Source organism: Styela clava, chromosome 14 (assembly GCF_964204865.1).
Source record: "Styela clava chromosome 14, kaStyClav1.hap1.2, whole genome shotgun sequence".
NCBI classification, from domain to species: Eukaryota; Metazoa; Chordata; class Ascidiacea; order Stolidobranchia; family Styelidae; genus Styela; species Styela clava.
The window spans coordinates 8,829,536-8,900,532 of NC_135263.1; the positions used below are offsets into that span (position 1 = coordinate 8,829,536).

General features: G+C 33.9%; 7 protein-coding genes across 10 annotated transcripts in view; 1 reads left to right on the forward strand and 6 right to left on the reverse strand.

Moving 5' to 3' along the window:
* Positions 1-970: 970 nt before the first annotated feature.
* Positions 971-16,077, forward strand: LOC120340724 (regulatory-associated protein of mTOR-like). The gene is made up of 29 exons (XM_039409071.2): positions 971-1,305; positions 2,232-2,334; positions 2,410-2,492; positions 3,081-3,239; positions 3,316-3,462; positions 4,529-4,749; positions 5,039-5,139; positions 5,526-5,752; positions 6,097-6,198; positions 6,749-6,943; positions 7,319-7,568; positions 7,650-7,747; positions 8,205-8,454; positions 9,171-9,350; positions 9,894-10,064; positions 10,514-10,638; positions 10,892-11,001; positions 11,139-11,253; positions 11,337-11,438; positions 11,894-11,999; positions 12,351-12,465; positions 12,821-12,945; positions 13,152-13,228; positions 13,748-13,885; positions 14,296-14,423; positions 14,766-14,852; positions 14,933-15,049; positions 15,160-15,289; positions 15,622-16,077. Exons 1-29 carry the CDS (start codon positions 1,120-1,122, stop codon positions 15,694-15,696), a joined length of 4,023 nt encoding a protein of 1,340 aa, XP_039265005.2. The 5' UTR covers positions 971-1,119; the 3' UTR covers positions 15,697-16,077.
* Positions 16,078-16,361: 284 nt separating this feature from the next.
* On the reverse strand, positions 16,362-17,698 carry LOC120340725 (ribosome production factor 2 homolog). The gene has a single exon (XM_039409072.2). It carries the CDS (start codon positions 17,654-17,656, stop codon positions 16,754-16,756), a length of 903 nt encoding a protein of 300 aa, XP_039265006.2. The 5' UTR covers positions 17,657-17,698; the 3' UTR covers positions 16,362-16,753.
* A 1,269-nt stretch (positions 17,699-18,967) lies between these two features.
* On the reverse strand, positions 18,968-41,463 carry LOC120340433 (uncharacterized). 3 transcript variants are annotated; one of them, XM_039408687.2, is made up of 37 exons: positions 41,350-41,463; positions 41,047-41,150; positions 40,647-40,717; positions 40,214-40,290; positions 39,791-39,971; positions 39,432-39,496; positions 39,237-39,341; positions 38,668-38,820; positions 38,469-38,592; positions 38,101-38,218; positions 37,923-38,028; positions 37,694-37,798; positions 37,508-37,625; positions 37,343-37,398; positions 37,007-37,123; positions 36,700-36,898; positions 36,337-36,449; positions 32,965-35,964; positions 32,226-32,355; positions 32,012-32,055; positions 31,533-31,645; positions 31,120-31,248; positions 30,329-30,464; positions 29,494-29,631; positions 26,788-26,913; positions 26,503-26,568; positions 26,190-26,285; positions 25,591-25,663; positions 24,657-24,917; positions 24,088-24,141; positions 22,941-23,065; positions 21,983-22,127; positions 21,503-21,633; positions 21,006-21,113; positions 20,400-20,538; positions 20,082-20,176; positions 18,968-19,796 (listed from the first exon to the last, which is right to left on the reverse strand). In XM_039408687.2, the coding sequence occupies exons 1-37, from the start codon at positions 41,383-41,385 to the stop codon at positions 19,749-19,751; spliced, it is 7,005 nt and encodes a 2,334-aa protein (XP_039264621.2). In that variant the 5' UTR covers positions 41,386-41,463; the 3' UTR covers positions 18,968-19,748. The 3 variants fall into 3 exon arrangements, with proteins under 3 accessions (XP_039264621.2, XP_039264620.2, XP_039264622.2); XM_039408686.2 differs by having other exon boundaries at positions 24,657-24,920; XM_039408688.2 differs by lacking the exon at positions 24,088-24,141 and having other exon boundaries at positions 24,657-24,920.
* Positions 41,464-44,891: 3,428 nt separating this feature from the next.
* Positions 44,892-48,290, reverse strand: LOC120340825 (putative inactive peptidyl-prolyl cis-trans isomerase-like 6). Its single transcript, XM_039409199.2, has 5 exons — positions 47,913-48,290; positions 47,298-47,486; positions 46,603-46,813; positions 45,433-45,625; positions 44,892-45,250 (listed from the first exon to the last, which is right to left on the reverse strand). Exons 1-5 carry the CDS (start codon positions 48,075-48,077, stop codon positions 45,133-45,135), a joined length of 876 nt encoding a protein of 291 aa, XP_039265133.2. The 5' UTR covers positions 48,078-48,290; the 3' UTR covers positions 44,892-45,132.
* An 868-nt stretch (positions 48,291-49,158) lies between these two features.
* Positions 49,159-53,437, reverse strand: LOC120341427 (uncharacterized). 2 transcript variants are annotated; one of them, XM_039409933.2, is made up of 4 exons: positions 52,963-53,437; positions 51,557-51,616; positions 51,208-51,397; positions 49,159-50,421 (listed from the first exon to the last, which is right to left on the reverse strand). In XM_039409933.2, exons 1-4 carry the CDS (start codon positions 53,252-53,254, stop codon positions 50,403-50,405), a joined length of 561 nt encoding a protein of 186 aa, XP_039265867.1. In that variant the 5' UTR covers positions 53,255-53,437; the 3' UTR covers positions 49,159-50,402. The 2 variants fall into 2 exon arrangements, with proteins under 2 accessions (XP_039265867.1, XP_039265866.1); XM_039409932.2 differs by having other exon boundaries at positions 51,197-51,397.
* Positions 53,438-58,953: 5,516 nt separating this feature from the next.
* LOC120341089 (high mobility group protein B2-like) lies at positions 58,954-60,778 on the reverse strand. Its single transcript, XM_039409521.2, has 4 exons — positions 60,572-60,778; positions 60,330-60,484; positions 60,079-60,253; positions 58,954-59,845 (listed from the first exon to the last, which is right to left on the reverse strand). The coding sequence occupies exons 1-4, from the start codon at positions 60,719-60,721 to the stop codon at positions 59,717-59,719; spliced, it is 609 nt and encodes a 202-aa protein (XP_039265455.1). The 5' UTR covers positions 60,722-60,778; the 3' UTR covers positions 58,954-59,716.
* Positions 60,779-64,166: 3,388 nt separating this feature from the next.
* Positions 64,167-70,997, reverse strand: part of LOC120341243 (bifunctional purine biosynthesis protein ATIC-like) — an 8,615-nt gene continuing 1,784 nt past the window's right edge. Inside the window, exons 6-17 of the mRNA XM_039409722.2 lie at positions 70,143-70,299; positions 69,665-69,790; positions 69,321-69,428; positions 68,868-68,953; positions 68,359-68,448; positions 67,958-68,086; positions 67,511-67,603; positions 66,879-66,952; positions 66,560-66,668; positions 65,847-65,906; positions 65,224-65,319; positions 64,167-64,882 (exon numbers count right to left, since the gene is read on the reverse strand). Of these exons, the coding sequence (XP_039265656.2) occupies positions 64,763-64,882; positions 65,224-65,319; positions 65,847-65,906; positions 66,560-66,668; positions 66,879-66,952; positions 67,511-67,603; positions 67,958-68,086; positions 68,359-68,448; positions 68,868-68,953; positions 69,321-69,428; positions 69,665-69,790; positions 70,143-70,299 (1,248 nt within the window). The 3' untranslated portion in view covers positions 64,167-64,762. The remainder of the gene's footprint in view (positions 64,883-65,223; positions 65,320-65,846; positions 65,907-66,559; positions 66,669-66,878; positions 66,953-67,510; positions 67,604-67,957; positions 68,087-68,358; positions 68,449-68,867; positions 68,954-69,320; positions 69,429-69,664; positions 69,791-70,142; positions 70,300-70,997) is intronic.

Genomic DNA, 70,997 nt, shown 5'->3' on the forward strand with positions numbered 1-70,997 from the left:
GGGAAATTGCAAAAACTAAAATGCGGGAACTACGGGAAATTTCACTAAAAAGCGGGAAATTTCACAAAAAGCGGGAATGACGGGAAATCGCTTTAAGGTACGGGAAATATTCATGCAGAAAAAATAAACTATCACTAGCCATAGAATTACAGTAGTTTCATGTTTTCCTTCTTTTATATTTGTACTACCGTACATGTATTATGTTTTCTAAAAAATCTAATAGGATTACGGTACCGGTACTCTATACAAGGACAAAAGCTATGCAAGCATGTATGGCCAGGAAAGTCTAATCCCAGAACAGCAGAAGTTGTCGTCCAATGCTGTATTCAACAAATGCAATATCAATATTGTTGTGAGAATCAATAATAATTACATATAGTCTACATACCTTTTCTATTCCAAACTCAGCGCTAGAATTGCAAAGTATTATAAAAGTTCAAACGGAACCGACAAAACAAAAACACAATCAAGTCAAAACTGACGGTTAGTGGCGGTGTTCAAATTCACAAGGTGGCAGCATTGAGCAAAAATATTCGTGAAAGCTTTGTCATGATATTCAGTTAACCATGCTAACTATATTCAGTTAACCATGGTGCGGCGTTCATTGTATGTGTGTATGTTAATTTGTCTCACTGTTTAACAGCGTCTGTATAATAAATAAACATAAAGATGTCAGATGTGTTGTGACATTCTCATATTCTCGGCGTATAAAGTCATTAGTAAAGCTATAAAATCACAAGTATTGTCAAATCTAATTTGTCTCAATATGGATGTCGTTCTTTTACAAAATTACGTACGATTATGATGATATGTGATTAATATCATTGCAGTCTTGGATTTCTATTCAGATCCCAGCGATTCATATGAAAATCCTATCCATTCAATAATTACACATATGCTATCGACCAAAACTTGCAATGAAACTGATATTACAGAATTCAAAATACAGATTTAGAAGTTAAGATTGATTATTTTGCAGACCTCTCCTTTTTTGTATCTGTGCAGCTGTGGCTTTGCAGCTTTTGTAGGGCTGAAGCCAAAATTGTTATACCGAATGTCTACATTCTTCCATTCCTTTACTAGAGTTTTATAGTAAATTGATCAGCTTGGTTGAAGACTATGTTGGGTCGAGGGATTGAAAAGGATGAAGAAAAAGAGGGGGAGACTGTAGATGAGGATGCTGAGATTCTTCATAATATGATGGAAGCAGGATGGAATTTACCTCTGGCATTTCAACAAAAAAGACACTTGGAAAGCATCACAAGTTCAAAGCCAGTCACACAAACATGGAGAATGAAAGAAAGGGTAATTGTTTAATTTTGTTGATAGAGGTGCGTTTTATTATATGATGTTTTGTAGGTGTTTCTGTTGTATATTATAACTGTCAATTTTGTTCATTATTATTTAATGATAATTGTATTATTTCATCCAATGTTGCATTTTTGTGAAACATGTATGCATATCTATTCATGTAGATCGAATGTTGAAATGTATATTCAAATTAAATTAAGCATTGTATCAAAATTTGTGTTTTCTTATATAAAACCCTTCAGCGGAATATTTACTTAGTATGGAAGATATTCACTCAATTGTGATGTTACTGGAATAATATTATTATTTGAATAGTTGAGAATTGGTTTTATAGAAATTCTATTAAATGCAACTATTACTTTAAATATAAATATTAATTTGCTATGTATTAATGTTCTTTCAACTAATTCCTTTAACAATAACTGAGTTATTATTATTCACATTATAAACATATAAATAAAAATTTCAAATAAAACAGTACACATTTTTCATTACAAGTATAAACACTCTAATACAGCGGTTCTCGGCCGGGGGCCCATGGCCCTGTAAATTGGCCACAGAGCAGGGCGCAAAACTGATTTTACTTTTCCCTTGACAAGAAAACTTCCTGTTGTTCCTAGTTTCATTGCTTGGAAATGTTATTTCACATGGTAGATTCATTTTGTTGAACATGAATTGTTTGAACATAATGGGATTTGGAATCTACCCATCAAAGTAACACTATAAATACCACTGGAATGATAAACAGGGGGCCATGAGTGCTGAAAGCTTTCGGAAGGGGGCCACGAGCCATCAAAGGTTGGGAAACACTGCTCTATTGCAATCATTGTATAATATGGGCATGCATTTTTTTAGCAAGGGATTGATTGGTGATTTTATCTCAGTACTATATTCAATAGTAGCACATTTTATATTTTTAGATGAAGACTGTCAGCGTTGCACTTGTTCTATGTTTAAATGTTGGTGTCGATCCTCCAGATGTTGTGAAAACAACACCTTGTGCCAGACAAGAATGTTGGATAGGTTTGTTTAATTAAAATACTTTGTTTATTGTAATAAAGGACTTGAATTATATATAATTTGTTTCTTTTATTATAGATCCATCTAACTACACACCTCAAAAAGCATTGGAAGCAATCGGAAATAATTTGCAAAAGCAGTATGAAAGATGGCAATCAAGAGTATGATGTTTGAATATTATACTTTGAAAACTTAAAATATTAATAAATAGGTTGACCAAATCTCAGACTGAGATCAATGATCAGTGTTGGATGAGATTTACTTGCCATTCAGACAGACCCAGGAACTCTATTAATAGGATAGTTGACATTCTGTTAGTATTTTAGTCTCTGTATCTGCATTCATTTTACTACAGGGTTTCTCAAATAGGGCTCTCGGCCCCCCAACGAGTGGTTCTCTCGGGCCACAAGCAGGGCCTAAATAGATTGACTGTGATTTTACTATAATGCATTTACTTTCTTTTGTTGAATTTTTTAATATTAAACATGGAACATAAAATAACTGATCAAAATGTAACTTCAAAATTTGGTATTTTTATAGAGATGCAGGGGGCCATGGATTGTGAAAGTTTAAGAATTACTGTTTTAATACACCCCCCTGTCTTATCATTTTGTATAGAGTTTTAATGTATTGATATATATTTCGCTGACCAGATTGTAACATAAAAATTATAAGTCACCTATGGTAAGACAATATATATTCATTCACTTAGTATATTACAAAACAGTTATGTATTTATTATTTTGTAGGCTCGTTACAAACAAACTCTAGATCCGACAGTTGAAGATGTCAAAAGATTATGTACTTCATTGCGAAGAAATTCTAAAGAAGAAAGAGTTTTATTTCATTATAATGGCCATGGCGTTCCGAAGCCAACTGTTAATGGTGAAATTTGGGTATTCAACAAGGTACTTCTTTTTCCTAATACATGTTTAGCATTATCATAGCAAAAAGAATTAATTAATAATTGTATATTATTTTTAGACATATACTCAATATATTCCGCTATCAATTTATGATCTTCAAACATGGATGGGAACGCCATCAATATTTGTCTATGATTGTTCAAATTCTGGTGTTATTGTCAACTCTTTCAAAATGTTTGCAAAACAAAGGGAGAAAGACATGCAGGTATGAATTCTATATAGTATTGCCAATCATTGAAAAACGACTCTCGACTTTTATTCAACAAATTTGAATCCCATCTCCTGACTTTAGATTGGGGGGCATCTTGACTACCTAATCGTTCCTTCCTCAACGCTATTTTCTTTAACCCTTTTTTTCCGCTGTATACAATCGACTTTATGTACCATTTTATAATATGTAATGACCAGTTAACCAAACGTACAAGGAACACCCCCAATATCTCTTTAAAAAGCTTATTTTCGCGTCTTCCTACTAAAACGCGCCCAAATGACGTAGGCGAAACCGTTCGACCCTACGCGTGTAAGAAGAGAGAAATTTCAAAAAATTTTGAGAGAACGTTTCACACTCTTATCGCTTCGATGAACACGTGTTACAAAGAAACGAAATTCCAAGCGCTCTTCTGAAAGAGAGTTACGTCACCTTTGCAGAAAAACCAGACTCAGCTTCGCAAGCGAAGCGAAACGCGAAATAATCAATGTTATGTGAGAGCATGTCCACGATAGTTGTCTGGAATCTTTGTTTGTTTATTATGTGCGCGAAATTGTTTCCCGCTTGTTCAAATGACTTATTTTTGAAGTAATGACAAATACTTTCGTGTATCTCTAAGCTTTGAAATACCTACACAAAAAAAATTCACTTAGTAGTAAAATAAAAAATTTACAAAAAAACAAAATGTTGACAGATCAAGCACGGATCATAGTTGGATGCTCAAAATGATTTAGTTAGTGCGGAATACTTCACAAAACATGAACATAAACGTAAAATAGTCCGAAAATAATTATTATGACCAAGGATGGTAGTACGAATATATATGTCATACGGAACAAAAGAGTTAATGGTCTCTTAAGAATGCATAATATACCTAACTTTTTTAGTTTCCATCTGAAATTCTTGCTATTGAATTAGAAGTCGCAATTTTGAAGAATCTGTAATTTTAGCAACAGCATACTCAAGTCCCAAAGTCTAACTCCCTGATTCGGACGACTCAGTTCTGCCTAGTTCCTAACTCGATTATTCCAGCACTGATAACAATAAAAATTTCTTTCAACAGATCAATGGTATTCATCCAATCGGGCCAAGCATGTCTGATGCTAAAAACTGCATCCAGCTTGCTGCTTGTTCAGAATCTCAACTCTTGCCAATGAATCCAGAACTTCCTGCTGACCTTTTTACTTCCTGCTTGACTACTCCAATCAAAATTGCACTTCAGTGGTTTTGCCTTCAGAAACATGGCTCCCTGGTGCCCTCAGTAACTCTGTCATTGATTGAGAAGTATGTATTTATTAGAATTACAGCTTTTTATTATTGGACGAATGTGAAAAAGAGATTCGAAAGTCAGAATTTTTTAATATACATTCTCTATCGAGTAAAATAGGGACAGAGTGGAACAAGTGGAAAATCTCTAAAATATCTTGCCGAAGTATTGTACACTTTCTCGAACAAGTTGATTTCACGCTCCTTTATTAAAAAAAAAATAGTGTCCAAATCTTTTGTGTGCAATATCTATAATAGGTCTTCGTTACAAGTAAAAAAAAAAAAAAAACTTTCATTTGTTTTCAAGGATTCCAGGAAGACTGAATGACAGAAGAACTCCACTTGGTGAATTGAATTGGATATTTACAGCCATTACTGATACTATTGCATGGAACACTTTGCCAAGAGGTAAATACAGACAACCCTGGTGATATGTAGCAGGCCTAGTTTTTCTATTTGCCTCCATGATATGATCTTATGCTTATCTTAGCTAGTTATTTTTGAGGTGAAGCGCGAGACTTGACAAATTCTAAAAAGGACGACCTAAAAAGTTTGAGAACCACAGTTCTTAAGTATACAAAAGTATTGCTGCACACTGAAAATAATGTATTTCTGTAATGTTTTTGGCCGTTCGAAGCCAGACATTGTCAGACAAACATTTGCACACTTATGATTGTATGTAGCAAGACTCTATTTCATCATATAAAGTCTTGAGACTTATCGTAAAAATTCTGTTTTATATGACCTATCCATATTCATAGTAGAATAAAATTGAATCAAACTCATTTTTCCAGATTTGTTCCAAAAATTATTTCGTCAAGACCTACTCGTTGCTAGTTTGTTTCGCAATTTCCTACTCGCTGAGAGGATCATGCGTTCATATCACTGCACTCCAGTTTCCCATCCACCTCTGCCCCCTACATTTCGACATCCTATGTGGGCAGCATGGGACCATGCTGTGGATATTTGCCTCTCTCAATTGCCCGCTATGCTTGAGGAAGCCAGTAACTACCAGTTTCAGGTTTGCTATACATTGAAATCATGAAATTTATGCATTTTCATATGAATATATAGTGTTCTTGAGACTGGAAAAAGATGGTACAAAAAGTTATTTATACGCTTTCTGTTTTAATTAATATTATGATTTTGTATTCTGTTGATTCCACTCTTTTAAATATGTGGAATTATTTTGGTAGTCTAACTACTTTATCTTAGATGTAGTTTACTATGAGTAAGTTTGTTACCAAGAAGTCATTCATACAGTAATAATATGGTAAGTTTCACCCAGGCTTTAGAAATGAGACCTACTGTAAGTCTGATATTTTTATAACCACAAATAAATAAATGAAAGTTTTGTATTTTCAGCATAGTCCATTTTTCGCCCAGCATCTGACAGCATTTCAAGTATGGCTGAGGTTGGGAGTTGAAGAGCGCGAACCTCCGGAACAACTGCCTATTGTTCTTCAGGTTTGTTTTAACCCCTTTTGTTTGAATAAAGGATATTATTGTTATTTGTATAAGGAAACACTAACTTTTATTATTTATTGTGCGATACTTCAGTTCTCCCTGTAGGTCAAAAATGAAATTTTCTATTGCTCGTGGAAAATAAAACGATGAAGGGTAATATTGAATAAATTTATTATCATTCTTAATTGAATTAAGGTTGGAGATGTAAATGAAATACCATTATGTATTTTATTTTTTTATTTTATTTTTTTACCATTATTTATTTTTACAATACTTCATTGCACTTTGTTTATTAATTTCTTGACTTGTGAAATGTAGGATATGCCTTAGGACGATTAATGCCAAGAAGGCCAGTTAGGGCATGGTAATAGCTATTAGCTACTGAATTTAATTGTTTCTTATATATTTGACATAGACATGGCAGATAAGAATACAATATAAAACAAACTGGCACAGTTACACCAATATTTTTTCCATTGACTTCAACTACTATACTTAAAGACGTATTGCTATTTTTCTTATTTGAAATAACTGCATTATTTATTCCTAGGTTCTTCTTAGTCAAGTTCACAGATTGCGAGCACTTGAACTTCTTGGTAGTTTCCTTGATCTTGGACCATGGGCTGTCAGCTTGGCATTATCAGTTGGAATTTTTCCATATGTATTGAAGCTTCTGCAAAGTTTGGCGAAAGAACTACGACCTCTGCTCGTTTTTATCTGGGCAAAAATTTTAGCTGTTGATTGTGTGAGTAACTTCATAGTATTCATGATCTATCGCCAGAATGAAAATGTATAAATGTTGCGATTCAGTTTTTATATCTGTGAAGTTTCACAAATCTACGTTTAACAAGACTCAAGACAATCCAATACCACCTAGCCAATTTGTTATGTTCAACTACCAGTTTTTGCTTTGTTATATAAGGTTCGAAAGTTGTTTTCTCTGTTGTATTATTTTCGTAATAACGTAAATCTTTCGTAATCTTTTAAATCTTGCTTAGAAGTTTATTGTTGGAGAATTACCCTGAAACATTTATAAACAAGCTATTGTTCTTGTTCACCACTGTTGATTCTTTTAGGGTGCATTTCTCTGTCAATAAAAAGTCCTAATTTTTTTTTCAAGGCCTGTCAAGCTGATCTAGTCAAAGATGGCGGTCATCATTATTTCTTGAGAGTTTTACAAGATCCTCATATGTCATCAGAACATCGGACGATGGCCACGTTTGTGCTTACTGAAATAATGAGAGACTATCCTGCAGGACAGGAAGCCTGTCTTCAAGCAAACATTGTTGCAACGTGTCTCGACCAATTTGATGACACTTACGCTGGTCCTACTACATGGCAATTAAGACAATGGGTGGCAATATGCTTAGGTATGTTATTACTAAATAAGCCAATTATAAATCAAAAAATATTGTGCAGATTGACTTATATTTCATTTAATTTTACAATAGGTCATGTATGGACCAACTATGATGCTGCGAGATGGAGAGGAGTTAGAGAAAGTGCGCATGAGAAATTATATGAATTGTTAGATGATCCTTATCCAGAGGTAAATGCTACTTTACTTATATAATCAAGTTGTGTTAAATAACAGGTCGACCCCAACGGGTTAATTTTATTTCCTAGTAAATTTTATTGCTTATTTTGGATTTGGTATTGAAGTGTTGCTCGATAGTGATTGGATGGTATCGCAGCGTAGAAACTTGGGAGCTTTTTCCTTGCTCGAGTAAAGCCACACCACAATTTCAAAAAATCACTAATGGCAATAATAATATTGAAATAAATGTTATGTAAATATGATTCTTTATATTTTATAATCAAATTTTTGAATTTTGCGGCCATGAAAACACTAAACGCTGTTTGGTATTTGAGCATATCCTCAGGTCACATGATAAATTCACAAAATTTGGATCGCTTGAAAAAAAGGTTGGGAACCAATGATCTAGCTCACAGTAATACTAAGATACTACTAATACATATATCACAATTTCTGTTCTAATGTTCAGGTCCGAGCTGCTGCAGTATTTGCACTTGGTACTTTCGTAGACAATCAACCAGAAGCTGGTAGTGATCATGCCACGCATATTGATCATAGTGTTGGTAATGCCCTCATCCCTGTGCGACAAGTTGATGGAAGTCCTCTTGTTCGTAGAGAACTTGCTGCTGCGTTACAAAGATTCGTTTCTTGTTATGATAGTAGTTTCTGTGCCGTAGCTTGTAGATTTCTGGAAGAAGAAAGGAATCTAGATGCATTGGGTATGTTGTTGTACCCAAATTACTTTCTTTTTCAATTACTGTACCAATTTTGTGAATGATGACACCTTCAAAATTGAAAAGTGCGCGCACACCTTGTGGCAGTTCCACGACCGTTGCAATATAGTGGTCAGTCGTAGTCGGAAAAGTACTGTAATGGTATCTGTATGTACTGTGAAAGATTAGATATCCGTACTACTTCAGATATCCGCACTACTTCATGTCCGACTGTCCATATATTTGAGCATTGTTCTCTCGTTCATTTTATAATTCGCTTTCTGAAAATAGTCACTTTTTTATAATGTTGAGAGTTAGCGCTGGATTTGAAATTTCATATTCTCAGTAGTCTGAATTTTAGACTTCTAATGGTGGTATTTAACAGAAACGAAAAAAGCACTTGTTTTCTTGGCATTATCAACAGGCGAATTAGGAGATTGCATACTACAAATATTTGATTTTCTCCGAATTGAAAGAGCAGAAATCATTTATTATAAATGGCTAAGAATTTGGCATCACAGCCCCATCAAAATCGGACCACTAAAAAAAATTAACTCTTGTTTGAGTTATTTTGGAGTGCAAACCCCATGTCTACTCACCCAAAGTGTAATAAATCGAATATACAATGCAGAATGTTCAGAGTGAAGACATAAGAACATTATTTGAAAAAAAAAAAAAAAATATATATATATACATTTGACATATTCATTGCAATTTTCCAGCTGACCATCATAAAAGATCGGCTTCAGTACAAATGCCATTCGGACCATTACATGGAAAATCTGGAAGAAAACTGAACAGCTCGATTTCTCAAGCTTCACTGAATCTTACATCGAGCAGAACAAGATATGATAGTTTAGGGACATTACCTGCAAATGTTGCTCTGCTTAAACCTCAAATGAGTGAGTGTTCAAGATTGATTTTAATGTTTAGATGTTATTGCGTAAGATATTCTGTTGAGCAAAACTTGTTTTTCAAAGAATCTAGATTTAAGGGCTTTTTTTCTTTAGATATAGTTGTGTGTATAAATCTGTATTACATTAAATTGAGAAAAAAGGGATTCGGATTTTAAAAATAGTTGTCGTAATAGGGATCCGATAAAGTTATTTCACAGGGTGTTTTCACTTTGTGAGCATGATTTGTTTGAACATAATGGTATTTGGAATCTACCAATCAAAATAACATTATAAATAGTGCTGGAATGATAAACAGGAGGCCATGAGCACTAAAAGCCTCCGAAAGAAGGCCACAAGCCATAAAAGGTTGGGAACCACAAAATAAACCATCATGGTTTTGATGCGAAATAATTATATTTTAAATTGAATTTGACTATGTTTGCAGTAATACCAACTTATTGCACATCCATAATTATTTCAATGTAGATTTAAATCCTCATTTTTTGTAATAATGTGTAGTACCTGTCATATTATGCTTTGTTAATTTAGGTTCAGGAGATCTGAATGAATCTTTGAGTCCTGGTAATGATGGTTCGTACTTTCCTCCTGCGAATCAATTTTCTATCAATCCATCTCCATCTGTTGATGAAGGACCATTGACAACGAAGAGATTAGATAGATTGAGACAAATATCATTCTCTGGTATACCAGCTAATTCAGGTAGATGGGTTACTGGCAAATGCATGTGAAAAAATAGTGAAAGCCAAAAAAAGTTATATTCATGAAATAAAAATCATGAATTTTATTTTTCTTATGGCTATATGAATGCTACATTTATAATTTGCGTATCTACTTCGGAGAGAAAAAGGCTGATATAACATGACCTTCTGTCTGGTCCCCAATCCAAAGTGTAGTGAAGGTATAGCTATCCAGTCATTAGTACTATGGTGTTAGATGATGGAAGGTGCCATAAAATATCAGCGATGATGTGAACATTCAGAAGTCCTATAACACATATTTATTTCTGACAGAAACGCATAAAACCATGCAAAGTTATTTTCAGTGGTAGTGGTAGTATTGCAAATTTTTACACTTGCCTCCATTTATACCGAAACATGCCTCGATACCACATTTTAGCCTACTATCCTGATCACTCCAATTTATTTCAGGTTTATTATATAGTTCTGTATATACAAACATATGGAAATTACTTCTCTCACTTGCAATTGATCCTTATCCTGAAGTATCCGAACTCAGTCGTACTATCGTTAGCAATATTTTGGAAAAAGTACAGGTATTATGATAAATTTTTTTCAAATTTCTTCGATGCTGTTGAAATTCGAAATTATATTTTTCATGAAATTTTAATGATTCAAATGATTGTTATTTTGTGGAAATATGTATTATTTTCAACTGAAATTATGATTTATGGCTTTCACCTAGAACTAATTATCCGAAAATTATCATTTTTGACGAAAGTGTTAAATTCCAAACTGTTTGGAACATATGGAAATTCCGCTGTTTTAAAGACCTTTTTTTTGTTTCAGATATTTAATCGACACAATCAAAAAACCTCTGAATCACAAGAACTGTCATCTTCATTACCTTCTAGTCCGAGATTACAAAGAAGATCGTCAACATCTTTTGAAGATTCCGAGTCAGTCACAAATCTATTTTATTCCAACTCTATGCCAGTGTTCCCCTTATTTCATTATTAATTTTAAACTGTTAAAATGAAAAGTGAACATTATAAATTTCTTTTCTAAATCAAATGTTCTATCTTTCTCATAACAGGAGTGAAGTGGATTCAAAAGTCATACCAATACCTCTTACACCTTACTCAAGAACAAGAAAATTGTTTGGTCGACCTCCAGATAATAAACCAAATCCCAACTCGCTACCCAGACAGGTAGGTAGCATCTAACAGAAGTGATTGACTATTTTGATTACAAACAAAAGCTTTTGCAGTGAAACATCACTTTTGTTTTTCAGTCATCTCGAGTTGATATAACTTCGATAATAACGCAAGAGAAGATTTGTTCAACTGAATTTTGTGAATGGAGTGCTTCGGTTTTTGCTAAACCTTCAACAAATGTGAGATTATTTATAATTGTTGTTGAACGCCTAATACAGGTTATGAGCTAATACTCATCTTGTCTAACATTTCCTAGAATTCTTTGAAAGCCAGGATAAGGGTAATTACACCTTGTTGTTTTTCAAACACCAAATTTTATAAAATTATTGTTGTTGTGAAAAAAATGTCTCTGCAACGAATGGACCAATTAAATTTTCAATACTTAATTTCTTCGTGTAGTGCCTACTATTGGATTCTATATTTCTCACAAAATTTTGCAATTTTTGCATATCTCGCTACCATTTGGCATTACTTCAGGATCTTTTCGACAAACCCAGTGATAAAGTAAGGCCTTGCCAGTACCGTTGTTAATTGCTACAGCAATTGGCTTTCGATTTGAAGTGTTTAAATGATTTCAGGGTAGGCCGTATAAGGGCAAAATACTTGGAGCATTGCTTTCTTGTATTTTTATCAGGTTACCTCAGCTACAGTGGTAGAAGAAGATCCAGTTAAACGTCATTTAAATTTGACAAGATATGTTAACATGCAGAATGATATAACAAGAATGAGAGAAACTTATGGTAATTATGAGTTTGATATCAGAAATATTTTTTTTTGAATGTATTTGCACTGTCATTCTAAACGAGGCTCTGTATAAGCTGTCATGTTAGAGGTAGTACATATTAGAGATGACTAAAGTTTTTCAAGTTGATTGTTCCATTTTATCGCTTTTTATGAGGCAGTGTGACTAGACTGGCTAGTCGCTAAGTTTATCCCGAGATCTTCTATCCATCTTTCCAATATAATTAGGTCCAACGCTCCAACCAATAAGTGAAGGCCAAATCACATCATTTAAAATCAAATTTTTATTCACCTTACTCCACTATTTAATTGACAATCTATCTCTTATAATTTTCTACCTATTTGATCAGATACAAGCTGTCTCAGTGAACAACAATTTCAATGGAAAAATTCTCAAATTCCTTCGTGCTTGTGTTTTCATCCTCATGATAAAAGTTTACTCGTTGCTGATAAAAAAGAAATAAGGTCATTATTTTATTTTTATTTGTTTATTATGAGAAATTACAACTTTGGTTTGAAACATTGACTAGCAGAATTAGAAGATATTTTGGGTCGAGTCAACTATAATGAACAATGTTTATGTTAGATTTATTTATATTCTTCAGATTATTCACATAGAAAAATAAAAGCTGATTTCTAGTTGTAAAATTAAATTTTTTACTATGATATACTTTACTATGCAAAATGCGGCCTATAAAAATTTCTGTTGCTGTCAATTTGATTGTAAGAGAATGATTCACATAGAAAGTTAAATTTGGTAACTTTAATAAGATTCTATAAATATTTTAATTTTGTGCTTAATTCGTTTTTTTCTCTCTAGTATATGGAATTGGGAAAAAGGTGTTCGGGAAGGTAAATTTCGCAATGGTAATTCCTCAAATACAAAAATATCAAGTATGGAATTTATTAATACATCAGATGATCCTTTGCTACTAGTTGGAACAGGTAATTGGTTTGGATTTTCACTGGACAGCTGAGCATTTCATTGATATTTCTAAAATGTAGTTATCTCCTGCGCCTCTGCCTAGAAATAAGGTTATCATTTTCACATGCCACGGTTAAATCTTGTTTTGCCATTTTTGTTGCTGACATTGACAGCCTGTAATGCTTAGAAATAAAAATTGTAACATGCAGTTTCATATTCTGTTTAGATGATGGTTGTGTCAGAGTATGGAGGGATTGTTGTGAAAATCAAAACACTGGTGCCGAACTTGTTACAGGATGGCAGGTTTGCTTTTTTAATAATGAAATCCAAGAAAATAAAGTATTTTCTACATTAATAATACATATAAGGTTTTTGTGTTAAGTGTACATGTTTACGACATAAACAATGCTGGATTTCACTGCAACGTATTGCAATACATTTTTATTGAAGATTGTTACCTTGTGTAGAACTCACTGCGTCATCTCAAGGATTCACTTTTTTATAGGTCTTTTGCTCTGAACTAGGCTCTCTCCAAGTTGTTGCTAGGTAACCAGCTACTACAAGTTTGGAAGAACCGGAAACATTTTTGCAGTTCAACCTTGCCTACCTAATTTATTACACCCAAAGTTTCAAACAGCGATGCCATCATAGTTAAGTTTCACTTTTTAAGCCCTGCCCCGCCCACACTTGTACTTCTTTGGTGGTATTTACTGAAACATAACTCACCACTGACACTTTATATAGTTTGGGAAGCTCTTGGCAATTCAGTGGTCAGCCATGACTTTGCTGAGACGTCAGTGACCTTGCTTATTTTTTGTACAGGCCGCAATTGAATCATTACCATCAGCTCGTGGTGCAGGTCTTATTTTATCGTGGGATCAAAAAAATCTACAGTTATATACTGCAGGTGATTCAAGAAATATACAAGTATGGGACACTGTAACTGAACAACGTGTTCAGGTAATTTCCTAACTTTTTTGGGCATTTCAGGGAAAGGGTCAATAGCAGTTTTTGTATTTGGTTGATAAGGTGGTTACACTAAAAAATGACATGGACTGGTACTGGATAAGAGAGGTTGTGGTATGCCTTCAGAGGGTGGTTTGTTTATGTAGCCATTGGTCAGTTACGGCTTCCTCCACCATCAAGCAAATGCATCAGAAACAAAGAGCTAAACAAACAAAGAGCTAACTAATCCCATAACCCGACATGGACTGGTAACCAGACAAAAGGCCTTAGTTTGGCATCTGGCAGTTTTAAATGTGAATTCCTATCCTACTGATTATTTCCAGCAGTCTATTTGTCAATTAGTGATATTAAAAGTATTTAGTAAATTTGTAATGATGTCTTATTATCAACATTTATATTATCAGGAATTATCAACTGGTGCTGATAGTTGTGTCACATCATTATCTCTGGATGATCAGAATAATCTGTTGATAGCCGGATGTGGGGATGGTACTATTCGAATGTTTGATACAAGAGATCAATCTGTAAATGGGTGAGACATTTCTAAGAATGATACTGGCTCAAATCGTGTTTCTTTATTTTATTCAAAAACAAGCAATCGCTTTGGAAGATTCAAAGTTTAATTTCACTTTTTAAATATATATAAATGGGAAATATGCCAAGTTCGGTACGGCAAGCACGCTCCTTTGCACAAACTGAATATTTTTGACTTTGGCTATATGATAATATATATAGTAATTTATGACCAAAAACAAATTTGGTGTAAATGTGCAACTGAAAAGATTCATTTCAGACTACTGAATCTAAGGTTGGTCTTAATTTAACTGAAAACGTTTTTGTATTTTTGAATATGCTGTAATTGTTTCTTCAACAGGAAAACCAAAGTGTTACGTGCTCACGAAAGTTGGGTTGTTAATACAGTATTTCTACCTGATCAACAAGATTTCCTCGTCAGTTCCAGGTATTTATAAAGATAAATTGATGGGTATAGTGTATCATACCCTCACATTAAACATGATATGATCATTTTTGTTTTTTCAGTGAAAGTGGTGATGTCAAAATATGGGATGTAAGAAGTTTGGAGTCATTGCAATCTATCAATATTCATTCTGGTATAAGATGTCAGGACGCTCATTTGCATTTGCCATTAATTGTCTGGTATGTATACTATTCAAAAATACCAAACTGCTTTGTGTCACTGCTAATCTGCTTTCCAGTTTTGTATTGCTCTGATGATTCCATGTTAATCAGACCATTTTTTTTAACAGTGGTTCTCCCAATCAATCGATGTATTTCTTCAGTCACGATGCAGAAGAACTAGCTCATGTTAAATATTATGATGGATTCTTAGGGCAACGTATTGGTTTCATTACATGCATGAGATTTCATCCAAGATTGGTGAGTTAGTATTACAATTATATTCAATATTTGGATGAATTGGGTAGAATACGATTGGCAAAGGGTTCAATGAGAACCCCAAAATTTAAAGATTGGTTTGGCTAGTCACGCTCAACTTCTCTATAAAAATTTCTGCACATGCTTCTGCCTGGGTAGTCTGGGTGAGGGAATAACTAACCAGTTATATGTGTAGTGGAGGAACCTTTTCAGGTTGGTTTATTTTTTATGCATTGCACACTTCACCTATCTGCAAACTCAAAATGACGCAACAGCCTTGCACAAATGTGTGCTAAAAACACCTGTCTTGTTTCATATGAATTCTCTTTTTCTAGGCTCATCTTGCTGTTGGGACAGCAGACTCATTTCTAACCATATATTCTGGAGATTGTAAGTTCCAATCACCATGAAGAAGTATCAGATATAGCAAGGCATATTCAAACAGATTTGTTGCCATAGTGCTTTTATGGAGAATCTACAACTAATGTGAAGTTTATTGTAAGCTTGCGGTACTCAATCAGGCATGCGAAGTCAATGCCAACTTTGTGAAAAAGTGCAATAACCAAAGGGTTGGAGCTTCCAGTCGAATACAAATTCAGTGAATTTTTCTCTGAGAAGAACTCAACGTGGTCTATAATCTGAGGGATGGGGAAGCAACTTAATCATGTGCAAACCAACCCAACCAGTCTCATCATTAGAGGCAGTATGGTGTATTTCATTTTTAGAAATGTTCATCTACTATTATTTATAATTGCTGCATTCATATGTTTAAAATAAAAACTAATGGTTTATGTTGTATTATATCTTGTATGCATTTGCAAAATTAGGAGGAAAAAGTGCAATAGTTTTTTTTTCACTTAACTACTAGGGAGATAAAAGACATCGAAACGACTCGTGTGCCAATTCCATATTGTAAGGTCTCTTTAGCTAAGTGTTTTGGACTTTGAGAAATAGAAAAAAATTGAAGAACGTCTTTATACCGTTTCAATGCTACAGTAATGTATTTTATACCATCGGGTGGGAGAATGATTAAGGCTCGGTAAACCAACGCTAAACTAGACTAAATATAATTCAATGGCATAGTAGTTAGTTTATTCACTAACTATCTTATGCAGGCTCAACAAATAGATCTCCAATCATTTTATTTGAATCAGAGCATCCAAATATCAGAATATACGATTTGAGATCAGCGCAAGCAATGAAAGTCTTTATTAACAAACCTAGTATCAATACTACTCTCGAAATAACCTTGATTTTAGAGATAAAATGGCAATCTATATTTGTGACGAAGCATTGATGCCACTGGGGATCAAGTCAACACATTTTGAAATAGCTATGTCCTGCACATATTAAGCAGTTTCCACCCATCTCAAATTGATCTGAGCCATTGTTCTGAGATGTAATTATATCCAAGAACACTGCGTAAGATAATATTGCAAATGATCAACAAATATTATTTACTAATCATCAGTCCGATGTTTTTGTTTTTTTGTCTCCATCATTGGCAGTAGGCAATTTTCGTTTCAGTGCCTTGACCTTACGAAGCTGTAACGACCCCATGTCCTGCTTTGTCATATGAATACGGCCCCGTTTTTCACCAAGATTCCCTCTTGAAATATTCTTGACCTTTGACACTTTAGCAGCCTTCGGTTTTCTACATGCTCTCTTATACAAGTCATCAGAAGCAAGTTTGGTTCTCCGTAAAATGAAATCAAAGTTAGGTCCCATTTCCTGTAGCTCAATACGTGGCGTTCTTGTGCCAGATTTTTTCAAATTAACCTTGTAATTTCGCAACAAAATTTTCTCATCGACTACAGTAAAACTCATGACATGTTCAAGACCTTTCAATGTGACGTTGGAAACAACTGGTCCCCGAAAGAAATCGATAAACAAAGATTTCAAACGTCGAAGTTCTGAATCAGTTTCAAAATTTTCGCTATTAAAAATTAAGCAAGGTTTTGCACCAATTCCACATTTTTCACCTAAAAAGTCCTTGAACGATTTGAAATTTTCGATTCCAAGTTCAAACATATCCAATACTTGGCGATCGTAAGTTCTACCAATGACAAGATTATTCGGCCTTTTCTTTGAATGTGAACCGAATAAAAACAATGATGCGTCGTTCATTTTTGTTAGAAATTCTATAGAAGACGCATCTTCAAATGGCCGACTTATATTTCGTTTCTTGAAAAGAATTGAACCGGGTTTTTTCATCATGTGAAGTTCTTGCAGAGCAGTTGTAATTATGTTGCTCGTGTTTCCACCTCTTATGAAGAGAGCAGTTTTATCATTTTCAAATATCTTGGGAGCTCTTTGTTCGAGAACTCTTCTATGTCGTTGACTTTTAGGCTTTACTATTCCCTCCTCCATATTTTATTATAGCTATGTCTAAGATTAATAGAAGTATTAAACTGGGGAAAGATACTATATCTACCTCCTCAAGTATATTATATTGTATATATATATATATACGATGGCCCTTTCCAAAAAAGAAAATGCAGAAATGTACCGGTACCTAGACTATATTACAAAATCTGTAAATTGAGTTTTAGCCTATCTGTGATTTCAAAGAGGTAATGTCATGTTGCAGTGTTGGCAATTTTGATTCAACTTTGGCCAAGGTGGTACGGTATATTATCCAGTACGGTATGCTGATATGTGATCAACTACCGTACAATTAATTCCAAACCAGCAATTCTGGCCTAACCCCACGTTTTTCGCACCTATGTTGTATGTAAACATTCAGAACACTATTCTCATTTCATTGCTGACTGCTGGGGCCAACAAAAAACAACCAATTTTTGTAAAAAGCAACAGCTCCAATACAAAAACTCAATGATTGAAGGGCGTTTTTTACGTTTACGTTTTTTAACTTTATTTCAAGTAATGCTCGCCTTCCAGGTATCTCTGCATTTTGTTTGTTCGTCTACTTTTTGTGCTGTTTTGTTTTTATGTCAGAGTACCGAAATAAATGATTGATTGATAAAGGCACCAAAGCAACTGGTACACCGGTACGCTTTTCACTAAAGTGACTAACACTTTGCTTTCCACCAGAATACAGTATGCTTTGAGTCGCACTGGCAACAGGCGCGACATGCGCGTTGATTGGAGTTGCCAGATTTATTACCATGCCAGTACCACCATTAAATAAAAATATGTAACAACTGAAATATTATAGTTTCTTCATAAAAATAAAATTATTTACAATAAACTAATGTACATATAATAATATAAATTTAGTCAGTTTTGTTATATAAACTAATTCTGTGGATACGGAAGAAATTTGGCGTGATAATTTTTGACAAGAGCTTCTAAGATCATTTACTAATTATTCAGTCTTGATTTCATCGTTAATAGGCGAACGCAAGTGTCGAGAAAACAATGCTGCAAGATATCAACCATAAATGCCGCCATTGCGACTCCCTAGTGAGGTTTAGGAACATTTTTTATTCATTGTGCTAAGATGCAATCGCGGATTTGCCGATGACCCTCAGGAAATCGTGAAATGTAACCTAACGCGGTCGACCGCCTGTTATGGATTATTTCACCCTATCAGCATAGGCTCTGAAACATTGTTGCAAAACAGTGTCAATTAATATCTGTGATCTGACTGGAGTTATCAAAAACCCTAAAATATTGCTAAAATGATAACCCATGAACTAAGTATAAAACAAAATCAACTTAAAGAATGTAGCACGTTTATTAAAAAGAAAAAAGACGAATTATATACAATATACGGACAAAAATATTTTTTCAACAAAGACAAGTCCAGATATGTACACAACGGGAAACGGGCTATACAAGGTTCCAACTGGCCTCATATTTTGACAATCACCATCATCATTCATGTTTGAGCAAAGCACAAAAAGATTCAATCTCGCTTTCGTGAGATATCGCGTGCATCTAACAGACAAACAAACAAATACCTATCAACATACTTACCGATTAAAATCGATAAGTAACAATAAAATCAACATTACAAAAACACAGACATATGTATATCTGGCAACCTAACATAGTTCCAAGTATCAAACCAACAGAGCCGAATCAATCAGAAGAAAAGTGACAACTAGTAATATTTCAAAGCGAGAGCACAAAATTTTTTGAAAGGAATAAAAGCACTGGAACAACGAAATTGAAAATTGAAAGAGTATGTCACCACAGTCAGGCCTAAAGCGAAGCATAGCAGTATCCACCCATGAAACCTATTCCATCCTATGTGATTTGTTCCACAATGGAAAGTGGAAACTTCATACAATCTAGAGTAATCAAATGCAGAATAATAGCTAAAAAAATCAAAAATAACTATAATGACTGAAGTCAGGATAGCGGCAATTAAGAGCAGTATATTATTGGAGCATGCAGCTACTTTTAACAATGGCAGTCATGATGATGCAGTTTGATGTACAAAGATTAATATATTTTGATTACGAAATTCACAATATCCAATGGCAGAGAGTCCTCATTTCTTAGAATTGAATCTACCAAGTGGGCGTTTCACACGATCCATCTGTAATCAAAAAACAAATTGAAATTATTATCAGCTGTGTCAACTGCTATCTACTGGCATCCTAGCTATAATGATAAATGTATAAAAAACTTATTGTGGCAGTTATCACTCCACATTCATATCAGTAAGAGGTGTTTAGACCAAGATACAAATTTCATAACCAACAAATCACACTATTAATTAGAGACATCCAGGTTTACGGTTAATGCTATTGTATTGATCAAACATCACATATATAGAATTAGTGATTGTATGATATATTGAAAACCATCTAAAATTTTTCACCAAACTTGGAGTTCTTCTCTTTTCTTCCACGTTTTTCTTTGAAGATTTAGATCGATCAGGAGTTTTCATCAAACCAGATATTCTCTTCGATGTTCCTGTTATCAAATAGAATAAATTTGACGCTTATTACAGATTGCAATATCTCCTCAATTTTTTACATAAAAAAAGAGATTTTACATTAGTGAGAGTAAATGGAAGTATGTTTTTGATTGCTTCACAAATGCAAAACGAATGCAAGAAATCAGCGAGTTTAACTTTATAGGCCATGAGTTAGAGTTATCTCTTACTGAAACATAAATCAACAATACCGATACATACCGCTCTCATTTTGATTTTGTGGTTTGTCAGTCCCAGTACTTGTGCTTTTCTTGGAACCTCGAGGCCTTAGAACAGATTTTCTTGGTGAGTTTGGTATTTCAAACATCATGCTCATTCTCCCCCTTGGAACAATTTGTTCCTGAATGTTTCAATAGAAATGGAATATTTACGTTCATATTTAAAACCTGATGGGATATGTTATTATTAAATGAATTATTTTTATTACTGTCAGGTAGATATCCCATGGATGTCAAAATGATTGGCTATAAAATAATGTTTTACATTGACTAAGGTAAAGCTATTGAATAGGTTATTAATTCCCATCTGTACTTATCTATCAAAAAGTGATCGCCTTGGGAACGTAAGGTATAAAAATCTTGGTCATCGTTCGAAAGAAAGTTTGAATTCAAGAAAATCGAAAATTTTTGATATCCAGCTGTATTTTAAGAAGACTTTAATATATAGAGTAAATCTGGAATATCTCAAGATTTTATTGCAAAATATATAAACTTAAATTCCTTGCAAGTTCTATGGTAATCATCTATGCACTATGAACTATATTAAAATGTCAAAATCATTTATTATAACAATATACTTTGACTTTACCTTATCTTCTTCTTGGGGTATTGTACCATTCCATTGATTGTCATTATTCTTATGAGACCTAAGATCATAATCTGAAGCAGACGTATCACTTCCTCCACGACGATTTTGCTGAAAAGAAAAGGAATTCTATTGTATGTTTATCTTTAATCATACACATGAATAATGAACTTGTCCTTGGAATTGAAAATTGACCTAAACTGAAAAAAAATTTGCCTTCAGGTTTGAAAAATTTTTGATTTTTGCTTCGGATTGTAATAAATTCGACTCCAGATTCCAATGACAAAAACTTTAGCTATGCAAGTCTTTTAAGAGCGCTCAGTAAACTTGACATTTTTCAATTTTCTGTAGAAAATTTGTAACTTTTTTATCACTATTGAAATTCTGCAATTTTGACTCCCGAATCCCGATGACTGAGAATTTAGTATTTAGACTTCGCCGAGTTTGAAAATCCGATCCTCGTTCAGACTCAATACAACATGAAACTCTCCTTAACTCACTTTATGTGGAGGGTTTTCTGGAGCTCCATCTTTGTCTGAATTCTTTCTCTTAGGCTGATTGACTTCACTCACACTACTTATTTGTCTTCTAGTAGATGCTTCTGATTTCCAAGCGACATCACCATGTACATCTTAAATTATAACAAAATAGATTGTTTGGAAAAACATGCTGCTAATAAACGTTGTTGGCGAAAACATGAAAAATGTTAATATACATGGAAAAGTTTTGGTCAGCATAGACTGTATTAACAACAGCTCAATATGGATTTGCCTTCCGCACGATTACAAAAATATGTAAAACAATGCTTCCCCAGAACATTGATAAATATAGACAATAACCATTTCACCTAGGATGGTGAGCGATGTCAAACTGGAAATTCCAGTCATTTTCAAAAATAAATTAGCTTCTATCAGTGATCAAAGACGAAAAAAATACATTATACAGTGAAATATCGATCTAAGAGGCTCAAGTCAAATTACCGATAGTCATTCTCCTGATTCTCGCATCATTACCATGAGCACCGATAGATCTCTGTAACTGAGCAGATGTTTGTGTGAATCTACGCATTGTACCATCAGCATCACCTACTCTCACTGATTCATCACATTTACTTGGAGTTCGTCCCTGAAAAATGAATTCACATTCACAATATATAACAGTTCTCAAGCTTTTCAAACTCACAGCACATCCTGTAATGAGATAGAAACATTTCTTTAGTAAATAGTTTGATATTTTTCAGAAGCACTCGTAAATATCTTTAACGCAGTCCGAGAATCCCTGCTATACAACGTTAACATCAATTCGGTCCCAATTAGTTACACTTTACAATGTGTCATGTTTTTGAGATGGTAATACAGTATGCAGGAATGTCCAATACAAAGTTGACGATGGAATCAAGTTTAGCATGTTTTTCACTGGAGTCGTTAGAGTTAAACTCCCAAATTTCCTGAGTCTTTCAATTGAGATGAAAAATGTTAAAAATTCCTACTAAAACTCAAAAAAGCAATAATTTTATTAATATTTTTAACAGCTATTGAAGAAGCCTTGCAAACACCAAAATTTTTGTTATTAAAATTTGATTTTCTAGGAAGTTTGATCTGGAATGAAATTTTTTTTTACCCCCGAAGTGGGAGGTGATCTCAAATTTTCTCTAATTTCACCTTTCTGGTTGAATGTAAAAATCATAATTTTTTGGACATACAATAGGTCTTTATGCATCATTAATTACTCTTCCATAGACTTGTTTTGAGCAAAGATTACGCTTACTTAAAAACAGAAAATACTTGATATTAATCCAACCAGACAAAACAGAGACGAAACAAACGATTTGACAGCACAAAAACTAAGAATGGCCAAGACGGGAATGGTTCAACTACATGCTTTATTTATCCCCATTCTTGATAAGGACAATTTTCAATTGTTACTAGAAATCCCTACCTGAGTTTCGATTGGATAAGAACTCTTCAAATGCGGCAGAGTCGCTGCGTTTCTGCGTTGTAATTCAGCGAGTCTAGTCAATGATCCAAAATCATAGTCTTCGGGTTCTTCTTCAGTTTGAAAGGCTTAAGATAAAATGAGTTGAATAAAGGTCAATTTTGGTGTTACAAAAACATGAACGCTTTGATATTTCTATTTATTGCAGGTATTTATATATTTGGTCATGAAAATACAAGAAAAAGTATCTGTCTAACAAGCAGCTAAAATGCTGGGTTGGTGCTACAGCTTCAAAGATCTCAATCGACAAACCCTGCATCTACCACCACACTCGGGCCGCAATGTAATCGGGTAGGCAACGCCGAATCGGAAAGACTCCGCTCTTTTTAAAAATACTAGCTTCTCACATATCAGTGGCTGCCCCATAACAGAGCCTTATTCATAGTGAAAGTGTGAGAACGCTTCACAAAACAAACGCTTCAGTTATTTTCTATATTGTCATTTCTTGCTGCTGTTTTATGGTTAAGGTTATGCTTTAGAACATTCGAAAATGAGATTTGAAATCAAGCATTGAATTAAAAGTTATTATTAAGAATCAAAACTAAAAAACATGCATCTGAAATGCATGCAACAAGCAATGAATAAAAAAAAATACTTTAATGGGATGATGAAATGAAGTTTGAAGAACTTAAGGTTGTTGATATCAAAGAGTAAAAAGTTCTTAGTCTAAAACGAAGGAATATTTAAACAGGAAAATTATAGCAAATCAACTATGTTTTTTAGTAATCAAGTCAGAAGATGTAATAAAAAAAAATGCAAAATTTTTTGAATTCGCTAGATAATTTTAGAACTGGAAAAAGATTCTAAAATACAAAACTAATAAGGAGAAAGGCAACTGTGTCAAAATCGACTTTTTGAAGAGCATTTTTGATTTACGGGTAGTTATTTTTTCTTTATCTTTGAGACATTTGAAAATGGAATATTAAATAGTAGCGTTGATGATTGAAAATTTTCAAATTCTGAACCTGTTTTATCGAAATATTGTCAATACACGAACGAGGTGGACACAATGTTAATGGAAGCAAGCAGGTAAATTAAAAAAGAATGAAATTTCATAACATAAGATGTTAATTCAAACTCCATTTCATACTTTGTGAGATATCTTTTCCAATATTCCTGTTATATTCATTAATTGAATGACGATCTGAATTTCAAAAACCTCACACAATTAGTCTTTAATCATTCATTGTGAACAGACATATTTACGAAAAAATTTTCACAAGAAATTTTTCTAGGCTAAGCTCACATGCACTCAGTCAGAAAGAGATACAACTCTCCTCAGCACAAAAATAACTACCGTAACTTAATTGTGAGAAGCTGATAAAAAATTACGAAATTATGTCAATGCTACTGGTGCCATGGTGTATGATTTTTTTATACGACAGCTTATTGATGCCGTTTGCTCTGAACCAGACCCTTTACAAGCGACCACTGATATAATGAGCTACTTTCTGCATGATATGGGGAATTTATGATAGTTCACAGGAAAGTTTTAGCCTTTGAATACTAATAAACTTGAAAAATGACACCATTGGTGAAGCTCCCATGAAAGTCTACATAAAACTAAATGCAAATCATAGACTGCAAATTAAAAGTTAATAAAAACAGATTATGAAGATTATTTGGCTTGTACAGGAAAAAATGACCAAATTTGCATACCAAGAGATGAAATTGGTTGTCGTGGAATGGTTGAATTTCTTTGGTTGGAATGTGACGCACTTTCATTTGCTACGAAACTTGCTTCTGCCAGGTTTGATGAATTCATGTTGATGTCAGCAGATTCGTGACTAACTCGACTCGTATTGAGTGTGCCGTGAGTGTTAAGCTGAGGTTGACTATGACTGTAGTACCTTGAATTCATGCTGGTTATAGTATCGCTGAGTAAACTACTCTCAATACTCATGTGACTTCGATCAACAGCTGCTGTATAAAAGAAAAATAGAAGAAATATGGTTGAATGTTTAAACTGAAATGCAATTAAAATACAATGATTCGAATGTGAGTAAAACTGGCATGGTCACTAGAAGATACAAAACAAAATCGAATATCAAAAAGGTTTAAAATACTTTCTTTATTTTATTTTTTCTGATTCTAGGTGTAATTTGAAATAATATAGGAATTGAAATCTCACAGTATAACCTTCATATACATTCTGAAAACACATTAAAATAATAAAGAGTATAAATAAAATTATTGCTTATCTTAACGTTCCCTATTTTCTATATTCAAACTTATTGGGTAAATTAGAATAACAAACAAATCTCTTTCCACCATATAGCAGGTATACTTTTAAATTTTTTAGAATTTCAAAACAAGAGAAAATACTAGCTGAAAAAGATGAGAGAAAAAAGAAAAGGTAGGACTTGGAATTTAAAATAAAATCTCCATATCCGATAACATTATTTCAGGATGTATTGGGAATAGTAGAATTTTCAGTTTGAGACATCCTTGTGATATATCATTTTGTATAACGAGAAAAGTGAGTTCTCAAACTTCTTATATTAGATTCAGCATTACTACTTTTTTAATTCCATACTATTTTGAATTTGAAGCTAAACGGCTTTGATTAAAGTTTCTGACAAGATGATCTTACCATGGTTTGTTGTCTGATTGTTTCTAGCATTTCCACGAGATTGAAGATTGACAGGTGTTCGAAGAATATCGTCCTAACAAGCAAGAAAAATATTAAATAACACTTAATTTTGCAATGCCAAAAAAAAAAAGATGTCATAATATGGAAGCTCAATGCCGCAACACAAAAATCTGTAAGCATAATATGCTTTGAAAGCTTGATGATAACTAAATCCATGAATGTAACTGAAGAACAACATTAAGATATTGTACAAATGAAGTCATAATTAAAAGCGGGATGTCATAAAATAATGACAATTGACATATGGAACAAACAAATAATTCTATCAGAAAGGGTTGTAAACACCAGTCTAACAATTAAATATACAGAGTGTTCATAACGCTCTTGTTACAATTTCAATTTCGCTTTGAAGTCAGTTCTCAATAGCCCGGTTTGTTTTTTGTAATCAGTGTTTTTTCAAGTTTTTTTACATTCATTTATTACACTTGTTGGAGTATAAGGTATCGATAAATTTAATTTGCAATTTGAAAAGCCCTCATAAACACCGTGTAGTACCTGTACTGTTAGTCTACCTGAGTGAAAATATAAGTAATAATCACCAATGAATCATCCAATTGTTCTTGATCTTGACGTCTTGCTTTCTTATTCGCAGTTGAAGGAGAATCAAGAAATGTGTCACTTCGACATCGAAACAACTGAAATTTTTTTGTAATTTAGATTGTTAATTTCACCGAGGCATGCTTATGTTACCCTCATCAATATACTTTAAATATAAAGAGTTAGAAGTTAGAGTTCGGACCTCATGCTTGCCGCTTCATCCAGTATGTAATAAATTTTGTAAGCTATACAAAATATTTGTTCAGAAAGTTATTCGGAGTAAAGAGAATAAATTATATTTCATTAATTACTCACGTTATCATTTGAAAACATATCATCAGACAGCAAGTCGAGGCTACGTCGTCTTGACGTTGACGTGTCCTGGAAAATATAACAATAATAATAGCCCTATAAATTCCCTTTTAAGAATGCAGTGAGATTGGCTTCTACAAAAAATTATGAAAGTTTTAATACTTTGCAGTTGTCGTATTATACTGAAATTTATCATTTATGTATCCAGTGGTTTCCATTTTTTTTTCAATTATTCCCCCCCCCCCCCCGAATCATGAATTTTGTCGATTATAATAGATATAGGCCTACCTCTTCAGCACTGGTCGAAGGTTCCGATATCAAAGTAGAATGTCTGAATCCTGATGCTCTTGAATCACTATGTAATTGTCTGATTTGTCTTTCAGCAAATTGAAGTTGAGCAGACAGTCTTTGATTCTAGGGAAGATATTATTAAAAAGGTCAAGTCTTTGTTAGAGAAAGTTAAAAACACCACAATCAAAAAATAAAATAGCATTTTTAGAAGAGGAAAGCAGTACTTCTGAAATTTTTGTAAAAATCCCTCCCTTTGCTCCAGTGTTCACTATTAGCGCACTTTTTTGCGAAAAGTGCGAAGCACTTTCGCAACTTTTTTTAGGGACTGCGAAATAGCACTTTTTTTCGATTTTGAAGAGAAATAGCACTTTTTTCTGATTTTGAAAGGAAAAAAATTCAAAATTGAAAAATATGTTCATGTGAGTCTTAAGTTGTCAAATAAGTAACATACCAGTACTTTTGTAACTCAATTCTGCATATCATAACGATATTTACCGGAATTCTAACCTATGAGATGCAGACATAGAAGATAAAGCTTTTGCATTAACCGCAAAATTCTTGTTAATAATATGATTATTATACAAGCACGCTTATTCCGCTTCTCCCGCAAAACGCTCCAACGGCGTCGCGGTGAGTTTCTTTGAACGAGAGTGTGGTCATGTGACATCCACGAATTGCCACAAAATGAAACGATGGTGCAAGTTTGACGGGCCTTTGTTCCCTTCTTATAAGATTTTACTAGATTTAGAAAGTTCTGAAACCCGACACGACATTATTTAGTAATATAATGTACGCTTATGCAATTATTTTTTAATTAGAAGAAACTTTGCAAAATCATCAAATTCACAAAACACATATCATATGCCTTATTAACAGCCATTGCATTGTAACCAGGAATGTTAAAAGCACATGGCATTTTTCGGAATTTTGCGACATTGCATCCATTTCTCATTGATATGCGAGGTTATGATATTAATGTCCAGAATATTTGTGACCGTAACACAATTAAAACCGACAGACTTTTGTCATTACGATATCTTATCTTTATTATTTAGCGCTGATAATGATAAATAAGAATGTGTAATTGTAATTGTTGATGGCAATTCCGGAGGCGTATTTTTCTTTCTGCAAATAAATTACAGGTATGCAAGTACTTTCAAGTGCTGGGCAAAGTCCTACAAGTTTTCGCAGTCGGTACCTCGGGGGCCGAACGAGGGTTTTCTTCAATAAACATAATTAAGACGAAACACAGGTAAAAAATATTGTAACAATTTTGAAAGTATGAGAATTTGAGAAAACTTCTTACTTATTTAGAAAAGAGGACTATATTTGATATTGATGAATACCACTTTTGTAGGAATAGGCTTAGCAGCAGACACCTAACAATGCTTCTGAGATGTGGCGGGAGACATCCATAAAAGCAGACAAAGCGGAATCATTCTTCATGGATGTCTTGCAACATTGGAAAGATTCCAAGCTACGTCGCCACGAACGGGCTGCAGAAGCCACGCCATCCATTTTTATTCGTTGGCTTTTGTATTTTTATTTGTGAATAAAACAAATGTGTGAACTGTGCAATTTTGTTACTTGATATCGAAGCCTTGTAACTTTCTCTCGTTGAAAACAAGGGTTGACCCCCGGGATATTTGGTGCGCCACTCATGCAAAATGTATGTTATGATATGAGAAAAATACCGTCGTTACTTTTTAAATAACAAATGGATAATTATCCGATTGGTTCTGACTCCGCCTGCAAATCCTTTTATGCACAGACCTCATGTGGAAACACCATGTAACAGTTATCTGAAACGGCGAAACATTAATGTAATCCTAAGGCGAAGTTTGGTATCGATCTATGGCCGGCAGTAACACGAATGTGCAATGCTTTGCTGGTCATTCGAGCAATTGGCTCCGGTGGTTGATTACAGAAAAGTTTCGTTCACGACAGGTGTGCTAAGCAGGTGTCCTTTCGTTAGTGATGAATTTGCTTCAAATCACAACAGGTGTTCGCGACAGGTGTGCTTAGCAGGTGTCTTTCCTTGCCGATGAATTTTCTTTTTTTAATCAAGTTTTAAAGGAACAGAGAGACTCTTTTTAATTCGTGAAATTCACAGAATGAGCGCTGTTTCCAGTATTTATGTCTAAAATGAGTTATAACAAAAGCTAGGGCACCTAACTTGTTAAAATCGAAAAAAGCACTTTGTTGTTAAAATCGAAAAAAAGCACTTTCGCACTTTTTTTTTCGACTGCGAAGCACTTTCGCACTCATAATCTCCTTAGAGTTAACACTGCTTTGCTCCTAATAGAACCTTTTTTTTTCCTCCCTCACTATGCATAAAAACTTCTTAATTTGGTTAATTTTTAAGGGGCCTTTGGCTAGTATTATGCAGAAGTCACACTCCAGCTTGTATACTGTATAAGTAGTTCATAACGCGTCATAAAGGGGTATTATAGTGATAATACAGAATACTAGTAGTACTACAGCAAATACAAAGCAAAATTCTTCCATAAGAATGATTTCTCGCCCGTTGCGAAACGTGGAAGTAAAGCAATAATTTGACAAAGATATTGAATTTGAGAAATCACGATTTAAAACATTACATAAAATAAAAGCACTGCGATACATTATGTTCAACCTAGTTGGGATTTCACAATTATTGTAACCGAAATTTCCTCCAAACAAAAATGTATTAATAGTTCCCACCTCAGCAGATAACTGTCTGATTTTTTTTTCTTCTTCAATTTTTTGAACATTAAGTTGTGAACTATTGTTAGTCAGCATATCATTCTTTATTTTCAAAGTACGAACTGCCTCTTGCAAATCCAAGTTTTCCTCTCGTACCTACAATAAAAAAAATTTGTGTGGCTAACAAAAGTCTCCAATCTATTTTAATATAATTATAATAAAAAGCATGGTAATCAGTAATTCATAAATTCTTTTTGAGAGAAAGCAAGATTACTCAAACTAACTTAAAAATATGGAAGACTCATTTCCTGGCAAGATTACAAGCAACAGTGCTCCAGAAGTGTGTGTACCAATATGGAGGTAACTAATTTTCTTCGCCTTTTTTACATCAAGTGTTGGAGGTAACTAATTTTCTTCGCCTTTTTTACATCAAGTGTGTATAGTGGGAAAGCCTATGGGCAAGGGGGAGTATATTCACTTGGCTAACACAAACAGTCCCCGAACTCGTAATAGAACTGAATTTACGATAATCAGAATAAAATTATGGCCTAACCCTAACCTGGAACACATACTACGAGAGTATCCAAGCAACTACTAGAAAGCTACAAAAATTTGATCGATTAATGGGGGGCATTACACACAAACAGTTGTCAATTGACAAAGCACTTAAATCAGTTCAAATAGTTGTGAGATAGTGAATTACGGATGACTTTAGTTCTTAGAATTTTTCTTGTCATTTTGAGACAGTATGAGAGCTCACAGCCATTCAAGTACAACAGGTTACATAATAATAATATTAAGGGACACAGCAAGGCAATTTGTCAACTTTTGTACATTTTTTATTTTCTATTACCTGATCCAAACTGTTGACAGTTTCGTTAAGTTGAATACGTTTCTCATTATACATTGCAGCGATATTATCGTATTTATTAGTTTGTTCATCTGCACGAGTTTGCCAATCTTTCAAATCCTGTTCCAGTTTGAGAATCCTAAAATAAATCGAAAAATTACCAATGACTATATTTATGAATAACATTACATTATTCACCAAATTAGAATAAAGTTCTAAAGTAGTGTGTACCGAACATAATTGGTGGCACCCGTCAAAAGACTCTTTCTAAAAATATACCTAGCTTTGCTTTTAATGGGATTCCATAAGTTATTTTAACAACCAAGTTTAATGATTTGAAGCCAACAAACGAAATCAAAAGAATAAAAGCATTGCAGTCAAAAAATTAAACAAATCAAAGTCAATTTAATTTTACCAAGTCATCGCGAATAGTATTTAGCTCAGACCTTCGCTCACGGGCTCATAAGAACCCATGTTTGACCCCCTAGGGAGCCCGAAGCTCCAGTATTTTGGTTGGTACACGAGTGGTGATCCAATACCCACCAGTGTTGAGGAGACATAAGTTATAGACTCAACTTGAGTAAGCCTCGAGTCTTCCAAAAACTTGGGAGTGACGTGGAGTAATAAATTAAATTTTGCCATACTATATTAGTTATCCATGTATGGGTTGTTTGTTTCAGCTTTGTTCGGAGCGAAGAAATGGAACACTTCACAAAAATTGCTTTATTTATATGTAATGTTACTAAAGATACACAAGATGTCCCACAACCTTTTATATATAGAAATAATCAAACCTTTCTTGCTTTCCTCTGTATTTTTCTGTAAATTGAGATCGGATTGCTTTCAATTTTTCCTCTGCATTTGTTTTTTGTTCTTGTGCTTCAGTGAAAGAAGTTTGCAAATCCAATTTTTCTTTGGTAATTCTGGAAAAGTACATGGGTAACGGCCTAGTTTAAATACCAGCAATTGTATTATATTTGTATTACAATTGTATTATACATATTTTTTCGCCAATAATTTTGCGAATTAATAGATTAATGGATAATACATAACAGGTTAATTAAAATAGCTGAAGCAGCAATCACACGTGCAGAAGCAAAAAAATGTCAGTTTCTTCAAAATAAAGTCCTTGCTTATCAGAGGATTTAATTTTAATAACAATGTAATTCAATTAGTGTCTTCGACATATTTCATACACAGCTTTTACCTGTTCAAATTTTCCTCCACAGATTTGAGTTGTCCTTCTAACTCTAGGCTCCTCGTTTCAAATTGTTTATATTTATTTTCATAAAATATTTTGTCATCAGTCACAAGCTTCAACTAATAAAGAAATAGAAGATGTTGAGTTGAGTCAAAACGTCTACAACAGTAAATTATTTAATTATATGAAATTGATTTTGTCTGTTGAACTATAACTAGGTAAAAGTACTAAGATGCTAGAAAAAAATGAAATGTTTCTGATTTAGTGAGATGCCGCAAATTCTGTAAAATATAATAAAAATCTGTTCCAAAAAAACATCCATACGTTTTATGTTTTTAAAAATTTTCTTTAATTTCAGTATATATTCTAACAGTTTGAATTATTAACCCCCTATTTCCCCCCTCACAATTAAATCTTAGATCTTGGCAGTTGTCTTCAAAATGAGTCTCCTTACATATTTGTTTAATAATATTAAGGCTACTCACAGAACTTCTTGCTTCTGAAAGTTCGTTCTCTATTCCAAGGACTTCTGAAAAAGAAAAACATAAGTCAGTAGGTAGAAAACCCAGTAAAATATACAATACCGTACATCCTGTTTATTAACTTCCATTTATCGGTATATAAATGAAATTTTTAAGTAAAAATAAAACTGACAAGTGTAAAAAAATGCTAATTTTTTGATACAATTATGTCAATTACCTTTCTTTAGTCTTCCTTCTAGTGCTGAGTATCTATCTTTTTCCATTTCTAACATTTTTAAAGTTTTATCAGTAGTATCTTGAGATTTAGTAATTTCATCAAGATGACTTTGAGACATTTCATCCAGATTCTGGTATATATCATATAAAAAAACATTTCAGCACAGTAATGGCCAAAAAAATAATTTAATATGCTGAATAATACTCTGTAATAGGAACATTGCACAAATAATTGTATTGATACTTCATGTTGAAAAATGTAGAATAGTTACAATGAACATTGTTTTGTTTATTTACATATTCAGAAATTAAAGAAAGTCTGTTTTCTGTCTGATGTTCAAATTAGTCAAATTCATAAAATGTAAAATTTTGAGATAAAACTATTCCAAATAATTCCTAAAACCAAGAATGCACAGTATCAAAATGAATATTCAATTTTTTCAAGTTTCAAACTAAAAATACATTGTTTGAAATATTCAATATTAAATTCATTCAAGTGTTTTAACCTAAGTTTCATAAAAAAATGTGATACTATTACTAAAAATAACAGCGCATGCCACAAAATATATGACTTTTTAATAAGAATAAATTCAGATATATTTAAAAAAAAACTAAGCTATATGAATAACATCAAAAGGGTGAAGCCAATGAAGATGGAAATGGTTTTAATGAAGAGCCTAAGCCATCTGAAAATAATAATTGACATATTGTTCAAGTTGAAACAGAATATCACAACATACCTTTTGCAAAGTTTCATTTTCAACTTTCGAGTAATCAGATGCTTGTATCAACTCTTCAATCTCCGTTTGATATTTGATTATTTTCTTATCGTCAAGAAATTTGGCTGATTTCAAATCTTCTATAACAGATTCTAATTCATTCAACTTTTCATCTTTTTCAGTTTCTAGAACTTTCATCTTTTTCTGTAAAGATTCAACCAGGATGCGATGATTCTCCAACATCTCTTGCATTTCTTTATCAGCAGTATCTTCAGAAGAATCCTTTTCTTCTCTCAAAGATGACAACTCTTCCTTAAGAGATTCAATTTCTTTTTCCATTCGTGACATTGCGGACAATTTCTCCTCCTGTTGTTTTTTAGATTCATTTTCTAATGACTCACATTTTTCTTTGCTCAAGGAAAGATTCTCTTCTAAAATTAGATTTTCCGATTCCAATTTATCGAGACGTTCTCGTTGTATATTTTCATATGTTTCAACTTCAGATTTGACACGAATAAGATCTGCGACAGTTTCTTCGCGAGCTGCTGAATCCATTTCCATCTGTTTTTGCAGATTTTCAATTTCATCTTCCAAGTCTTTGATCTGAGAAAGGTTTTCTTTATCTTTACAACTCAATACGTCATTTTCTGTTTCTTTCATTTTCAAATTATCCAAAACAGAATTATGTTCAACTTGATGCTCTGATATTATATCAGCAATTTTAATTTCCAAGAATTCTTTTTTCAAGACAATCTTTGAATTCTCTTCTTGCATCTTTTTAAGTTCTTTACATTTCTCCTGGAATTTAGATTCAAGAGAATCAATTTCTTCTTGTAATATAACTTTCTCTTTGTTCAACTTATCCTCCCACATAAGAGTTTCAGTCTCCATTTTCTTTTGCATTGTTTCTTCTAACTCGTGAAATTTCTTTATATTTTTGTCTTCTTTATATTTGGATTCCTCCTGTAGTCTTAACAACATCTCATCTCTAGAGGAAACTTCCTCCAAGTGTGATACCTTTCCTCCTTCTAGAGCTAGAATCTTCTTCTGAGCAACTTCAAGATCATCATGGATTCTCTTATTCTCATCCTGAGAATCTTTAATTCTGTTTTCCATTACTTCATTAGCTTCCTCCAACATCTTCTGTAATTCATCAATTCTTCCCTGATGATTCTCCACTGACAATTCAGAATTTTCCAGGTTGGACCGCATCAATTCAAGTGATACTGCATCCTTTCGCAATTTTGCTTGAAGAATATTATTTTCCTCCCGGATCGTCTGTTCAGAAATCTTAAGATCCTCTAGCTGTTTCTCAACTGAATTAATCGCATTCGTAAACTCCGTATTTTTCTGGAGTAAATCATTATTTTCTTCTTTATACTCATTTTCTCGGACTTGACTCTTTTCAAGTTCATCTTGAATCAATTTCAACGCATCAGTCTTCTGTTGTAAGTTATCCTGAAGATTGACAATTTCCTCATTTTCCATTTTATCTAATTTCATCTTAACTTCTTCCAATTCTGTTTGTGTTTTTTCAAGAACGTTACACGATTTTTCAAGATCACAAGTCAGTGATGAATTCTTCTCTCGTAGGGACTCCATTTCAATATTTGACGTTTCTTGAAAACTGGTGAATTGCGATTTTCCAGATTCTAAATCAGACTTTATTTCCAGAATAGCTTTTTCATATTCGGAAATATCACTTTTCAAAATATTAATTTCATTATTTTTGGCAAAAATATCATTCGAAAACATTTCAGATTTATTGTTCAAATCAGCTTCTAGTTCTGAAATCTTCCTTATTTTTTCCTCAACAATATCCTTAAGTTCTTGTAGATGAGCATCCTGTACCTTCTTCTTCAACATGTTTTCATCTTCATGATTGACAAGCAATTCATTTAAAGCTTCTTCCGTTCTTTTCGCATTCCTCTCACTTTTTTCCAACTGGGATATTTTGTCATCTAAATTGGTTCTCAATAATGAAGATTCTCTAGCATATTCCTCTTGAGCGTCTGACAATTTCTGCTTTAGTTTTGCAATCTCAGAATCCTTTTTGATATTACTTTTTATTGCCTCCTCGATTTTCTCTTCAGATTCCTGTAATTTCTCCTGCATTCTCGATGATTTGTCTTCAAATTTACACGACTGATCTTTGATTGTGTCATCTCGAGAACGAAGTTCATTTTCCAACACAGAGATTCTCTTCTCTTTACCCAGAATCTCATTATTAAGATGACTGAACTCATCTTTCATCTTCGTCATTTCTAAGACATGATTTTTATCCGCATCCTCCAGTGCTTTTTTCAGTTTGGAATGAGAGGTTTCCTGAATTTCAAAAGAGGCTTGAGAATCCTTCAATTTCTCTTCTAAACAAACATTATCATTCATCAATTCTTCTACTTTTTCTTCCAACTGATTTGTAGCATTACAGCACTCAGTTAAACCATTATTTGCTTCTTTTAACATATTCTCCACTTCCTCAAGCTGTTTTTTAAATTCATCAGATTCATTCGTCAAAGTGAGAATCATTTCTTCATCAGATGTTTTCTTTTCCTGCAACTTAACGATTTCTTCTTCCTTCATCTCAAGATTCTCCTGATTTTTAGATCTTGAATCATTCAACTTAATATGCAGAATCTTACACGATTCTTCTAATTCTGCACAAGCTGAATGATACCTCTTCACTTCATCTTTGAGAGAATCTACTTCTTGATTTGATACTGCAAGAGACTGATTATTCATAAGAATTTCTTTCCTTAGATTTTGATTCTCTTCCAATGAAGATTCTTTCTCGTGTTGTAAAATTTTCAGTTGTTCCTCTAGTTTTGAAATCTGACGCTGATCACTAGTCATCATCTTTTCCAGAGAATGAAATCGATTCTCCGAATCTTTTTTCATCTCAGCAAGTTCAGAATCTTTCTCAGCAAGAGCAGATTCAAGAGTACGACATTGCTGTTCAAAAGTGGTAATTTTTTGACTGGAATCACTTAGTCTTCTTACATGACTTTCAAGCACAATCGCCTAAAAAGAGTAAATTGAATTAAACTCGAATTTTAACTCCAACAAATATTGAGATTGTTATGGATTGCTTTAACACATTCACTCTGAATAAGGAAGGCTCCAGACAAGCAACGACTAATACATCAAAAGTTACCATTTTTGAAAGGACCAAAATCTTTCTGAGTAGGTGATGCTCACCCAAGTTATTCCACTTAAGGTGTGGTGATAGGTTGCAAGACAAACATAGTTAGGTCCGATGTCATTTCACTCACTACATAGATAGCACATATGATTAATTTTTAGTCTCACTTCGAAAGTTACTTCTTATTCGAGGTAAAAATAGAAAAATTTACGTTCAATATCCTGTAATATATAAGGAAACAAACTATTTACTTTGTTTTCATTTTCAGTCTTGCTTAAATTTAACTTGACTTGTAGTTTCGATAAGTTCGTGTTTGATTCTCTCACTTCGGTTTCAAGATCTTTGATTCGATTCCTCAAAGACTCTGGGAATAAAAAAAAACAGTATTTTTCATAAATTAATATACTGGGTGACCCAAAAAACAGAACCATGGCCATTTAAAAAATTTTCTAGAGAGAATTCAACTTTTTTGTAAAGCGTCCTAGATTTCTAAATCTTTTGGGTACAATCATACATAAATAAATTTTATTTATTTTCGTAGAAGAAGAAATTTATGGATTCTGTTTTTATGAGCTAACCTATATTTGGTTTATAAATAAACTTGAGTATGTTACCTTTGTCTCCTGTGAGGGCATCCGATTTTACTCTCAATACTTCACTTGCTGATTCTGAATTTTTCAGCTTTTGATTCGCCGAAGCTAATTTTTTCATTGATTCCATGATTTCGCCTGTTTTTCCAGTCAATTCTTGTTGTAGTTGACAAATTTCCTCATCCAGTGCTAATTTTTCACTATTCACTGATTGCAATTTTGTCTAAAAAAATTTGGAAATAAAAACTTTTCATAAACGAGATTCAATAAAATGAACAAAACACAAAAAGAGAAATGATCATTAGAGGCACTGAAAAATATCAAGGGTTACCTGATACTGTCCCATGGTTTCCTTCGTTGCATCCAAATCAGACTGGATTTTTGCAGCAATATCTGGTTTCATCCAGTTTTCCTCCATCTCTTTAATAGTCTCTTGTAATTCCAACACCTAACCGCACAAATTTTCTCAATTTTAAACAGGATCAGGCAGTGTATTACTTTCATCAATACTTATCTCTATTATTTTGAATACGCTATAAGATTCTCAAATACGGTAAACAGTAATTTTTACCAAGCATGAGATGAGGACGAATATTGTTTATCAGATATAATTACAAATTGGATCAAACGTAAAGAAATTTATGAAATGTTGAAAAATTCCATTTACCCGATGCTCCATAAATATTCCCATCGATTCTCCTTCATTTTCAACGCATGATGAATCTAGAATTAAAAAAAATTCTTGCCTTACCAAATATAACCTCATAGTTTTGGTCGCTCTTAGAAAAAAATTAGAAACTAAAAACAGAAAGTTATTCAAGGAATACCATACCTTTATTTTCGATGATTTCAACATAATCACAAATTCTTGATTCATAATGTTCCTTCTGTTCAATGTTTTGTGATTTTAATTTATGAAGTTGAGTCATAAGATGTGATATTTCCTGCTCCTAAAACAGAAAAAAAAATAAATATTGCACCAAATTGATACAAAGTTAAAGTGTAAATGATTATAAACCTGAACAGTATATCTCTCTTGCAAACTTTTGTAAGATTCTTCTAGTTCTCTCATTTCTTCCTTTTCTTCTGTGACTTCAAATTGATTGGATTTTAGAACTTTAATCTGGTGTTAAAATATGAAAAAGCAAAATCATTGACTTGATGAGTTGCGATTAACACTACATTGGTAACAGGATATCCCATATAAATGCAAATAAAAAATTTCAGAAAACAACGATTATCCAAACCTGCTTAGAAAGTTCCTCATTCTGTTTTGTTAAATTGTCCAAATCTCTTTTTAAGTCTTTACTATCGTAAGAAGAACTGTCATATTTCTCCAGACGATGCTTCAGTCTGGATTATAAATGGAAAAAGGTTATAAATAGAATTGAATCAAGTATTTTATAAGATTAAAAATGATCTTACTTTGAGTTTTCTTTCTCTAAAGCATCTCTTTCCAATCTAATATTATGCAGTTCGTCGATTTCATCAAATAATTGTTGTTTTTCAACAGAACATCGAGACATTTCTCGAACTTTACGTTCTGGAAGGAAAATAGAAAAAACAGTTGATAGCAGTTAATTCCAAAATATATGTAAACGAAGACTGTACTGTCTCGATCATACTAAGAAAAACTTAGATAATAGAGCAATTTTCAAAAAAATCATGAATCCAGTATTTGGAGACGACAGCAACAAAAATTTTTCAGGTTCGTTTGGTGTCCAGTAAAGTAACCCCTTCTTTAGAATTTGATTATAAATTTATAACATGAAATTTTATAAAATATCACTAACCCAGCTGTTCTAATGATGAATCCTTTTCTGAAAGAAGTTTTTGAATTTCTTCTTTAGCGAGTCGTTCAGCGTGAAGATTTTTTTCTAAAATAACAATTTTCTGATCCAAGTCTCGAATCTTTATCTGAAAATGAATAAATATTAACTTTCACTGAGAAGGTTCGATTTGTAACTTTTTCTGATAAAAAAGAAGATTTACTCGATAATTAATAACTGGACTTGAGAGGAATTCCTGCATCGGTGAACATTCTGCAGATGCATTAAATGATGGCATATCTTGAATATTATGTCTAGGATTTCCTCTTCGTAATGGTGGACAACTGGCAGGTACTGAGAAATAAACCTCTTCTTCCTGTTAAAACGTAGAAATGTTTTTATTATCCTCTAGGGCTGTTAAGTCTGCTAAAATTTATACCATGCTTTGGCTCCAAACCCCACAATTAAAAAACAGTATACTGACTCCAGGTCTGTAGAAATTGCAATTAATACTTCATCCTCTAACTCAATAATATTTTTTGCAACTTTCTCTTAACCACCTGTTGAGAATACTTAATGAACTAGATGCTTTTTTGTGCTTCCGTCAGAAAATTTTAACTTTAATTATTAACATTAAAAGTCTAAAATTTCAACCTGATGAAAATTTAATATTAGTACTTTGCCACTTCAGCTCCGACCCCTGAACTCCGAAGAGTTTAAAACACATTTCCGGATCTCCTGCTCCAAGAACATGACAAACTCAAGATTTTATATATTTCATATGATACCTACCTCCAAGGACCGAAATATCTGTTTCACCGGAGTTTTGAACAATCCTCTTGATCCAAGTTGGATTGAACGATTATGAATTGGAGTTATAGACTCATGTTCTGATATCTAAAACACACAGAGAAGTAAACAAAAAATCTGTCACAGACTATGTTTATTTGTCATGCAGAAGATGTTTTATTAACTTGATATACATACCACCACTGAGGGAGCTGGAGCTGGCGAATCTGAAAAATCCAATTCTTGTTGTTCAGATGTAGGAGCTAAAATAAAAAATATTTAGAAAAAACTATTAGTAAAACTAAAAAGTATTAGAAGTTCCGTTTTATGTTGTGAAAATATAGGCCCACTCCCAAACCAAGGATAGAAATTGGTAAGTCCATGCCGACCTAAAATTTCTAAGACTCTTCATACCTTTTGAGAAAAGACAAAAATCAAGGCTTTCATGCTTGAGATTCCCAATTCAGATGAGTTCAGTTTATACTTGACCACTCAATAGTTTAAGTTTAAGAGCTGATGCTAATTATTTATCAGATAATGATGTCGCAAGAACATACCTTTGAGCATCATAACGTCAAATAAATGGTATTGAATCTGAGTGGGATTTCCTTCAACAAGTGCTTCTGATATAATATGTCGAAGATGAACTTGTGATTCATAATCAAGGTTCGTCATTTCAGAAATTAATTTCTCTTTGTTTGGGCAAGATATTGACAATGACAGGAGAAGAAGTAGAACCTAAAAAAAAAAAACTGGATCAAGCTGAAACCATTCAATATTTATCACAAGTAGTGCTTTCTCTAAGTAAATGAGTGTCATTTTAACTCAAGCAAGAGGCATATCTTAAAACTTTTTCATCATTTGAAAAAGCAAGTTGAAGGCTTAAGATTCAAAGAAATAACAAGATGCCAAAGTAGTTCATTACTGACAAAATAACATCGACTTATATTAATCAGATGCCATATGACAAATAAAAATACCTTAGCAATTTCATTTTCATTCCCATTCTTCAGAGATGACCATTCGATATGATGTACAGAGTATCTCAAATTTGAGGCTGTAAAGGTTTGAGAAAATAAATTATTTAACGATACAAACAAAAAACCAAAAATTAATTATAGACAACTTAGACAAGAATATTTCAAATGGTTCCATTACATTTGAACCCACGTACATTTGAACCCATGACAAATGCACCTGCATACTATTGCACCTATGGAAATTTTTTTGTTGTACGGATAGTTGAACCCATACTAACCCTAACCCATGGGTTTCAGCACCCGCATATTGATTGAACCCGCGGATATAGACATGGGTGCAAATGTACGTGGGTTCAAATGTACGGTCACCATTTCAAATATATATATATAAACAAAATAATCAACAATGACATTGAAAAACTTTGTATTCAACCTTTTAGATATTCAAGAATAGTTGTCCATGGAGAGTTGTTGTTACAATACTGAGTGGTCTTGCCAGAAAAACTGAAAATAAATGACACAATAAATCATCATATATAGCGTAGGTAATGTTTGTCTTTTATTTTTTATAATTCTGAATGAACAGAGAAAAATGTAAAACAGGCAATTGAATAGGGAATATTTTAATAAAGTAATTTATTTTACTATTCCAAACTAATTTTATTACCAAACTAATGCAAATAAAGAAGATACAATTACTCAAAAAACGATGAAGATAATATAAATGTACCAAAAGATTAAAACGATAAAAAAAGAGTGAATCTTATCAATCCTAGAATTTAGTAACACAAACACACTATGATTTTATAATTTTCAAGCAATAAACGACTAACTCTGTTGGATTTTGTTGCATGCATTTTATAACTTCTGTTATGATGATTCCGTCAGAAAGTTGCTGAAAATTATCCACATTCGACTTTATTCCTGTTGAATTCACCTGCATTAAGAAGTAAGATAACAATATGCACAATCAAACTTATGAATTCACGAATTTAAGCAAGAGTATCCTAATGCGAAGATAACTAAGCTATATACCGGCATATATAATGAAAATTTACATTTATTTTAAAAGGGAAAATAATGACAAAATGAGAAATGGTACTAGCCTAAGTACTAGTAATAAAACAAAGTCTCACCCAGTCAATAAGGGCTTTGCACTTCCCTGAATCCATTAAGAAATCACTTGCAAGTGTAATACTCCTTACTCGCTATTAATTATTGAATAGGAGTATTATGCTACATGCAGTTCTGTAATTATGTAAAATGAGAGAAAATATGGATTTAGCAAATACTGAAATATGGACCAGATACAGTCATATGCAATTACAGAATTATGATAGGGCCTAGACAGCGTATAAGCTTACAGTATGCGAAATCAAAACTAGCCAATGTCTGAAAGTAGTTTCGAATTACTGCATTAATATCCCTAACTTAGTAGCAATACACTACACCGACTACTGGCAGACTGGACTACAGCATTAAAAATAAGATACGGTATCGTCAACATATTCCTGTATTCTGGCTATGCAGAGTTGGAATTCTAAAATTATTCTGAACTTAAATGAATACGGTAATACAAAAGTAAGAGGAAGCTGCCATATCTCAACCTTAGTAATTTATCAATTATCACGAAGGTTAAGTTGATAAATGACAAATGTAACAAACGAAGTTGACGCACGCACGAAAACAAATTGCGATTTGCAGAAACAAAACAAGATAATGGATTTGAAATGCCGCTTCGACATGCTTGAGTGTACATTATGAACATCAGAAATTATTATGGACAGTAGGTGGCGTTAGCGAAATTTTTGTGATTTAATCAAATTTATTGGACCAATGACTACAATGGGGATTTTCTCATTGATCGGGCATGAAGAGAACTCGACTGTTTTGGGAAATACTGTAGTTTTATAGTTGAGTTATGCCTACTCATATTGAACAACAGCGAACATTTTAAACAGAGACGTAACTCAACGATTGTACCAAATATATTGGGCGGAATAAAAATATTCAAGTGAAAAAAACTCGTAAACTTCGAATGCTTGATAGTGTAATAAACACCATTTAATAAGCAGACTACGGTACAAGATACACGAAGCCACGCGGATCATCGTGATTTACTATTTGAAAGTTGCAGATTTTTGACTTAGAACGCGGTATCTGGATTCTGGACCAGGACCTTCGACCAGACAGGACTAACTCAACTTCATCTTTTCAAGTTTAACGCTTGAGTCATACTCCTGTAATTATGTTTCTCAAGCTTCAACGTACGAACTCAGCGATTCGCGTATATATGCAGTACTTTTTATTTCTCAAGCATTAACCCGTGTCTCATTATCAACCTATAACACCGAGCCTGTTGAAGCATTTTATTGCTGGTAATGTGAATATACGGGGGCAACAGACTTGGGTGCCCCCATCAGGTCGTATAGTTGCCTCCCAGTCCTGCGTTAAAGCATCTGTCTATTTATTGTTGTTTATATGTGTTTGCATTTATTGTGTTTTATGGTTTGACGAAAGAAATAAACTCTCCTTATCAAACGTCCAGCTTCTCTGGTATTTTTATTATGAGTCAATCAAACTGGTTATCTAGCAGTGACTCCGAAGGGTTTAATATACAATTACAATTAAAAAAAATCGGAATTATTGTCGCTTACGAGCGATAGATAATTATCAGTGGGCTTACCATATATCTGAAGCACAAAACCGGGACAGTGCACATTGGACAAGCCAACCTTGGTTTGATTCCAGAGGCTTGGTAATAGTTTAAAGGTTTTTCATACCATTGTGAATAGATTACAGGGTGACCGTACATTTGAACCCATGTACATTTGAACCCATGCGTATATCCACGGGTTCAATCTATATGCGGGTGCTAAAACCCATGGGTTAGGGTTAGTATGGGTTTAACTATCCGTGATACAATTCCATAGGTGCAATAGCATACAGGTGCAATTGTCATGGGTTCAAATGTACGTGGGTTCAAATGTAATGGAACCAGATTACAGGCATCGAAATTAGATGTAAATCCCATTAAAATATCCTCTATTGATCCTTGCTTCAAATAATGGAATCGTTGAACTCATTAGAAAACTTGCACTTTGTTTCGGCATTTTGGTGATTTATCGACAGTACAGTTGGTTGTTGAATCAACGCATGATTCATTCTTCATATTATAACTATGGCATAACAATTTCTATCTGAACTAGTGAAGAGAGTCGCAAATATGTGGTATATCGACTGCCTCCGTTGTAAAAATTCGAGAAAAGGTTGTAATAGTATCGAGTAGAAAAAATATTTATGACTGCCATACTAAAAACCGAGACACCGGGCCGGGCGGAAAAACTTGCTAAAATCAGGACTGTCCCGGCTAAACCGGGACGTATGGTAAGCCTAATTATCAGAGACAAGCCAAGTCTGTTTTAAAGATCAATCAATCAATTTTATTTTTTGGTCGCTCTGATAGAAACAAAACAACAGCAAACAAAATACAGAGGATCTGGAGGACGGGCATAACTTAATAAAAAAGTTAAAGACGTACAAGTACGTGCCCGTCCACCAAAAACAGTCAAAACACAATAAAACAAAAACACGATATAATCGGGCAATACTTCTAAATCAAATTTCAAATGTGAGACGTATATGTGTATAACAACAGTGCTTTTCCTACAAAACTATGAAATAAAAAACACTCGCTGACGTAAAGTGGTGATGCTGTAGGCCTAGTTCAATTTTATGTTAAAAATAACACAGTGACAAAAAATTGTTACTAAAAAACTAGCTCGGTAAATAGATTGAATGTTGTCAATGTTCCATAGCAGTCTAGGCACAAATCATGGATTGGGGTGTCGGGTTCTTTTGTTATTTTCAATTGTTGTTTTCGATAAGATTAGATGGACAAATTGAGTTCTAGTTTCGTCGAGTATATAGATTTTTTTGAAATAATGGTTTTTTGATTCACACATAAATTCCCACAGCATTTTGTGGCGTCCATGTTCGCAAACAAAAGAAATACCGGTACAGGGGCGGCGGTTGGCGCACGATGCTAAGCGTTTGGAATACGCTTGCGATCAAAATTCTGAATACCCTGCGTGAGTTCGAGTCCCGCGGGCGATAATAAGGTGCAAGAGGATTGTTGGACTCTTCGCTGTCGGATTGTGGTTCACGTAAACGACGGCCAGGTTAGGGCTTCTTCTACCATCGAGTCCATGCATCTGAATCCAATATCTGGCTAACTAATCCCATACCTATCCACCACAGGATCTAGACGAGAGGGGGTGCTATGCCATATGATTAGGCCGTGTTATCAACTTTCCTCTCCCCCTTAAATTAAATACGAAAATCCTATCCTGCATTGTGGTAACCATTAGTCGATCACTGTTTTGTGGCAATTATCTGGTTAGCAAAAACCCTCTTCTCATAAATTCCCATCTCTCGCAGGCCTAAGAAAAATGGCATTCGGTCTCTCTTTATCGTTACGTGAAAGACTCGGCCACCTATCCAGTTTTGCACCTGAGCAAATCAGCAATTTTAACTTTGCACCCGAAGATATATCACTGGCATCAACAAGTCCATATTGCAATAACACCGGTTTTTAAAAGCATAGAATGGAGGTAACCCAGAAGATTGTCTGAAAATTTTGAAGCCCTCATCGAATGCATGCAAAAACGTATTCTAATGCAGTATCTGTAGTATTTTAATGGGAAAATATAAACTATAGTACAGTAGTATAATATGCCAAAAATAACATAAAATAGTGGATAGAAAAGCATATGAATACATTTCAATGTGTTATGAACGGGTCTCAGTTAAACCAAGTCTATTTAGGAATGATTTGTCTAACACTTATGCCCAACGTATTTTCCTAACACATTGTTGAAGAGGTTTACAAATAAAAAACAAGGATAAAAGATAATGCTTCAATCAAAAGGGATAAACTCCCCACAAGAAGCTATCCTGCACTCCACTTTCGGCCTTTCGTTGAATGTTGACATATTTTCTATCTTTTTGAGCAGTTCTGTTCCTTCAACAACTTTGCTGCAAATATATATGAATCACTTTATTAAATTTCCGTAACCATTTTCAACATATATCTATATTATGTTACAATTTATGTTTCATTCAAATTTAGTTTCAAGTAGTAGCATGTTCAGGAAAGAAAAATCACATATATCATTGAAAACAGTTAGCTCTATTACCAGTTACTTACGTAGTCTTACCCGAAAGCCACGTAAGTGCAGTCCATCCATGGTGTTGGCTCTAATGTTATATAAAACTGAGATGCATTTGTATGTCTTCCTTTATTTGCCATACCCAGAATTCCTCGACTAGAGTGGGGTATTGCAAAATTCTCATCTTCAAAAACTCCTCCATATATACATTCCCCAGCATCCCCTCTTCCATGCAATATATCTGTAATGGTGATAGAAAAACAGTAAAAATTGAAGCCCCACTCAGAGTAATCAGCATTGAACAAAGCAGTTTTATCAGTGACTATTATACTAATACACTTGTTAGATGAGATGTTCTCTATCTTCCCTCTACACAAGGTCCCAGAAAAGCAGTAACAAATTCGTAGGGTAGGGAGCACTGTCTTTCTCAGTATATATCCTAAGTGGCTGAAACTGAGCCATGGGATTTGAGTGCTATTTGTGAAGTCTTCATCCTGCATTAGATATATCGTACGATAGGTCTGAGAACAGAAAGTCTCATATAGATATCTTTTGACATGCAAATCAAATAAGCACCTAATCACTTCACTTAAGACTCATATTTACTTTTGATCAAGTCTTTGAAAAAAATTAAATTGACAAATGAATTATTATTGCAGAAAAAAATCAAAATTCTCCTGATTATTAGGACATGTTCATACCACGGTAAATGGTTTCGATACATGATTGAATCCTAGTTTAGTACAAGAAATGATGTTGATTTACCACAAACAAAGTCTTAGTGTTTCAAGTCTTAGTGTCAATATGACTCATATTTATTCATTTCACTTCAAGTAATAAAATCCTCTACAACTCCGACCAAACTAAACTCACTTATTCAACTTTTCAAACTTTAATCAAAACCAAAAACAGCAACGATTAGATTAGACTTTTGATATGGCAGCACAGTGAGTCGACTAAACTAAATCCAAACTAAAATTTTCTGTGACTGAGACATGATTCGAAACTTGTGTGACTCATGAAAGCATTATCAGTTAGCTCTCGACAAAGACATGGTGTAAAATTGATTAATCGTATACTTGACATTGGTAGAACATTAAAAATTTTGGACTGCAACCAATTAATCAGTTTTGGATCTCCTTTTGAATGAGATCTCTAAAACTGCATGTTACACAAAATGAACAAACGAAAGTACAGCCAAATAGACTATTTACAGACCTCCTCCCTGAATCCAACCATTCGGAACAATTCGATGTATTTGACTATTCTCATATGTTAAATTTAAGCCACTTGGTAAGGCTCCCTTTTCTCCTGTGCATAAAGCCCTAAAATTCTCACAAGTTTTTGGACAAATATCTGACATTAACTCAAATAAAAGTTGTCCGGCACGAGCACCATCAATGTTGATATCCATATATGTGAAATGACGCTGAAATAATAACGGCATTAACTATCAGTGTGAATAGCACATATATATTGTTGAATCACACTATTAAGCCTCAGTATGGGATAAAATATATATATATCTTGTATAGTCAGTAATTGCCTTCTTTCAATTTTATTATGATCGGTCCATGGGTTGTATAAAACCTGTATTATATAAACACATAATAAATAATACCTAAATATATATAATATAATACTGACTAAACGCAGATAATCTCACACTTCCATCAATGTTATAGCAAGTTAAATTCACTATCCATGTGATAGTGTAGACCCATACACATTTATATAAATAGATCAATACATGCATAGATCAATATACATTTTGACATAAAAGACCTTACTTGATATATCATTAAAGCAAGTGACAGCCTATGATATTATTTTAAATGTGCATTAACAGAAACTATTAGGTAGGACAGAAGTACTATGGTTTCCAGTAAATATAGAAACATCTTATTACCAACCTCACTGTTGATAAAATAATCTGTATATGCTTCTTGTGCCATAGCTGCGTACAATGATTCAGGTCTAAAATCTTCGTAATTAAATTCATCCTGAGCCCATTGTAATAATTCCTTATGATTACCAACTGAATTTTCATTGACAAAACACATTACCAAATCAGTATATGCCCATGTGTCTCCTCCAATCTCCTGTGGAAATTTTGGATATATTTATCATAATCAATTCATTCAATTGATAAATAAAATAGATTGAAATAAAACGTAAATTTATTTATAGATTGATTTGTGGAACAAATTGACTCTAGCCTGATTCTGACTTTACCATTAAAAGGAGGCGTGAATGGTCAGAATATTCTAATGATTATGGTTTTCTAAATAACAACTACTGAACTAAGGTATATACAACCCTAATACAGAATTTTGATATTAGCTTATTTGTTTATGACTAATCTCATTGACTTACATTATTGAATATTCATAATCGCACAATATCCAAGTTACATTGTGGTGCATAATAACATATTGAGAACCTCAAAACTAACTAACTTTACACCTTATACATTCAATCTAAGCAATACATATTCCAGCTACAGTTTTGAACAAAAAAGAACTTACAATCTTCTTTTCTTTCACAAACTGGTACCATTCACATTCCAGCATAGGCTTAATGAATGGTTCTTGAAACTTGTCTGGAAATTTTCGATGCAAATCCTCGGCACAACATTTTGCTATGTGGAGAGTTTCCGATTTTAAAAGACCATATATTTTCATGTGAGCCATTGCTACTAGATACCAACCAACAGACGGATTAATCTGAGCTCTATCCTTATCAACAATTGCTGCGATTAACTAAATGTAAGCCGACACAAACAGCCTGACGAGAAGAAACCTAACACAGCTTTTGACAGTTGCTTGACGTAACCGTGGAGATTCGACACCTAGTGGTGAACGTAGGATAATAGAAAGGTTCGACCTGAACCGACCAGAGCCATATGGCTCTGAACCGACTGCCCAAGCACCACTTTATTTAATTTATTTGGCTTATTTAGAAAAACAATTATTAAATAATAAAAATAACTACTATACTCTAGTTTCTCGGCTTGTACTTCTAGAACTGTTGGCCGCATTTACGTTTCTTCCTTCACTTGTCCATCCTTCTCGCGCTGCCCTAATATTTTTGCTTCGTCTCTCTCAGCCGTTTGCTGATTCCCCACCCGAAACCCGGTTACCCCTAATTGATTTCCTGTTCGCGCTGCCTTTATTTCCCTTCTGCTTCAGCGCTAGTTTATTGGGCGCTGTCAATCGCGCTGACCGCTGCGTACGCCGTTTTTTATTTCATTCTTTCGACCGTTTTGCTGCTTATCTGCCTTGCACTGCGCGCGGTTATCCTGTCCCGGTTGCCTTGCCCGCGTTTCTTAGCTTGGTCTGATTCTGCTCCGGCGCTACTCTATCCCGCACTGACTCTACTGATTAGCATTGGGTAGCTGAATGAGTTTCTGGAAATGTTAACCTCGTTTATGCACCCTTTGCTTTCGTTCCTTTTGCTTAATTTCTTCTTCTTGCCACTGACTTGTCATCAAAATTGTACTTAATTAACAGATAAACGTCACACTTGGCCATCGCTGATGAGACTAATTACTCCGGCTATTATTGCCATAACTGCGTTGTTCGGAGCACGTGCATTCATGCCCAAATGGAAGACGTTAGTTTGGGACTTTCTTGTGCGTTGCTTGGCTTTCCAATGATACCCGAGTGAGTTTTCTAGCATGTTTAAACAAAGACAAATAGCATATATATTACTAGATAATATCTTTAAAAAAATTAATGATACAACGAACAATAAAGATCAAAATCATACATTCACAGTGCGTTCATTCAATCATAACCTTCAACTATCCTAGACATGTATGTAGGCTATACCATGCACACGACGTAAAAGAATGTAAGGTATATGGTCATTTAATAATACGCCAAAATTAATTATATGTTTGAATTCGACGATAATTATATATTTTTGTCTTCATATGAAAAATTAATATGACATTTATATTGGAATGACAGAGCTTGATTGGTCCCGTAATGTTGGGTATCGAAACTGCGACAAGGGACCAACTACGCCAGAAGGGTACTCCTGAAGTATGCGCACCATGATGTCGCATAACCTGAACCCTAACCTGGTACACAACCTCAGTTCAGGTTGTGCGCCATCTTAGTGCGCATACTTCAGGAAGTCCACCAGAAGTTATCGACAAAGACGAAGTCTCCTGGTTCTGAACGTTACGTAAAACGGAGGACTACACTAAATTGCACTTAATTTGAACAGTTTTTTGTTAAATATAATGTGGTTGCATCGCGAACGTTCATTGTAAGAAATAATTTCGCTTTCATAAATTAACAATATATATATATATATTAAAACAATCTAAGTAACATAATTTATATATATATATGTATAAAAATAAATTTGCGGAACTATGTAATGTAAAAGACATTATATAAATTTTATGATGAAACGATTTTCATTGAACTTTGCTCATATTAAAAATGCACACATATACACCGAAACGTTGCATACGTAAAAAAATTCTGACACCTTCGTATGCACCCGTTGTGGGAACATCGAATAGAATTGAGCAGGGATAGTGGATGCAGAACGAAATTTGATTTCTAAAGTAAACATTATCCACATTATAGTGGTCATTTCAATTAAATTATCTAATTTTGCTAGAGAACAAAAAATATGCTACCATCACCTGAATGGTGTGTGAACAGATAATATGATTAAATTTACGTCCAATTTCCTCGTCTTATTCAGAAAAATGTAACTCAATCACAGATAAACAGACATCGTGTTCAGGCATTCAACGTCAAATTGGCGTAAATGCAGTCTTAACATCAAATTGCAGTTCGAACAATTAGGCGAATTCGAACATACTAGAAATCACATTTATCGTCACGCAGTGATAGCCTTGGAATAACAGCATGCATGGTCAGCCTGAAACCTCGAAGCAGATGAACAATACTCCAAATACGAATCCGATCACACAAGTTGCAAACGATACACTTGTAACGTCACTTGAGCAATCTTCGATTTTGCCGATGATTTCAAATGATATTACACTCCCTGAAAATAAATTAGAAAATGAGTCACACTCTACTTTCGTAGAAGCAACTAGTGAAGAAACTGGTATCAAGTGGCGACGGAATTTGGTGCTCCCGAAGTATGCGAACTAAGATGGCGGACATCGGAACGTAACATGGGTAACAGGTTAGGGTTAGGCGATAATTTTTTTCCAATTTTCCTTATTTTAGTCCTATTATCAGTTCGAAGACTAGCCAAGAGCCTCCCGTAGAATTTAGTAGTATATATATTACATTCCGATGTCCGCTATCTTGGTTCGCATACTTCGGGAGCCCCCGGAATTTAAATCTATATCTCATTCATAATAATATTTACATGATGTTTGCAAAATATTTCAACTTTCCTTAAATATACCAATACGAAAATAAACGCCGAATCTGTTAAATTTATATTTATTCAGGGATCATAGGCAGTGTATAATTACCATAAAACAGAATGTGCGATCTAATCTGAACTGTCAAGATATTACTGATCCGATGACACTCAATTTTTGCGACCCATCGTATATTCCATAGAATAGACCAACTAATCTAAAGTATTTTTCTGATTAGATTTAGGGAAATTTGATTCTTGTATGATGGCTCAATAAATATCTAAATCTAAACTGTAAATTTTATCATTAATCGTGGATACTGATAAGGTAAAGTATACAATATAATATACCAATCATGCCAGAATAAATAAGTGAAAAAAAATTACTACAAATTGTTGACAATAGAAGACTTGAGAGATAATGGTAATGTAAACTATGTCATACCTCCTACTAACCACGAAACGCAGAAAATTGATACCACATATAAGACAAGTGGTCGAACAGAAGTAGATTCATTCAATTTTTTTCTAATTTTCTTGCTAACTGTTAATGTTAATCCGCTCCATATGATAAAACTTGATACAAAACACCACACTATAAGAAACGGTGTCCCGGTACAGGATTGCGTAATAACGCTCCTAGTAGCTGTAAATAAATAAGGTAGTAAGTTAGCATCGTGTATATTTTTGTAAATAATAAATGCTCAGTGAAAATTCAGTATCGATGTCGTGAGAAAATGCGATCAACTACGCTTGTAATAAAATTATATTTTAAAATATCTGCTGGAAAAAACTACATTCTTACCTATTAGCAATAAACTTGTCGCAAGTGACGCAAATCCAAGGATTGAAATCATTTTAAACCCTGAAATAGAAATAATACAGTACAGTTTTTTGACATGAAAGTAAATTTGTAAATTAAATAATTACATTTAACAATAGTATATATTGTATAATAATACAAACACGTCGTGAACTAAACGATATGAGTGAGTCATCAAAGTCTTAACTGTGAACTGAGAATTGCGATATAATGTTTAACTAGATTAGAAATGAAATAATTTGATTTGCACCCAATCGAAGCAGACTTTTCAAGTTAAAAAATCTAGATCGTCTTAATTTTATTACAAATGAAGGTATTTAAACTGATACTATATCTGCACTTCAGTGATTTTGGTATAATATTAAAGCTCTTTACCAAAGTTACTCATTTTTATACATGTCATAAAGATATAATCATTACCGTATGTCGTATTGTCTACGAAGGTAGAAACTTAAATCATTTTCGTCCCATTTCCATATGTTGCCGAAATTGAATTCTATACATGCAATACGTATCAAGTGCATTCTAACACGGTAAAACAAACCATTTCACTTATCTGTTATAGTTTCAAACTGCTTGAATCATAAATATTAATATTTATTGAAAATGAAAAGAAAACTAGCTCTCGATGTATTCAATCGAAGGGACAACATATCGTCACGCTAATAACCGAATTGCGTAAGTCATTATTAGCAGTTTTGAGAAAAAACGTAAAAAACTTGCTAAGGAAATTGTTATGCCTTTGAGAGTCAATAATTTGCCATGGTTCACTTTTTTGATCGTAATTTGTATGACGCCGTTAAGTGACGTCATAATGGCGCACTGTGACTTAGGCAGAAATGTGTCTATGACTTGGGGACATACGCAATTTTGCAACTTTACTATATGCACCAGTCCTGAAAACTAAACATTCCAAAAACGAATGTAATTCTCAGTATCTACAATGTCTAATCCCCAAAATAGCTAATCAGTTTAAATTACATTATTTTTTTATGTTTAAAAATATATATATATTTCATCAATATAACACGTTCTGCACACCCACCGAAATAAGACTAAGATTAAATATAAAGAATAAAACAGCAATGCACTCAATATAAAAGTCAACCAAGGTGAATTGGACTCGGACAGTGAATATCACAAGTGACGTCACAATAGTCCTGCGGTAACAATGATAATTCATCATGACGAAACAATTGCACAAATGTGCATGTCATACTAAATCTCCATTATTATGGGTTTCGGAATTCTTAAAATAAAATCTGAGTTAACAGACAGGTGCGCAGCATTACATAAATACCTATTTTATAAAAAAAACTCAAAATCGTCAAAAATGACTTACGCAATTCGGTTATTAACGTGACGATATGTTATTTAACAAAACTTACATGTTCTCCTTGTAATTCGTTTTGGTGATTTTGGAGGTCTAGGCGCAGGATACAAATCGTCATATACGGGAGGAGGTATAGTGCAATCTAGGTAAGAGGGTGGTGGTGGAAGACTTTCGGTGTCTTCGTCTTCTACGTGCGTTTCTTCTTCTACATAGCCAGGAAGAGAGAATTGTATACTCAGAGAGGATTCCGCCCTGGAAGGTGGCGGAGGAGGCGATACTCTATAGATACGCAATCGTCCGTCGACATCAAATGCTAAATTGTCTACTTGAATCACTTCTTCCCGCATTTTGGAAGTAATTTACATAGTAATATAAGACAATTTTCTGCAGGCTTGATCAAGCAAGATGAATTGAACAAAATAAAAACAATTACAATAGTCTATCGTGAAAAATTGTAGTCTGAAACGAAGAATGAATATTGTAGTCACCGTACGGCACATAAACACTGATTTTTCGTCGAGTTGTAGCTACGTAACCGATCTTTTATTTATGCAAATTCCAATCACGGGCAATAATCTCTTATGTTAAAATCCTAATTCAAATTCGGTGTATTTTTCATTTCCACTAGTCTCACCCAGGGGCGTGCCAAACTAGTCTGCTGCCCGGGGCCAGTTTCTGATAATGCTGCCCCTTATACCTAACTTCTAAAATAATTTGGGTGATAAACAGATTATAGATGTCGTTATACACGAGAATAAATCAAGTAAAGGTCAAGTAAGAAAGAAACGTTTGTTTTATTAAAATGATCATTAAAAATGTTGCAATTGTAACACATAGGAAACTTTTTTCTGGGATCAAGGGTCGGGGAAACAACCCTTGTTGAATAACCATCACCACAGAACACATAGGCCTACTGTTAGCTTTTAATTAAATAAGAACACATCTAGAAGAGCATGTGTAATAACGCAAACTCTACAGCTTGGTTCTGCTGCCTCCCTACAATGTGCTGCCCGGGGCGATTGCCCCCTTCGCCCCCCTCTAGGCACGCCACTGGTCTCACCTCATAAAATCATTTGAAGTAAATATTTGCTCTTATTCTCGAATCTTCCAATATCAACATCGAATAAAATAGTTGCTACACAATCTTTATACTGAATTGTCGATATAGTATCCCGCTAGAGTCTACTTAGCACGGTTATTTCTAAACACCAGCGATTATGTTTTGTTGACTTCAACTTTCAATAACGCTGAAATCTAGCATGGGCCTTGGACGAACAGCGTCAATTAAAATCGGTCCAGGACAAAATTGACTGTATAGATTTGCTCCAAAAATAAATCAAATAAAACCCCTTCTAGCGAAAAAGAGCCAGTTAGTATAAGTATCGTTCAGAAGAACCTAATGTAGATATAAACAGATGTTAAAAGATAAAGTATGCAAAAACGTTTTTCAATATAATCCTTCTAAATGCATATTCCTGTGGAGCAGCTCTGTCACATTCAGATATCCCATGCATTGAAGAATCTATACACTGAGTTATTCAAATATTCCGATTCTCATTAACTTGGCCACTCACTCACTACGCTTCAGCATGACAATAAATTACCAATTTCTGATGGCCGGGATAAACGAGCGAGCCCATCCCGAGCAAACCTTTGTTTTCTCAGTACACAAATACAACAATAGTTGAAGTTACGACACAATAGAAGAGAGATAATAACTATATATCTCAATTGTCCGAGTGCGATATTCATAGTTTGTTCTCAACTTAAGTTTATGGTAGATTGTGGAATTTGATACCAAACAAAATATTTTTGTTTCGGGATTCATATTTTCAACTTTTCCCGATATCCATGCAATACGGATTCCTCCATTAATGAAAAAATCAGCGAAAAGAGTATTTTTGTATCTGAAATCAAATATTAACAGTACCAAGACATGAACATGATTATTTTTACCAGCACGAATAAATAGGAGGAATAAAAATAGAAATAAAGAACTTGGTAGAAATGAGGAATTGGTCGCACTGCAAAAGGACAGCTAGGGCGGAGATTGACTTAGCCAAGATTTATGAAGGCGTCGGAACAAAAATACAAACCTCGTTTATGAAAAAGACGTCTAAGGCTTAAAAGAACTGTCGATTGTTAAGTTTATTGGTGAGGATAGGGACGGATTGTTATGACTGTTTTTGTGAGAAAGACTGTAACATAATCGATGGCTTTCCATACATAACCGGTCCCGGGAAGTCGACAAAAACAAGTTAATACTAAAACTAGGTGAATGCAGTTTTGAAATTGTGACAACCTATATTTTTTTCTTCTGAAGGCGGTTATTTGATCTTGCTGCTGGATTTTGTGTTTCGGTGTTCGGGACACCCGGAGCGCTGTCGGTCTGACTTTTGGTGTCCTGTTGGGCTGGACTTTGGTTATTTCGGTTGAGAGAGATAGAGAGAGAGAGTTTATCTCGTTCGTCTAACCATAAACAATATATGCCAACATATATAAATAAAAATAAAAAACAGATGCTTAGGTGAATGACTGGGAGACAACGATACGACCTTCAGGGGTCATCATAATCAGAGGCACGGGTTGCATCATCAAAACAATACAGATTTTTGGTGTAAACAAAATGCATTTCTTTGGTCAAGGCCATTCATGCAAATATTGTAGTAAATTGTAGACTTAGTAGAAAAACACACAGTTTGCAAAGGGTTGACTTGATATAGGAATAAATAAGATACAACGTTTTATAACACTAAGTAAAATGATTTTGGACACTTTACCTATGAGTATAAGCTTTAAATAGAAGCGTTTGAAAGATAACTAACCATCAATATTTACTCGAAATAATAATTTCTTCTCAACAAAAGTGTAGGGTAGTGACTAGTGAGTGTTATTTCCTAATATGTAACCCTTGAATTTTCTACTCGCAGATTTATTTTCTGTTTTTCAGGTCGTTTGTGATGACCAATTCAGTGACTAGCTTATTGAATATAAAGGGTGCCTACATCATCTAAATTGGCAGTCTGATGTCTCATCTATGATAAATTTGAATTGACAACAATTGCGTTACATTAAGTAAATGAAGAAATGATCCTGTGAAATAACAATCCTAATTCCGTTGTCCTTGCAGAAGTCAATATCTAAGATTGAAAAAAAACCTTACTTATAACCTTGGGAACCCACATATTCCTATTCCCCGTTGTCCTACTTTAATTATTTATAATTACTTATACTGTTACTTGTACCTTTAAATACTTATTACAATCTGGACTATAATTTGGCAATAATAGGCTCTAGTTTGGGGAATAAAGTGGTCTAGCCCAGGGCTTCCCAAACTTTTGAGCTCGCGGCCCCTTCTGATATATTAAAATCTTTCGCGGCCCTTGTCCACGTTAAATAATGCCAAACAGTTCGAATTATGCATTTTTGATGTTTTATTGGCACAGCCAATTCTCAACTTTAACATGTCTACTCAATAACAAAAACAAGCACATATTTATTCAGATTAACGTTTCTCAATTATTCAGTGTAATGGGTACGAATGCTTTTTGCTGCATAGCAAGGCTCAATGTATGTTTATACAGGCCTAAATGATGAATTACGATGTCTGGCTACCGACGGCATGGTTCTTATCTCGAATTGTTCACTCTCATTGATCAAACTTAGCATGATGCAGCATTTTGTGCGACGCCAAACTATCAAAAAAAAAAAAAATCATGTCGCACTTACACGAAAAATATACTGCCTCGAAACAAAACACAATTTTGTCATCGTTAATATGTACTAAATGTCTTTTGGGGTTTTTAATCATGTAGGCCCGAGGAATAAAGGCAAAAAGTTAACGTTTTTTTTTTTTTTTATCTCTGCCTGGTTTTTCTTTAAAATGCTAAAGAAATCACTCAAGTTTGATGAACTCGGTTCAGCAAATGAATAAACTGCAGCTTATACGAAATTGCAACATGTAGGGTTTATCTCTTATATTACGTAACAATAGACCCTACGTACAGAAAGTGAACACATAGAACGGTTTAAGGTGGGTTATCACGCAAACATTTTTGTTGCAAATTTGATTTTATATGATTTATTAAGATTTTTGGCGTTTACCGGTTGCATAAAGTGGACTTAGTAGTATTAATATTTTCTACTTTATCAAATGGTTAATAGTCTATATGTAGCAGTTATTTTAAATAAAAATTTATAAGTGAACGGAAATTGGTATTCATATTTTGTATAATAATAAATTTCATTATTCTCTATCCCCAAAATGAGTCCTAGTGTTATTTTCGGAAGAAAACTGAAGACAGTGTCTTATTTTCGGAAAAACACGGTATTATGAAGATGTATTCACTCGGAATCGTGAAATCTTTGTTTTACACTATTTGTATAATAATTGTATTTCGAATCAAGAGTCTGAAAAAAGTACAATATATATGATACTTTGTGTAAAATTGGTGTTCTCCTTGTGGCCCCTAAAATTCGTTTCACGGCCCCTAGTTTGAGAAGCCCTGGTCTAGCCAACCTCTTCATGCACCCAATTCTGGCAACTTAAAAGTTTATCTCTACTGTTCACTACCATTTATAAAATCTATCAATTCGGCAGTGGCAAACAGTATAAATTTATTATTATGGTGTGGCAAGTATTTTATTTTTTTCCAACTACCCGTATGTAATTTATAACTTCTGTATGGTTGTGTGTGTGGGTGCGTGTCATAGGCGTAGCCAGGGGGGGGGGGGGGGGGGGGGGGGCCAGAGGGGCCATGGCCCCCCCCAAAATTTTCAAGAATTCCATTCCTAATCCACCAGTTTTGTGGCATCTTGTCTCGTCAAGCGTGTACACCGCAATACAGATCGTTATGACGCTACTAGCAACCACCGTTGAGGCTGAGCGGTCTTTCTCATGCATGAAACGGGTAAAGACATGGCTGCGCTCATCAATGACGTCCAATCGCCTTTCTGATTTGTGTGTGCTTCACTGTCACCGTGAAATGGTCACCGAGGAGAAAATTAATCGAGTTGTGTCGAGCATAGTTGGCGGGAAGCGAAGGATGGACTTTTAATTGGGGCGATGTATTTTACTTATTCAAATTGCGTTGTTAATATTTGTTGTTTCAAATAAAAAATTGTTTATTAATGGATTTTGTATTCACAAAAATCCAGCTGAGTAATTGAATCAGTTTGCTTGGTGACCAACTGTTGTTGTTTTGCGCTTGAAGAACGGGCGCTTGAAGAACGGTGTTTTGAACCCAATATAATTTCTAAAATTTTCAAATTTGGCCCCCCCCAAAATTTTGGGCTGGCTACGCCACTGGTGCGTGTGAGCGTGTGTGAAATATTTCCATTATTTTAGGTGAGTGAACACGTACCACTTCTTCTTGGCAAAACCTTCCATCTTGTATACATTCTGTACGTTTTAAACCTTATCTAAGGTTTTGTTTGCTCTCCTGATTTCATAATCAGTTTTTTTTTTTTTTTTTCACCAGTCATTTTATTGTTATGCTGATTATGGAGTCGAAATAAACTTATACTTATTACACAGAACTTACACAATTTGTTAGTCCGAGCCATTCATGCAAATTAGATTACCGGTGGATTTCCGGTGTTTTGGGGCTTTTTCATGTCTGCTGGTTCTTGAGTGGAATGCCAGTTTTTTGCTTGTTTTTGTGTTTTCTTTAATTGTATTGGCTTGTGTTTGTTATGTTAAAGTATTTGGTTGTATCAAGTTTTCATATTGATAATTAGATGATATCAGAAGATATTTTGGACCTGAAAATTTATTTATATATATAGACGGACGGTACACTACAAAAGCAATGCTGTAAAATGGTCATAATACCTATTTTATGCGACTTACTTCAACGAGAGGAAGTCGATAAAACGACTCGTCCAGTCACCAGTCCAAGAAGGATATGGAAACAGTGATCCAGTTTTTCATCAGATAAATGCATGGACATGAACTAAATCTTACTATATGTCAAGCGTCTATCTACCTCACTGTTGCAAATTACCGGGCGAGTTCTTTTCAATTTTTCTCATCTTAACCACACAATTGAATGTTGTCACATTTTTATTTCCTGGAAAAACGAACACTCTATGTTCAAAATGCAATCAAATATTCATATAAGAAAACATATCAAACAGTTTGTAGATTGAAAGACTATACAGAGCGAATTCTTGAGGGGAAGCTTAAGAATCGGAGATGTATGCAGCATTTATTATGTTGGTCTGCTAAGATAAGCCAGTGAAAATACAATTCTGAATTCAGATAGCATTGGACAATATTAAGAGGCAGTTTATCCCATATCTAAATGCAACTTTCTTCTAAACTGATTTATACAAAATCATATGGTGAATGCAACAACTCAACTTCTAGCAGTAAAAATAACAAATCAACCTGGAAAAACTCACACAAAAAAGGGAACAAAAAATTAAAAAATCAACATGGCCACAAATGTCAGCTCACTTTTAAGGGTGTTGGTCATAATAGGGAAAAGTGGATAAAAAACATACACCCTTACTTATACAATAAGAAATGTCTGACAATTTATACCAGTGGCGGGATGGTTTCACTTTACAATGAGAGTAATAGAAAAGAATGTAAAATTCATCATAACGCTCTCATTTCTCTATATAACACTTGAAATTGACAGATACTTTGAAAACCATAGATCAAAAATGACTGTTGAAAACACAACAGACACAGTTGTTTCGTAAAAAACGAGTGTATTATAAAATATGGCCGAAAGCACCAGTTGAGGAGTCTTTGACGCTTGTAACTATCGATCTTCGCCGAATTGTTCGAAAAATTCATATTAATCACTGTCTCGGTCGCTGTCACTACCACTTGAAGAGCTGGAGGATGAGGATGAAGAAGATTCTTCTTTTTTCTGTTTTTTAGCTTTTCCAGCTTGTTGTTGTCCATCCTTGTAGGCTTTCAGGTCCTTCAGGTTCAAAATATAAAAATACATCAGTAAGACAAAAATGAAGATTGCTAGATATGTTTGGGATCGAAGATATGCACCATCTTGCAATATCAATAAAATATCGAAGCCAATTGTTTGAATACAACATTAATTAATTTTATTCCATTTATTTTATTCCATTGCTTCAGTATCTGTAGATGTGTGAAGTCTCAAGAACAAATATTTCAATTTCAACTAAACTAACTTGTTACCTTTTCATATTGCTTCTTTGCTAGCTTGCCCAAATCATCATATTTTTCTTTGATGTCTTTTGATGCTTCTGACCACAGTTTGCCAAGCTTCTTTGCAATGTCACCTACGGTGAAGCTAGGATTTTCTTTCTTGATTTCAGCTCTGCGATCACCGCAAAACAAGAAGAATGCTGACCTTTTAAAAAGAATAAAAAAATTTAAAAAAAAATGGAATTAGAGTTTCAACAATATTAAATGAATAATATACATACTGAGGGCGTTTTGGTGCATTGGGATCTTTCTTTCTTTTTTGTGGCTTTTTCCCTTCGCCAGCTGGTGGACAGTAGCCTTCCATCTCTCTGTCATATCTCAACTTATCTCGACCAGCCATGTCATTGAAAATTTTTTTCTCTTTTGTATTCATATCCTGGAATACAAAAATAAAGTATTAGTTTGGAAATTGTTTTTATTTGTTTTGTAAATAAAATAGACAAAAAAAAAATTGCTGCTTTACCTTCCAGCGTTCAGCACATTTTCTAGAGAATTCTGCAAACACCACTTGTTCGTCAGGATGAGATTTCTTGTGTTCCTGACGGCAGGTTTGAACAAAAAACGCATATGCGGTCATCTTTCCACGGGGCTTGTTGGGGTCCTTCTTTCCCATGATGTTTGTATAATACAAAATTTAAGTTTATAGAATTAAAAATTAGTCTACTTCACTGAAAGGAAAAGAAATAATTCTTGTAATATATGCCGCCATCGCTCGACTTTCAGTAGTAATATTCATTACAAAACACGTCGAGGGTGCCAGACGGAACATAGGATATTCGCTATCTGTTTAGCGCGCGGCAAAATTTGAAAACGCTTACTTTTCGTTGGCGAATATTAAACTCAAATCGCTACAAGGCGTGAAAAACGGTGATGGAAAGCAACAAAAACACTAAACTTCCAAAGCACGAGTCTCGCTTATGGCATACGTAACGTCTACAGTCACAATCCACCTATTACGCTTGTATGCCTTTACCCAATTGAAATCAATGCTTATGCGCTGTAAGCTTCTACGCACTGTTTATCGTGTCTCTCCCATAAGGTTTATATGGAAGCGACGCGAAAAGGTAGTCGTTCTTTAACGGAGTAATAATAACCTTTCTCCTGAACATTTCGCGATAAAAATTTCATGGATGTGTTGCTCATAACTTAGGGAATCATCGTATTTCTTTAAATGGCGATATGTCTTTTTTTACCCAATCAAAATCCACGTAGAAGAGGTCCTACTCGGCAGCCGCCAACTCAACCGTCTAGCGCTGTATCGTATACTTCGCTATGATAGGCCGCCAGCATTCTCTCATATGTGAACAATGGCCGCGAGACGTCTGGAACGCGCTTCCATTTACCGTAATGATAAAAAGCGCTGTACATTTTATGAAATTTAAAGACAAATATAGAATATTTCAAAATTTTAAGTGCGTACATTCAAAGAATTCAAGTTTGTCTTTTCATTGATACTATAAAATTTAAAATATATCCAGGTTAAGCATACTTATGAGCTTTTCAAAAGCCAACTGTCAATCCTAAATATCTCTCCCTTACTAGCCATTCGTAATGGCGAACCATTGAGCAAAGCGCTCGCCCTAAGCACTGGCTTGTATAAGCTTACATATAGCGAGTTAGTACTACAGTTGTACTGGTCCCTATGCTCAAACCACAATTACCACTCTCAACAACAAAGTTTGAACTAATGGTTTAGATATGTTATGAAACGATAGTATCTGAATCTAAAGCTACAATTCTGCGTATTTTCGACCTTGCATAAGCGATTTGTGTCCTCTTTTCGTGAGCTTCGTCGCCAACTGATTGAGACGTCATAAGGCACTTTACGGAAAAGCATGTTTATCGCCTTCTGTTCTCTTTTCTCTACTGCGATTCGCTGGTCGTTGTTCACGTGCCTGAGAGCGGGAATGCTTGAAAAGTAGCTTGCCTTGCGTGAAATAGCCCAGCTTGATATGAATAATGCCCGGTTTTCTCACAGGTCTCGTCAATAAGATTACGCAGTTCTTTTGTTTGTTACTAGCTTTGCGCGAAGTATAATTAAATGCATTGTTTTGCAGTATGAAGTCCTCCGAAACGTTCTAATCTCTGATGAAATCGGACTGTCGCTTATCTTGCGCTAAAGGCGTTAAATTATGCACAAGTGATTAGTTGCTTAATTAATGGGTCAATACAGACATATCCTCCGAGCTGATTAAATAAAACAATGAACAAAATTTGCTTTTGTCGAGATGCCAGGTGAAATTCCACAGCCCAGAAAAATTGGTCCGGCAATATTCCATCTGATTATGCAAAATTCTAGTTTAATAATATTCCATGGAATTGCATAAAATTAGAATCAATATGACATCACCCTCCAAAACAAACAAGGTAGCGCTCAGTTGCAGCACTGCTTAACGAGATAATTTTTCAATTAATTTAATAATACATACACTCCTTATCCTAAGAAATAAAAGTACGTGACAAGTCGGAACTCGAAAAGTTTAGTATTATTTCACCTTATAAAACTAAATATTTTTGCATGGTAAATTTATGGTACAATAACTCGGCAAATAAACTTGGGTAGGCCCTTCAAGCCCAAAGTACCCCTACAACAATATCTTTTTCATGAAGCATGCTATAATAGGTAACGTGGTAATTTTGCACATTCTGTGACCAAAAGCTAATTCTTTTTTTCTACCCAAATCAGTTCTAAGCACCGACTAACATACCGGTTCTAAGTATACGCAATGTATTTTTGCGTGACAACTCTTTAACTGAAATTTTTCAAACGAGAAGTATATGTTGTTCATGCATCTCCACTAAAGATTGAACTGCTTCCAATTTCCTCTCACAAAGCCAGCCCTTAAATGCTTTTATGTCCTTAGCTCTCACAAATGAAATATTGGTATAACTTATACCTCCGCATATAAGGAAGTATTTATTTAAACCAGCGTTTCCCAAATTGTGTTCTGCGAGCGTCTTCCGTGGAAAGCCCGACTGACCGTCCAATATCGCGTCACCGTCGGCCTAACCAAGGTGGGGTAGTGGGATTTTCGTTGACTGTCGGCCTAGCTTTTTGAATGTTAAGTTCATTATCAAGTCTGCAAAAATTCTTTTGATTTTGCTACAGTCAAACAAGTAGGTCTAAAGAATAAAGACAAATGGTCAACTCTTCTTCCGCAATCTCTGCCTGGCTACTTTGAAATGCTGAAAAAATTACGCATGTTCGCTAGATTCGATTCAGCAGATGAATAGGTTGCAGAAAGTACTTCTATCTCCATTAGAGGCAAACACTACGTAATGGAAACGTTATAAACGACATAAAAAAGGTAAAATGAATTCGTTGATTCCTATACACAGCATTCAAATCAAGAAACAATAAAACATTTATAATAAATGAAATATGCAAAATGTTTAATCATATTTTAGGTAGGTTTAACATAATTCTGATAGTTTTTGCGGCGCATTTGGCAACTCGCCACGACGAACCCATTGGGAACTGCTACATTACACCGCTTCTCTCAATCAATTTTACCCGTTCAATTTTTGGTGTTCCGCGAGTTAAAAAGTGTAAGTGTTCCGTGGCCGAAAAAGTTTGGGAAACGCTGATTTAAACGGACAAACGATAAGTCGTATTGCTTGCCCAGTTAACAAGATATCAAATTCACTTTTCACCCAAATCTTGCAAGCGCTTTTCAGTCTTACGAAAAGACTCCCCAATAATGGACATCCTAATAAATGGTGACCGTACATTTGAACCCATGTACATTTGAACCCATGCGTATATCCACGGGTTCAATCTATATGCGGGTGCTAAAACCCATGGGTTAGGGTTAGTATGGGTTTAACTATCCGTGAAACAAAAAAAATTCCATAGGTGCAATAGCATACAGGTGCAATTGTCATGGGTTCAAATGTACGTGGGTTCAAATGTAATGGAACCCTAATAAATATATCAAACAGGCTCGACAGTCGAAAATTCGTGAAATCTAAACGCCGTTATGTCTAAAACGGTGTTTATCTGTTTCCTTGGCAGTAGCACTTTGAAGCTACTCTTCAAACCCCAAGTGTAGGCCGCCTTTCCATGTAAAACGCTCTGTCAAACGTATATTTGGAAATGTGGCAAGACGTTTAATTGCAATAATGTACAAAAGTAATGGCAACACCACAACAGGCAAAAATGGACTTCGGTCAAGCACAAAGATTCATTAGAAGGAAAATCCTGAATGTATAGGTATAAAAAAACCGATGTCATCTCACAGTAGCACTGTAAAAGAGTAACCATACGAAACTAAACACAGTGATGAAAATACCAAGACTTGCAGATTACATGTAGTCAGAAATATTGCCAAATGTGTTACATGGAAAATCAAATAAAACCATTTTTGTGATTAATTTTCACTCCAAAGAGGTCAAGCAATGAAATTATTCAAGTTGAATAGAAGGTTACTATTAATAAGTGTCGCTACAAAACAATTACTTGCATGTTACTCATAATTACTTTCACTAAAACACTTGAAATGAGGCAAGCAATATTGACATGATATGAAAACATGATTAACACACTATTGAAGCAAGACAGTGGAAAAATACTGCATATTATAAAAAATCCTTCAATGTCTAGTACTATGGCTGCCAAGAAACGTCAAAACACACCACTTCTGTCCACATCCCATCAGTGGTGAAACAATCTAGTATGACTATGTATAAGTGTGATTCCATGTTCATCACAAGCATCACGAACAATATCATCATTGTTGGATCCAGCTGGACTCACGATGTAGCGAACACCATTCTGTTAATGAAAGTATTGGTTCAGGCAAGGGACAGACAGGTGTCGATTGCAAAAAACGTTTATCTGGGTTCTTCTTGTGAGGACTTTTACTTTCTCCATAACTAACAGTTCAATCAATTTTAATACTCAAAAATGGAAGGCTACTACTATTAGTTTTTCAAGTTTCCTCTAAATCACATAGGGCCTGGAATTTCACTCAAGTTTTCTGGAAGTCACAGAAACACTTTCATAAGTATATATATTTAAATTCAATTAATTCTTTTAATATTTGGATGACATGTTAGCCATCTGACCTTCCTGTCTATATACCTGAGCAATGCATATTTATAAATAAAAAGCACCTTGCTGGCTCTGTCAATGTTATCCCTGAAAGGAAAGAAAGCATCTGAACTAAGAGCAACATCATCAAGCTTGGATATCCAGTCTGCACAATCAGCCTGAAAACATAAGAATTACTTTCCTGTACATTGACAATTAAGTAGTGGATAATAGTTATTTAAACAGTGATTCTAACGAATCGACAAAAGCACAAGAGACACTAAAATAGTTAGAACAAATAGAGGAACAAAAAGTATAAAAACAAAGCGCTCCTGTTGCCAACAGCCCATAAATATACCCATTCGCAGAGTTGAGCTGACACAAATCAGCTTCATAGGGACGGATGAAACATTATTGTTTAGATTCAATTTTGAGTGATGAGTCGTGGGATGAAGTTGGAACAACTTTTTGCATTACTTGAAGACTTTAATTAACTAATACAAGGTGACTTCAATCAAATTTTCAACCTTTGACTTGACAATAAATCAATTTCATTAGCCTTTTTGTCAAGATCTCAGCGAGAGATTCGATTGTTGACCTGGCCCCACCCAACCCTGCCTTATTGGATTTATTGTGTTATTTTAAAATTATCAACATTGAGAGATTCACAGAAACTTGAATAAAAATTTCAGTCACATCAGATTACCTCAGAAAATAACACTGGTTCATTGTCAAAACAATTCCGCCATGTTTGTTCATCCATATCCTGAAAATAAAATGAAAAATAGCAGACATATTAAAAAAATAATCGAAGAAAAAAATCAAAGAATGTTTGATTTTTACTATTAATGATATAACGATATAAACCTGGTAAACTGGTTTATAAGCAATAAAATGAAGACAACCAGGAAATTATTGACTCACATTATAATTCTATCACAATATGCTTACTATAAAAAGATGATTTCACGCACTAATAGGGCTGGGCATTTTCGAATACCTGATGATTTCAGATTCGAATCGAATATTTTTTTCGAATCAAAACTCGAATAATTGGGAGATATTAAACTGTATGTAACTTCTTATTGTATTACGTCCTCCAGACGCATAAATTACTTGAAACATAGAATATATCACTCAGGCAGATTGCTGAGAGTTCACACACAATAAAAAACAGGTTTTATCAATAAATCACTAGAGAAAAGAGTCACATGTCAGAATTGCGTTGAAAAAATATGGCTTCAATAAAAAAATTGGGAAATTTACTTAAGCATTGGCGGAGAGAAAAAAAAAAGATGGCGGAAATTCCAAATTTTGCTCTAAACCGATTCGAATAATTTACTCTTGATTCGAAATGCCCAGCCCTACGCACTAACCATATTATTATGACGAATTAAAAAATAATATATAATAAATAACCTTTCCAACAATTCTTGTAACATAGGCATCAACAAGGTTTGACTTTTCAGGACGTTTGACTTCTTTTTTGAATTTCAATCCTAAGACTCTTGGATGTTGACGAAGCCACCTAAATGAACAATGATGAGAAATTTGTCATCAATATCAATTCAATAGAGAAAAAAATGTTAAATTCAGCCCTAGCTAATATGAATGCATTTGATACCAATTTAATTATGATTCTATATTGTCTAATTTATTGTAAAATTTCTAGTTTTGAACTTTTGTAAACAAAACTGATACTTCTATTTACACTCATCAACCAAGTAATTAAACAAACCAATTGTTCGCTTTGTCCCCTGCGATACGAGTACAGTGTATTCTTGATTGTTGACCAGCGCCAATTCCAATAACCTGATAGAAACAACGTTGTTAGTTACAAATAACTCAAAATCATAGTGGAAATTGGGAACGAATGAATACTCAAGGAAATTGAATTATGTGATGCATGTTCATCAAAATTCAAAAGGTTGTCATTTTGGCAAATACGCTTGAAATAGGTGACAGAGAAAATTTAATCAAACTATAGCTTTTAAATATTCATTTCAGAAGAGCATTGTCGAGATTATATGTGATTTTTGGCTTTGGCACTGTACTGGCATATCGATTTGTTTTATTTCTCATTATGTAGAATTTACATGATGTATCTCCAATACTGTATTGACTGACTGACTTTGGCAATTGCTCTCTTTATACAATCAAAGAAACCAAAATCCGAATCGACAGACTTAGGTAATATATGATAAATTCGGAGAAGGCCTGGGTGAAGCAAAACAGTCTTTTCAATCATAGATTAGCCATTTAGTTAGTATGAGTTGTGAACAACCAAGAAAAAATGAGGTCTTCTGGCAATATGGCTATCATTTTCAGGAAGAGTAATCGAGCAACAAATTTGTATGTAAAATTACTCACTTGACCATCTTTGGCAAAACATACAGAATTGGATTGAGTGTATTTCAATGCAATTGAAGCAACAATCAAATCTCTAATTGCGGATTCCGGAAGCTGCAAAAGATGTGGCAACTTGTAAGTGAAAGAAAATCATGCGTATTTGCCCAAAGTCCAGCAATTTACGCCAATAGGAAACCTTTTGAAGTTTTGTACAATCTCGAGACAACTCTGCTGAGACAGAAGACCAATAATTCTTTTACCTATGATCATCTTTCTAAAGAAAATTCTACACGCGCAAAGATAATTATTACGGTAAGTCATTCTTCATAATTAAAAGAATATTTCATCATAGTATCAAGCATGTACATAGTTTAAACATGATCATAAAGTGCCATAAATAACATGACTAGGTTTATTTGAATGCATTAAGTCAGCTGAAACAGATAATGCTATATAAATAATAAATACCTTTTTAGATGCTGATACAATATTTTGCATCATTTCCTTACAAATCACTGCATTATTTCGCTTTTGCTTCATTCTGATGCCAAATAATTCTCTTGTTTCAAATTCAGGAGGTTTATATTCTGCATCCATCTAGACATGAATAGTATTCATGTACTAATGGTAAGGTTTCGTGATTTTATATTGATATATTTTTATGTGGTGTCTGGCGTGATACCTCCACTCGGGACAAGACCATAGAAAAGTAGCCAATTAATTGGAAGGCGTCATCTACTAGGATTCAACTGAAATACCCCTGGTGTACATCTAAAATGACCTTGTAGATGTAAGCCAGAGTCAAAATCTAAGACGACACTTCACTATATACAGTATAGTTTAGCTAACTCTAACATTTATCACCATACCTGAAGTATACAATATTTTCCTCCTTTTTTCTTTGACAATTTCTGCAAAGCTGCTTCAGAATATCCAGGTGCAATAATTCCATCAGAAACCTGATAATGAAAAATGATAGTTAGTGTAGTAGGGTCATGTCAATAATATCAGACGAAAAACATTCTCCCTTGACAACTTAACAACAATTCCAGTTTCACATTTCTGATCAAACTATTTTTGAAAATTATACCACTAGCATTATTTTTTATCTATGTGAAACAAATTCAATTTTCAAGAGACATCATAATATAAAATCATGAGGCCAGTTACTAAGGATATAGAATTATTACCTAGATCTGTTAATTTTTTGTGAGAAGTCTGTCTGTAATTGCAATTTATCTATTTTCATACAAGAAAAAGAATTATACCCAGTAATCAGTATGTTAATTTATCAAACAAAAAAACAGTGGAAAACATCATTCCTGACAAACAATGACATGTAACAAACATAGATTAGTACAATAACAAAAAATAATACCTCTCTGGATATAATTTTAGCTGTAACATCATCACATTCGTCAGACAATGCAATAAAATCACCAAATGACGACATCCTATCAGCACCTGAAATTTTTTGCAAAAAATATTAAAATCATTCATTTTGTCTACTCCCGAACTAAATTTTGAATATTGGAAATAGATCCTCCAAAATACCATAACTAGATTTAGTGAATGAATTCTAAATGAAATATACAGACTCAATCTAAAATAAATTTAAAAAAAAACAGAAGTTTGGAATACTTCATATCACTCCATTTTTAAATTACTCCAAGCAATTTAAAGTATAATATTCAAGGTCAAATTGATGTTATGGATCAGTGCAGAAAATTCGAAATCAAAACAGCGATAAATATGTATATGATATTGGTATATGTATATCCGTGACGACAAAACTGCTAATAGCATACTCATTGATAAGCCAATACATTACCTCTAGCTCTTGCATAGGCAGTTGCAAGTGGTGTTAATGTATCAAATACATCCCCAACCATACACAATTTTGCTTGATCTTCCGTAAGTGTTGTACCAACTGCAGCACCTGGAAGATTGGGAACAATTTTATTTACTGGAATAATATTTCTGAGCTGAAAAAAATAATTTCTGATACCATTTTTTACTTGACTTGAAAAAATTAATTTCTCAACAATAACAATTCTTTAAACCTAAATATTGCATACACCCCTCATTCAATACCATATATAACGATTGGTAGGTATGAAAAATAAGAAGAAACCTATCTTTTTATTATTGAAAAGCTCCCTAAATAATGCATACCTGCTGGGCTAACATGCTTGAATGAAGTGGCTGCAGGTAGACCTAATGCTTCTTTCAATTCTTTTACTAACTGCCATGCATTTAATGCATCACAAAGATTGATAAATCCTGGAGAGCCATTCAACACTAAAATGTAAAAACATTATTAATTATATGTGTGGAAGATTAGACACAAATAGTGTAAGCAGATTCATCTTTTTTTGTAAATTAAAATATTGCAAAACAACAGTTGTGAATCCAGCATTCATTCTGACAATTATTACTGTAATATTGGAGACAGGATGCATGCAAAAGACCATATCGGCCTAAAACATGATGATTTGTGGCATACACCCCTTTGAAAAACATTAATTCAAACGGTTATGATATGCTCAATTATACAATATGGTGATTCAAGCGAAAACGTGAATGATATGTTTCAAATAAAGGCACTCTATTGGAAATATATAATATTTCAACTTGAAGTATTTAAATGAACCTTTGAATGGAAGGTTTCCAGAAGGAACATAAACCTCCGCCGGTTTTTGATGAGGATTCATCCCATAACGAAGTGGTAGTCGACTGGTTTCAGAACCATAGTTTTCTCTCAAGTAGCCTGATATAGCTGCGTCATATTCTGCTGTGTGATTGAATGCCTGTGAAGGTGAAGTAGTCGTTTATAAATTTTGAATGAATCATAGCCCCAATTTTTATAAGATAAATAAGAATTCAATAGTTAAACAAAAGAACTCTTCTATAAAAATTAGGTCAATAATAATAAAGCATGTCAAGTGGTTTATAATTGAGCCCTGCACCATGCTCGATCAATAATGGTTGGTAGAAATTTAGTCAGGCATATTTTAATCTTTTTTGCCATGAACAGTCATGGATTTATAAAGAATATTTAATTTTTCAATTCAGGGTGAGGAGTATTTCTTCTTACTGCAACAAAAAATTGAATATTTCATCTACTTTTTGTGAACGTATCTACTTCTGGGCAGAATTTTTATGTGAAACAGGGATGTCTATCCAATATTAGAATGGATTCCAAATAATTCTATTTGAATGTAAAGTATTGATTTCACGTAATAATTGAAATTATTTCATTTGAAAAAAATTAATGTGAGACATGCAATTGAAGACGAACAGTAATTCATTCACTTTTTGTGGAAAATCGTGGAAAATAGAAAATTCAATCAAATTATTCTTTATCTTTATTTTCCAAATTTGAACCTTTTGAACATATTGCGTCATATAAGTTAATATTGAACATGTTACAATTTCGAATAAACATGATATTGTGTATTCAGAAATATTATTTTAGAACTTATTATTCATAATGGCAAATCATTCG

Excerpts from the sequence above, each read along its gene's own strand:
- LOC120340725 (XM_039409072.2), bottom strand. The coding sequence starts at position 17,656 with ATGGAGGAGGGAATAGTAAAGCCTAAAAGTCAACGACATAGAAGAGTT.
- LOC120340825 (XM_039409199.2), bottom strand. The coding sequence starts at position 48,077 with ATGGCTCACATGAAAATATATGGTCTTTTAAAATCGGAAACTCTCCAC. Across the intron at positions 46,814-47,297 it reads ATTATTTTATCAACAGTGAG|CGTCATTTCACATATATGGA; the intron begins GTTGGTAATAAG and ends TTATTATTTCAG. Across the intron at positions 45,251-45,432 it reads TGCACTTACGTGGCTTTCGG|CAAAGTTGTTGAAGGAACAG; the intron begins GTAAGACTACGT and ends ATATATTTGCAG.
- LOC120340724 (XM_039409071.2), top strand. The coding sequence starts at position 1,120 with ATGTTGGGTCGAGGGATTGAAAAGGATGAAGAAAAAGAGGGGGAGACT. Across the intron at positions 2,493-3,080 it reads ATGAAAGATGGCAATCAAGA|GCTCGTTACAAACAAACTCT; the intron begins GTATGATGTTTG and ends ATTATTTTGTAG. Across the intron at positions 3,463-4,528 it reads AAAGGGAGAAAGACATGCAG|ATCAATGGTATTCATCCAAT; the intron begins GTATGAATTCTA and ends TTCTTTCAACAG.
- LOC120340433 (XM_039408686.2), bottom strand. The coding sequence starts at position 41,385 with ATGGATTCAGGGAAGTGCAAAGCCCTTATTGACTGG. Across the intron at positions 37,626-37,693 it reads AAGAGAGATATACTGTTCAG|GAGCAGGAAATATCACATCT; the intron begins GTTTATAATCAT and ends TTTCTGTTTTAG. Across the intron at positions 21,634-21,982 it reads AATCAGGAGAATGACTATCG|ATGTACATGGTGATGTCGCT; the intron begins GTAATTTGACTT and ends TTATAATTTAAG.
- LOC120341427 (XM_039409932.2), bottom strand. The coding sequence starts at position 53,254 with ATGCGGGAAGAAGTGATTCAAGTAGACAATTTAGCATTTGATGTCGAC. Across the intron at positions 51,398-51,556 it reads GACAAGTTTATTGCTAATAG|CTACTAGGAGCGTTATTACG; the intron begins GTAAGAATGTAG and ends ATTTATTTACAG. Across the intron at positions 50,422-51,196 it reads CGTTTCGTGGTTAGTAGGAG|GGAGTGTAATATCATTTGAA; the intron begins GTATGACATAGT and ends ATTTATTTTCAG.
- LOC120341089 (XM_039409521.2), bottom strand. The coding sequence starts at position 60,721 with ATGGGAAAGAAGGACCCCAACAAGCCCCGTGGAAAGATGACCGCATAT. Across the intron at positions 60,485-60,571 it reads AATGTGCTGAACGCTGGAAG|GATATGAATACAAAAGAGAA; the intron begins GTAAAGCAGCAA and ends TTTGTATTCCAG. Across the intron at positions 60,254-60,329 it reads AATGCACCAAAACGCCCTCA|GTCAGCATTCTTCTTGTTTT; the intron begins GTATGTATATTA and ends TCTTTTTAAAAG.